This window comes from Phragmites australis, chromosome 4, assembly GCF_958298935.1.
Source record: "Phragmites australis chromosome 4, lpPhrAust1.1, whole genome shotgun sequence".
Lineage (NCBI taxonomy): Eukaryota > Viridiplantae > Streptophyta > Magnoliopsida > Poales > Poaceae > Phragmites > Phragmites australis.
Genome location: NC_084924.1, coordinates 5,331,960 through 5,401,935, shown reverse-complemented (window position 1 = coordinate 5,401,935; position 69,976 = coordinate 5,331,960). Strand labels below are relative to the sequence as shown.

The window sequence follows — 69,976 nt, the reverse complement described above, 5'->3', positions numbered from 1 at the left end:
CCTGGTGTAAATTGCAAGATACATGAGCGCTCCAATGACACTGAGATATGGAACCTCGAGTCCCAGCATCTCTTCTTCATCTTCCTGTGGTCTAAATAGATCTTTCTCCATGTATAGAGATCAAACAACCATGAGGTTTTAGATGGATATGATTTGTCCATATTGAATTTTCCAATATTCTCTAGAAATAAGCAGCTTGGTGTACCATAATTCCTGAAGGAAGGTGCTTGAGTTGTAGACCCAATTTTTTTTTGATTTTACTCAAATCCTTCATCTCAAATTCCGTCTTTATATGATCATGTGCTTCATTGATATCTTGTGCGTTGCCAAGGATATTTAGGTCATCAATATACTCTAAGATAATACAAAATCATGTCGAGAATTTCTTGATGAACACGCATGGACAATCATCATGGTTAGAGTAACCCTTCTACATAAGGAACTCACTAAGTCGGTTGAACACATTCGTCCCAACTACTTTAAGCCATATAGTGACTTATTGAGCTTTACACAATATATGTTGCGATTTGCGTTTAAATTCGGAATTTGGATTCCGTCGAGAACCTTCATGTATATGTCCGAATCAAGTAACCCATATAAATATGCAGTTACTACATCCATCAACTATATAGATAGATAATTTTGAATTACCAATGAGATAAGATATCGGAATATGATTCCACTCATGACTGGAGAATAGGTGTCATTGAAATCAATATCTTGTCTCTGTGTGAACCTTTGTGCTACAAGCCTTGCTTTGTATCTCACCACCTTGTTGTTCTCATTCCGTTTCTAGACGAAAACCCATTTGAATCCCATATGGAATACATTTGGAGGCGTAGGTATTACTTTTGTGAATACATATCTTTTTGTGAGCGAGGCTATCTATGATTGGATTGCATCCTTCCATTGAGTCCAGTTCGAGCATTTTTCACACTTTGACATGGTCTAGGGATCTAAATAATTTTGGAGGTTGTTTGCAATCGTAGTGGAGAAGTATGTGTTGACAATTATAGTCTTTCTGTCATATAATTCTCCAGAATCTATATAATTGGTGGAAATCTCTTGTACCTTGGTGACTATTTGTGATTTCCTATTATGATTGAGTCGGGGTATTTCGATGTCCCAGCATCATGAATTGAGAGCACTATTGAGCTGGGTTGTGGATATTGCCCATCCACTTGGGGTTGACTTGCACTACTATTTTAGAGTGTTTCTTCCTCTGTTTTCTTTGGTGATTGTGAGAAGTTGTATCCTCCTATGTGGTCGTACTTCTCTCCCTCTTATTTTGAACAGGTAGTTGAGTGGTTTTATTTAGTACTCCACTCTTCCAGGTATATTTTTGGTAGAATTATAGGATTTGGTGACACTTTGTAGTCAATAAATGTATTTGACAGATTATTTACATCATGTTACAAATTAATGATTTTTCTGAACTTGGAGTTCAGATTCTTTAGTACGTGGATCTGAGGCGGAAATGACTTGGATATTCCAATTGGTTTCCTGATATTCTTTCTAGTACATGAGATCTCCCCATAATACTAGGAAATAATCCTTACTAGGAAATAATCCTCATTGAATATACAGTTAGCACACGGGCCATGAATAGGTCTCCTGTGAGGGATTTGAGGTATTTAATGATCGATGAAGATTGATACCTCACGTAGATCTCTATTTTCCTGTGTGGGCCCATGAATGTACCCTGCGGTGGTGAGATCAGTACGTATGTAGCGCAACAAAATTTACGTAGATGAGAAATAATTGGTGGATTTCTACATACTAATTGTAGAGGGGAAGTTAGTAGTATTCTTTTTCTTCTGCTTGTTCTTGATTTTACTTGTATTAATAGAACTTGTGGTAGCATATGTAATCGAAACTTATATGTGAAATTTTAACTGATTATTTAGACACCTAAATTATTTTAAAATAAAAAATTTCAACTATAAAGTTGTAGATCTCGGTGAGGCTACAATTTTCATATAAAGTTTGTCCCCATCCGAGTTCATATGAAAAAAGTTATTAATTTTTTAAGATAAACTATCATCCATTTTTAGAGGTGGTTCGCACAAGTAACACATTCGCATAGGTGTTTAGCCAACCCAACTGTGATCGAAGACCTATGAAAATAGGCAATTTTCACAGGCGCAAAAGAGATCACCTGTGAAAATCTATTATCATAGACAATTCACTCCTAGAACCGCATGTGTTAATAGATTTACACAGATGATTCTTTAAGTGGATCGCATGTAGAAATCAATTACTACAGACGGTTCACTTAAGAAAACACCTGTGAAAATCAATTACTACTTGCGGTTCCATAAGTGATGTCTGTGGTAGTCGGTCCCCGAATTGATATTTTTTAACTGAAACAAGTGAAAAAATTCACCCCAGGAACCCTCGTTGTTGCGCCGTCACAAGTCACAAGCCATGATATTTTTTTCACACTGTTTTCAGCCTTTGCGTTCGGTAGAAATTGAACACGGGATCCTTCGCTTGTGCGCAAACCTCCTTACCAACTCACCTATCAAGTACTTATGATAGAAACCAGATAAAATATCCTTTTAACCTTTTCTACTGAAGCATTATAGTGATCCTGAGTACCTTCGGTAAAATAGGTATAACTTTTTCATTTAGACTCTGATTTTTACGTTTTTTACTCCGGACTCTGATTTTAACCTTTTCTTCTTCTTGTTGATCTTGTTGTAGATGTTGAAGTTAGTAGTATTCTTTTTCTTCTCCTTGTTCTTGATTTTACTTGTATTAATAGAACTTGTGGTAACATATGTGATCGAAACTTATGTGTGAAATTTTAACTGATTATTTAGACACATAAATGATGTTAAATAAAAAATTTCAACTACAAAGTTGTAGATCTCGATGAGGCTATAATTTTCATATAAAGTTTGTCCTCATCCGAGTTTGTAGGAAAAAGTTATGAGTTTTTTAAGATAAACTATTATCCATTTTCAGAGACGATTCACACAACAAATCACATCTGAAAATGCCCTCTATTTTCACAAACGGTTCACATAAAGAACCGTCTATGAAAATAAACTTTTACATATGTGGTTCTTTATATGAACCATCTATGGTAATTATTCTATTTTTACAAACATTTCACATAAGAAATCACCTGTGAAAATGATCTTTTACACAAACGGTTCATATAAGGAACTGTCTCTGTAAATCAACCTATTTCCACAGACAATTCACGTAAGCAATTGGCTGTGAACATTTATTTTCACAAATAATTTGAAACTACAGAGGACCACCACAGACTGCTCAGACGGGTTTTTATATAAACCACATGTAAAAAAACATTCTAAATGTGTTGAAAAATAGTTTTTCTAGTGGTGCGAGGTGCACGTTAGTTACTAGCATATAGTAAAATATGCAGGTGCGACACAATTCGACAGCAACATACTCTGAAGTCTGAAATAGGTCTAGATTCCCAAATCTGAAATCTAAATAGCGTGTGTGGCCATCTGACAGCAAAGGTCTAGATTCCCAAAGTGCCACGTATTTGCATGCAAAGAAGGTGGGTGGTACCTAGTACCGGTAGGAGTAGTTTGGACGGCGATGTAGTAGATAGAGTGTTAACGGTGGACACGTATTGAGTCACAAGTGAGGTGGCGTAAACAGACGGGATCAAGAGAATACGGACGGGCACAGATGACGAAACGTACTGGCTTTCTAATCTGGGCATCTGGCACTAGTACAATAAATAAAGTGTGGTTAGTCTTTAGGAAAAACAGTGACCGCGGGAACAGCTTCATGATAAGCGGACTTTCCTTTGCGCCGCCTGGTAGTTACGCGAGTTGGCGGCAGATATTTCGGAGCGGTGGCCGCGGAGACAGGTGTTGCGCGCCGAGGCTTCCAGAAAAAGGCAAAGCGCAGCCGCGCAAACTTCACAAGCCACGGCAACGTCAAAGCTGACGCGACGGGGGGACGACGGCCATGCACACCCGCCGGTGTGGCTCCAGCCGACCGGTGCCCCGTGCGATTTTGCAATTTCACACGCTGGAAGCCGGTCTCGCGCCTAGGGATGGCAACAGGACCAATTCTAGTAGGAAATGCTTTTTTATTCTCGTTCCTATTTAGTTATTAGGAGAAAGATTTCTCTTATTCTAATCCTCGTGAGGAATTTGCGAAGATCGGATCCCAATAAAGATGTAAAATTTAATGATATTTAATTTTTTTATATATTAATAATATGTACATTGTATAAATAAGTAATTTATTGATGTATACGAGAGTAATTAATACAAGATTGATTAAATATCGTAGGTTAGATAAAAAAGAATAAGAGTAATTTATTATTTACTCTACATAATGTAATATTTGTATATTTATATACTAAAATATATATATATATATATATATATATATATATGATATCGAGGATATAACGAGGAGCGAGGACGAGGAACGTACTCCCGTCCCTGTCCCTATATGAGTTCACGGGAACGAAATCTCTATATCCCATCTCCTAATAGAGAAATTCCCCGCAGAGAATCAGAAATCGAGTCCCTATTAACGTCCCTACTCGCGCCCCATGGAGAACACAACTTGGCATCGATATGATCTCTTTGCACAAACGGATTAGTACGAGTAGTAGCGCGCACTTAACCGAACACGGGAGGACGGACGGGGCAAGTGATCCTATTGACGTGCTCCGTGCGCGACCGTGTGCGGCGAACGAACCCGCCGCGACTGCGTTCGGTGAACCCTAACTAACTGACCCTCGGAAAAGGACGGTTTCGATGGAGAGAGTCCTGGAATTTTTACTGCTGCTATCACGGGGAGGCGCTACCACCACGCCTACTTGAGAGTTGAGACCGACTGACGAACTCGTTCCGTGTCGCTCCCGACGACGTCAGTGAGCCAGTCGCAGCTCACGAGTCCAAGGAACGGGGCACGTACTGTGGGAGACCGCGTGCCGTGTGGAACTGAGGACGACGCCGCGGAGAACGTCGTGCAGCGAGCGCTTTGCGGTGTGGCGAACAGCGGAGGATCCATGCCTGGTTCACGGGGACGTGCGCGGGGCGGCAGCTAGCATGGTCGTCGAGAAGCTTGCCCACGCTGGAGAGCCGAATCCGCTCTCTACTAGAGACCTGATGACAAGCGATTGCTCAAGATCCTTTTCTGGGAAAAACTCTCGTCCTCCCCAGAGCATGCTCTTGCTACAGCGAGCAGAGGAAAAGTCTTGCCCAGGATCCGATTATCGGAACGTCCTCTTGGGTCGTTTGCTGGGCAAAGCATGTCGTTACAGGAGAAAAGCTGCGTCCAGATCATGAAAAATGGTTGAACCACACGCTGTACCCTGTAACAACTAGCAGAACAATGACATGCACTGCACGTCTTCACGAGACCAGTCACAGGACAATACCATGCACTGCACTCACGACTTCTCCAACTTGGAAAGGGACCTGACCGTCGGTCCACTGCACTGACCCGTGTGCCGCAAATGCAGGATCGTTGCACTACCGGTAGGTGACAGTGGATCCTTGACGCGAACATCAGCAGTCGGCAGTAGGAAAACGATTGTCGCGGAACCAAATTTCCAGGGAAATTATCGTCCATCGACCACAGACGACACACATCCAATATGCGAAAGGAAGGCCCAATTACGCATCGCACGCAGAAAGAAAGTTCAGCTCCCGAAATGGAGTGTGTATTTTGTAATACAGCATGCTTGAACAAATGAAGCAGCAAACAGTCCCTAAACAGTAACACAACGTACTTTACACTAACCAGTGAAACGAACTGGCCAATTACTTTACAGTTTAACATGTCAATTACATAACCTAGAATATCATTTCAAAAGTGTATTGGCTTATTAAACTCCCCAGCAATGTCACCGATGGATCACCAGAAAGTTCCTTGTCCGTCGATTGCAGTGCAGTATAACAAAAGAAATTTGCAATTAACTGTTTGTATAGTTGTACTTGAGGAAAGCCGAGTTATTTGATGGTCGTATTATATTCTTGAGTATAGACACACATTCATCACTGACAGTAAAGACGAGAGCTTTTGCTGGAAAAATCAAAAGGAGGTCGTCATTTCATCAGCAGTTACATATCATTTTCAGCTGTCATACCAAACCATTTTACTCAGATGCTTACATGTTCCTTTCTTTCTTCCTATGTTAGTCTAAAAGCCGAAAGAAAAAGTAAGTGGTGTACGTTTAGGTCCAACATGGCAAATACCACATTGTTTGACGTATCCAACACTGGATTTTAGAGATATACCACTCTTACCTAAGTGCGCCAAATACCTAAGTTTCGGAACGTGCTCTTGGGCCGTTTGCTGGGAAAAGCGTGTCGTTACAGGAGAAAAGCTGGGTCCAGATCATGAAAATGGGTTGAACCACACGCTGTACCCTGTAATAACTAGCAGAAAGATCAGTTGTAGAACAATGGCATGCACTGCACGTCTTCAACGAGACCAGTCACAAGAACACGACCATGCACTCGCGACTTTTCCAACTTGGAAAGGGTCCTGACCGTCGGTCCGCTCCACTGACCCGTGTGCCGCAAATGCAAGATCTTTGCACTACTGGGAGGTGCAGGGATGGCAATGGGGTGGGGTAGGGCCGGAGGCCACCCTGACTCAAAACACACATCGGGACAAAACCGGTCCTATCACTATGTTGAAGAACTAAGATAAATATTAAGTCTAGATTTTATTAGGAGAAAAACTACACATAAAAATCTAGATACAAACACTAGAAATAACATGTCTATCATGTACTTAAGATCAAAATGCAGATTTCTAAATAAAGTTGTACACACAACTTACTTGTTGGGTTGATGAAAACGAGCTTCCGCGAGGGTGAACTGGTTGATGTCGTAGAAGCAGCTCGCCCAACGTAGTCGAAGCTGTCGACATCAAGGAAGTAGTAGTAGCTAAGGACATCGACGAAGAGAAAGTAGTCGAAGTCGAGAATACGGTAGACGTAGCAGTCACCGAGCACTCGCGCTGAGCGCTGCCTAAAAACCTGATTGCCACCCCGTACAGCTCTCTATGTGGCACCGGTTTTAGAGATCCCGCTCTCCTCCACCTCGGTGCACACCGAGAGAAGAGGTCGGCAAGGCTTGTCAACTGAATAATTCAGTGTGCTCACGAGAGAGAAGAGGAATGGGGAAAATGAGAAGACAAGATCAGAGAGACACAACAGGACGTCAGCAACCAAATCAAGTGGTTTAATCTCACTAAATCATCATAATAAAATGCCATATTTAACTCTAATTTCAAATGTATATTCAATCATATTAAAACATAATCATCACAATAAATGAAAAAAGAATATTGCACGATTGGATGCCATATTTTATATATACGCAATGCGCAAGTCACAAGTCACGTGATTTTTCACGCGAAAAATGTGCGAAATGCGCACATGTGCGTGTATAGCCAAAGTCCCTCTCTTTCTCTCTCCCATATGTTTCCAGTTTAGATAAAGGAGAGAGTCATCTATTTAAGCATGTCCAACTCTCCTTGGAGTAGCAATATGAAACTAAAGTGTGTATGCTTTGAAATTTAATGGATGGGACATAAATGAGCCATATTCTAACAATCCCCCACCAATTCCAAAACAGTTAGCATAAATGATTCGAAGTTGCTGCACTAAAAAGTTTTTTATATACCAGTGCTTTGGTGTTGGTCCCATACGGGTTGAACTTGCATCTAGACTAACAAAATCCATCTTCTCACGGCTGATGAATAGACTATGCCTTGAATTCACAGCTTTTACCATTAGATTTATCCTAAAAATCCAACTAGTACTAGGCTGCCAAAGAGTCAAGTCTTAACGGAGCATTGGCAGGTCATGCTCCCCGATCTTCTCGTGAGCTTTCTAGAGAACGTCCCCATTCTAATGAACTACGACTACACAAGCTCACATAGGTGTATTCATTATAGGCATCTTGTAGGTTGATACCTTTTTCCTCATTGGACACTAGAATACATTAAAGCTTTAAGCCAACCTTTCATACAATAGAGAGCACATTCTCTAGGTACATGGGTACAAATTTTAATTAATTTTGTACTCTCTGGTTATAGTAATAACTTATTTTTCCCATTATATAATTCATAGGATCTCCTATAAATAAGAAACGGGTTACCATTATACTGTAACGTAAGTGGATCTCGTCCCCATGTCCATAGATGTAGCAGAAATCACTTTCCATGCAAGCCCTTTGTAAAGGGATTTGCTAGATTTTTTCTCAGTGCAAATATAATTCGTAGCAATTACTCTGGAGTTTTTCAACTTTCTAATAGATTTAAGCCTCCGCTTCACATGTCTCGAGGACTTCATGTTATCCTTAGTACTCATAACCTTAGACAATATTGTTTGATTATTGCAGTACATCAGGATCGCTAGTATTAGTTTCTCAACCAATGGCAAGTCCATGAGTAGCTCTCTAAGCCACTTAGCCTCAATAGTAGCAGTGTCTAGCTTTACAAGTTCAGCTTTCATTGTTGACCGCATCAAAATAGTATGTTTACAAGACCTCCATTAAACTGCAGCACCAGCCAAAGTAAACGCATAGCCACTCATGCCTTTGATCCCATCTTCATCAGAGATCCAATTAGAATTATTATATCCTTCAAGCATAGAAGGATATCCAGAATAGGAAATTTCATGTGAGGTTGTGTCTCTCAAATAGCGCAACACTCTCTCAAGTGCCTCACAGTGATCATCTCCTAGGTTGAATGTGAACTGATTTAATTTGTTCATAGCAAAAGAAATGGTGGGTCATGTAGCACCCACAAGATACATCATGGGCCTAATAATTTGTGAATATCTCAACTGATATTTCCCTGTGCCTTGATTTTTCCGAAGCTTTATACTAGCATCGTAAGGGGTAGGGAAAATCTTCTTGTTCTCAAAGCAAAAATGGCTCAACAGTTTTTGCGCATAATGAGATTGATTTAACTTAATATTCAGAATAACAACTGCCTCTCCTAGATCTTTCATATCAAAGCATCAAGATAAGAAAGATTTGACCTCGTCAATGATGACAATGTTAGTCCCAAATATAAGTATGCCATCGACATACAAGCACAAGATGACTCCTTGATTCCCATCATAATGATAGTATATACACTTGTCCATTTGTTTACAATAAAACTAGTAGGTGTTAAGGTTTTATCAAATTTTTTGTGCCATTGCTTAGGTGCTTGGTTCAAGACATACAAGGATTTAAATAATTTGCACACTTTATTTTCCTACCCCTTAACACAAAACCATCTGGTTGCTCCATATAGATTTCTTCCTCCAACTCTCCATTGAGGAAAGCTAGCTTTACATCCATTTGATGAATGTGTAGACCATAGGAAGCAACTAACGCAACGAGGACCCTAATGGTGGTTAATCTGGCGATAGGTGAATAAGTGTCAAAATAATCTTCCTCCTCCTTTTGGGTAAAACCCTTGGCCACAAGTCTTGCTCTATATTTCTCAATTGTTTCATCAAGTCTAATTTTCTTCTTGAAAATCCACTTACATCCAATGGGTTTACACCTATAAGGACAATCAGTGATCTCCCAAGTCTCATTTGCTATGATGGAGTCTATCTCACTACGAACTGTCTCTTTCCAATACTCGGCATCGGGTAATGCATAAGCCTCAGAAAGGGTTTCTGGCACATCATCCATGAAGTATACAATAAAGTCATCACCAAAGGTTTTCTCAACCATTTATCTCTTGCTCTTGCGCAGAGTATCTGTAACTAGATTGTTGTCCTCCTCAGAAACCTCTCGTATATGTGTGTTTTCAATTGGTTCAGAAGGAGGAGAGTCAAGATTATTATTGTTCTCACATGTTAACAATTTCTGAAGTACTACACACTGGTCTCATAGGAAAGATATCCTCAGAGAAATAAGCATCCTTAGACTCCATTATTGTATTAACAACAATCTCAGGAGTTTCAGATTTTATTAAAGAATCTATAGGCATGACTGTTCTGAGCAATCGATTGTTTCGGTCTGAGTTTCCTCTTTTTTCTGCTCTAGTATGTTAACTTTTGCCAAGCACCCCCATATGGAGTACTCTCACACCTTTTGGTGATTACTTGAGGACGAAGTTTGCAGTCAAAATTGCTTCCCCTACCTCATCTTAGGCATACCGGCACTCTCCAACATGGCATTCACCAAATCTGTTAGTGTCCGATTTTTCCTCTTAGCTACCCTGTTCGATTGAGGTGAATAAGGTGGTGTAAATTCATGGGTAATCCCATGTTCAGAATAGAAATTAGAAAAGTCATAGAGGTATACTCTCCTCCACGATCATCTTTAAGTCTTTTAATTTTCTTCTCTAATTGGTTCTCAACCTCCGCCTTATATATTTTAAAGTAGCTCAATGCTTAATCCTTATATTTCAACAAATACACATAACAATATCGTGTTGCATCATCAATAAAAGTAAGAAAATAGATTTTTCCTCATTTAGTCAAAACTCCATTCATCCCACACAAATCATAATGAATTAAATCTACTGGCTCTAAGTTTTCTCTATGAAAGGTTTTCAAGGTTGTTTAGTTTGCACACAAGATTGGCAATTAAAGTCTTTGACTATTTCACATTTTGGAATTAACTCTAACCTAGACAATCTAGCAACAGTATCAAAACCAATATGACAAAACTGTGAATGCCATACATTGTCCATAATTTTATTCAAACTAGTAGCAACATTAAGATTATAACAAGAATCTACGGTACTTAGACGGAACAAGCCTCTGCTCTCATAGCCTTTTCCAATAAAGGTTCCAAATTTAGACATTAGAAATTTATTCGTCTCAAACACTAGCTTAAAACCACTCCTACATAGGAGAGAACTGTTGATCAAGTTCTTGTTTATTGAAGGTATGTGTTGGACATCCTTCAAGTAGATAGTTTTTCTTGAAGTAAGCTTTAGATCCACCGTACCAATACCAAGAACAGAAGCACACGACCCGTTCCCCACCAGGGCGGATGAAGCCCCTACAACCTGGAAAGAAGCAAACAAGAAAACATTAAAACATACGTGAACATTAGCACCAGGTCGATGGACTGAAATGTAGAACAAACAACATGAGAATTACCATACCCTCCTAAAGTTGAGTCCACCCCTAGGGTCAAGTTAGCAAACTTCTTGTTAAGATCGCTATTCCTATCCTTGTATACGACAGTCCTTGGCCATATGACCAGGATTACCACACACGTATCAATTGATGTTTTTTAAGTCCTTTTTCTATGTTTTCTTCTTCTTAAAGCTAGTTGTCTTGTTCACTTTGGGACCCTTATTCTTATTATATGTCTTCTTTTGAATGATGTTTGCACTATTCTAGTTGTTTTGTTTTGGTGCATTTTTGGCTCTTGCTTTTTCATCCACATCAAGGGAAACAATGAGATCTTCAACAACAATCTCTTTCCTCTTGTGCTTCAAACCTGTTGCAAAATTCCACCATGCCACAAGAAGTTTAGCAACAATTGCTGCAGTCGCAAACTTAGGAGGCAACACATAGCCCAAGTGCGAGATCTCGCCAACTATGATCTACAGATCATGTGATTGCACAACAATGGACCTTACATCATCCATGCGAAAATCGAAGAACTTCTCGCACATGTACAACCAGCGACCTACTTTGGCCTCTACATACTTCTGCTCCAATGCATCCCACAACTCTGTGGCCGACGTGAAATTCATGTACATGTCTTACAACTGATCTGCCAGTATGGTGAGAAGGTAGCATAGTGCGGTGTTATTCACACTCTCAAATTGTGCATCCTCTTTAACCATAAGCAGGAACGCAAGGTGGATCACCCACCACAATCCCAAAGAGACAAGAGCCAAAATTTGGTCTGTGTCTGCCACCTATGGAAGTTCTCGTCAGAAAACCTCTCATGCTTCATGGCATCAGACACACCAACCATTGCTAGTTTACAAAACAAGTCACAGTTAGATTTTTAGAATGTTGGAAAACTACAATAAATATTAAGTCTAGATTTTATTAGGAGGAAAAATACAAATGAAAATCTAGATGCAAACACTAGAACTAGAAGGCCTATTATGTACTTCAGATCAAAATGCATATTTCTCAAGAAAGTTGGATGCACAACTTACTTGTTGGGTTTATAAAGATGAGCTTCCGCGAGGGCGATCTAGTTAAGGTCGTGGAAGAAGCTCCTCCATCGTAGTTGAAGTTGTCGACGTCAAGGAAGTAGTCGTAGCTAAGGACATCAACAAAGAGGAAGTAGTCGAAGTCGAGGATGTGGTACATGTAGCAGACACCAAGCGGTTGCGTCGAGCGCTGCCTGAAAACATGATTGCCACCCCGTGCAGGTCTCTATGCAGCAGTGGTTTTGGAGATCTCTCTCTCCTCCACTTAGATACACATCGAGAGAAGAGGACGACAAGGCTTGGCAACCGAACAATTCAGTGCACTCATGAGAGAGAAGAGGAATGAGGAAAAATGAGAAGACAAAATCAGAGAGACACAATCAGGACATCACCTAGATCTCATGTAGCCATAACATGGTAGTTTCGGACTACTACAAATGGCAATTTCACACGCTGGAAGCCGATCCTGCCCCTCACGGAGAACAAACCTTGGCATTGATCTCTTTGCAAATTCGTATTAGTACATAGTCACCAAAAATCCTAGTCGACTGGGTCGAGGAATAGGGGTTGAGGGACGCGAGTCGACACCTAAAAAAAATAGGGTATGAAGGGGTATACCTCTTTAGGATGACAATTAGAGACACGGTACGTGATCTCAAGGATTCCGGATCGATGACCCCTGGCACAAAGCATTGGGTCGAGGGTCACGACAGTTCCTTACGAACCAAATCTAAGAAAAAAAATAAATACCGCCAATGTAACCATGGACAAGGGCATACTTGATATTATATTTATAATTTTAGGGGGTTTTTGTAGGTATGCTAGGGACCCTCTCACATTGATTTGGATGTGCAGTTCTAAATGGGTTGATCCCATTTAATGTGTAGTTCTAGCAATCCAACCCATAATACCTCTCTATATCCCTTTTCGCGGCCCTCCCCTCCATCTTTGGCTCCATGTCCATCTATCGGCGGTGGCGCAGGAAGAGCGAAGGCGACGACCATCTGCGAGCAGCGAGCAGGAGAAGCACAATGCGTACTCATCCTCATCATCTCACTTGTGATTCCATTCAATTCCATTTCTATATGCCTGGTTCATGTGTGCTACTATGACAGGATCCAACCTAGGGTTCACAGATTTTGTGCGGCCGTTCTCACCCTTGAAGAGGGAGAACTCGATTGCCACGGCCTCGTGAGGGAGCAGAAACCCTCACCAATGTTCGACGTCGACCTTGTATCCAGTGAGTATGGATTAGTACGACTAGTAGCACTTAACCAAACACGTGAGGATGGGGCAAGTGATCCTATTGACATGCTCCATGCGCGATCGTGTTCGATAAACGAACTCGTTGGGACTACATTCGGTGAACCCTAACTAACTTACCCTTTTCAGACAGCACAGAAAAGGATGGTTTTGATGGAGAAATTCCTGGAACTTTTAGCTGCTACTATCACGGGGAGGCGCTACAACCACTCCTACTTGAGAGCTCCTGAATGCAGTGAGTCAATCACAACTCACGAGCGCAAGGAACGAGCCCGTACTATGGGTGACCTGTGTGTGTAACCGAGGACTAGAACATACACATGGAAATCTAGATGTAGACACTAGAACTAAGAGACCTATTATGTACTTCATATCAAAATGCATATTTCTCAGGAAAGTTACGCTCACAACTTACTTGTTGGGTTGATGAAGACAAGCTTTCGCATGGGCGATCCAGTCGATGTCGTGGAAGCAGCTCCTCCAATGTAGTCAAAGTTATTAAGGAAGTAGTCGTAGCCAAGGACGTTGACGAAGAGGAAGTAGTTGAAGTTGAGGACGCAGTAGACGTAGCAATCACCAAGTGTTCATGCTAAGCGCTACTCAAAAACCTGATTGCTACCCTGTGCAGGTCTCTATGCGGCACCGATTTCAGAGATCCCGCTCTCCTCCACCTCGATGAATGCCGAGAGAAGAGGACGATAGGTGTTTTAATCGCATTAAATCACTAAAATATAATATTTATCTCTGATTTCAAATGCCTGTTCAATCACATTAAAATATAATCATCGCAATAAAGGAAAAAAGAATACTGCACGATTGGCTACCATATTTACACTTACACAGCGCGGCAAGTCACAAGTCACATAATTTTCACGCAAAAAAATGTGCGAAATGCATGCACACGCGCATGTGTGTATAGCCAAAGTCCCTGTCTTTCTCTCTCCCATGTGTTTCCATTTTAGACAAAGGAAACCATCATCTATTTAAGCATGTTCAACTCTCCTTGGACTAGTGATACCCGAACTCTGTCGGAGACCCATGGGGGATACATGTGACAACAAAAATAACCTCTCCAAGATGATCTCAACATGCATTAAAAACACTCACTTTAGACATGTCTTTTACCAAAATCAACATGAACTTAGGAAGGCATTTCAGATCACAAATCAGAATTCATAGTTCCAAATACCATAACAACTATAAACTCAGTGATCTCATCATGCATTAAGAACACTCACTTTAGAGTTTAGACATGTATTTTACCAAATCGATGTGAACTTAAGAAGGCATTACATATCACAAATCAGAATTCGTAGTTCCAAATACGATATCAACTAGAAACTTAGATATAGATAATTAAATGGCAGAAGCACAGTTCTCAGGCTGCTGGCTGCCATCCCAAATGCCACCATCACTTAGCAATCAAGCAGAGTAGACTCAAGATCATCATGAAAATGAGAAGGACAAGAACCAAACATTCTATTTGCAATTTTTAAGAATTAAGTATAAATGATTGATAGTACGAACGATAGTGAAAATACTAGTGTCGTCCTGCAGGCAAGTCATCATTGCAGCAGCGATGCTGGAATTAGCATCATCTATTAGCACAGTGTGTTCAAAAGTTAGTGCTTTCTTACATGGAGAAAGGAAAAAACAGATTGAAGTGCTTCTGGGTTCCAGGAAATCTCTATGCGTTCCAGGAAGGCGGAGAACGTGTTGGTGCGCGGGCTAGTGCCTAGGAGTGGCGCAGTGACCGTCGCGTAAACTGAGCGTGGACGCGGATTTTCTTACAACAAAGCAAAAGAGAACATGTTAAGGCTAAGCTTAACGGATTTTCTTCGGGGACGAAAATTCCGTCGTGAAGGGATTTTCGTTCCTTTCAGCGCTCTAACGGTTCCCTTCACAATGAGATTTTCAGAGTCATTTCCTTCAGTACGGGATTCTCTATCTTTTTCCTTCACGATTACTCGAAGTGAAACTGTTGAAGATAAGAGGGGAAAAAAAGAATAGGAACGGAAAAAGAAATTAGGAAGAAAACGAAATGAAGAAAATATGATTAGAGATGATCCTAGAATCTATAAAACCAAGAGTTCAGTGGTACAGAAAAACAAACAAATACTTCAGATATGAGAGAGAGAAGATTCACCTGCTACAAGAGGGGCAGTGCTGGACCTTCTTCGAGACTTTCAACCAACACACAAAGCTAGGCCATGGATTGGAGAGAGGGGGTGGCGCAACAACAGGGTAGCAGCACTTTGAGGAGCTGGAGATGAGAGGCCGGAGATGAGAGGGATGAAGGGAGGGAAGGGAACGGGGACGGGCTGGAGGGCGGCGCGGTGGTGAGGAGGGCGGCGTAGGTTGTAGAATGCAGGTGAAGGTGGAGGCACTGGTGCCCTTAGGGATGAAAACGGACGGGAACGGTCGGGAAAACTCTCTAACCGTTTTTACTTTCATATTTTCTCTGCCGGACGAAAAAGAAAACGGGATAGGCGGGAACAGGAAAAAATAAAAACGGTCGGACATAATCGGAGGGTCGAAAACGAACCAATCCGATCGGGAAAATACCGGTATCGGTCGGGATTCAAAAATACAAAATGGAAACACCGACCTACAGAACCATCAAGATATGTTAACATGTATAAATTTAACATTATCTTCAAATAACACTGAATTAATAAGTTTAATGAACCAATCCAATCAGCAAGTCGCATTAAAGTAAAAAATGTCATATGCTTTTTTGATTCACATGATATATCATTTTTTATCAATATTTCACTCAAACAATACAAGATACGAAGATACAACAATATAAGCTTTAGGATCGAGCAGTAGCTCGGTTGGTTCGCTCTCAGTGGCAGACTGACAGGGACGGCCAGTCGTGGGTTCGATCCCTAGGATCGACCCACGAGCCTCATCGGGGGTTTTTCCTTAGTAGTTAGGGGTATGCATACACGTGCCCGTTTAGCGAGAATATATCTGTAACGTGTATGCTTAGGACATGCACGTGTGTGCGTGCGTTAGGCGTGAGTGTGATGTAAGTGGGTTATGTACGTTATGTTTTGTACCCCTCTAAAAAAGAACCACATAAACCTTAACTCGATACTCGAGCATATAATAAATATAAGTGATAAGTCTCAACCAAAGACATAAGTGAGCGCAGAGGTGAAAACGGACGGAAACGGTCAGAAAAAACCCCTACCGTTTTCACTTTCATATTTTCTCAGTCAGACGAAAACAAAAACAGGATAGACGGGAACAGGAAAAAACAAAAACAAACTGAAAAAAACGGGATATGGCACCGGTACGGAATGGGATTTTCCCGTTCCGTTTTCATCCCTAGGTGCCCTGCGAGTCCCCGAGCGGCCGAGCGTGAGCGTTAGGATTCTAGGGAGGTGCAGCCGTGCAATATATGCCTTAGAAACTAGCTAGGCTATTAGGTTGCATATCCCATGGGAAAAAATCTATCCCTTGCCCCATCCCTACCCGAACTCGGGGCTCCGCCCCATGAGTCCAGTGGGAAAATTAATTGTCCTGATCTCTGCTCAGTTCGGAGCAGATCTCCGTCTTCATAAGAAAAATTGTCATCGCTAGGTAAGTGACTGTGGATCCATGACATGAACATTAGCAGTTAGCAGTAGGAAAACGATTGTCGCGGAACCAAATTTCCAGGGAAATTCTCTTCCATCGACCACAGACGACACACATCAAATATACGAAAGGAAGGCCCAATTACGCATCGCACACAGAAAGAAAGTTCAGCTCCCGAAATGGCGTGTGTATTTTGTAATACAGCATGCTTGAACAAATGAAGCAGCAAACAGTCACTAAACAGTAACACAAATACCCCAATCGGGGTTCATAGAGTTTCACTCTGATTCTGATTCAGACTGGCAAACTGGGAGGTGGTAGGTATCCAGCTGCCAATACTTCTGCTTCACGCCCTTCCACACTTCATCCGGCAGGCAATCTTTCACCGGGAGAGGGATGAACTGTGTCGAATAGCCCAGATTTGCCAGCTCTAACGCGACAAGCTGGCAGTACACCACGTGGAAGAATGCATTGTCACCGCAGAGGCCGTTGAAATATGAGTAGATCCCTCCGGGCTTCAGTAGCTTAGGAAGATGTTGGTGGAACTCTCTCATGTCCTCGTAGTATTCTCCGTAGGTGTCAAAGAAGATACCTGCCCATGTCCCAAAAAGAATGGCATTAGACAAGATTTGGAAACTATGATTATATGGCTTTAGCATTTTAATGTACTGCACACTAACCAGTGAAACGAACTGGCCAACTACTTTACAGTTTAACATGTCAATAAGACAATAACATAACCTAAAATATCATTTCAAAAGTGTATTGGCTTATTAAACTCCCCAGCAATGTTACTGATGGACCACCAGAAAGTTCCTTGTCCATCGATTGCAGTGCAGTATAACAAAAGAAATTTGCAATGAACTGTTTCTATAGTTGTACTTGAGGAAAGCCGAGTTATCTGATGGTCGTATTATATTCTGAGTATAGACACATTCATCACTGACAGTAAAGATATGAGAGGTTTTGCTGGAAACATCAAAAAGACGTCGTCATTCTGCCAGCAGTTACATATCATTTTCAGCTGTCATACCAAACCATTTTGCTCATATGCCGCTGATAGTCTAAAAGCCCAAAGAAAAAGTACTGGTGCATGTTTAGGTCCAACATGGCAAATCCAGGTAGTTCACCGCGTTCCACTTGGAAACTATTCCCATATTAGGAAAGAATCTTCCAAATAATACAATCCAAAATATTTCAAGTATGGTACGCCTCCCCGACCCAACTAGATAAGGAGTATAGGGGGTCTGAGAAGGAGGAATAGAGGTGTCAGATAAAAAGCAGAAACAATCTATTGTGATCCACAACAGATTCAAGTCACGATTAGATTTATCCAACATGAGCTTAAAGATATAGAACATAAGAGAACTCGCCGAGATTCATAGGAGTAGATCGACGCACCTCTATTGTAATTGTCTTCTCCGACGATTAATTAAGGTAGCACATGACATAAAGCTATTATCCTAAGGAAGGTCTGAACCTGTATAAAATCTCAAGTCTTCCTCTTCGATACGTATGGTTGATAAACAAGTATGAAGTATCCCTATTTTATTTGCATAATCGAATTTAATAATCGTGAAGAACGTTGTACAGGGAGAATGTTGTGGTGGGTGTGTGTAGATTGGAAGAATCAGTGCCAAGAACGGGCAGGGAGGCGTCATTCCCAACAGTGACGTGAGAATAAGAAGGTAGAATGGAATGGGAGTACGAGAGATTACCGGGCTTGCTCGTCATATGAGAACTTGTGCCAGAGTCCATGCAATGCAGTCTCGAGGTCCTGGATTAGCCCATTCACGTCCCTTGTAGGCACACTTGGTGGAGCCTTCAATGGAGAGGCATGAACATGAGCGAAGTAGGTCTAGCCTGCGTTGAAGTCAACGACGCACGCTAAGAGGCCCCAACTAGAGAACCCCACGCTTGGTAGGGGTACGTGGGCTAGGATCCTCGACCAGAGTTGGAGTTGTCATAGCGGCCACGACACCCGCGACCACGACCGCGAGAGCCCCGGGTCAGAGCAAGTGGCAAAACGGTCGATCTGGTTGCGACAAGACGTGGAGGAGTTGTCGTACCGTGAAGAACTCCTACTGCGAGTAGGGTAGAGTCAGCAGCCAATTTGGTCGTGCTAGCTTGAGAGGATTCTTCGAGGGTCAAGTAGTCTCGGGCCTGCATGAATGTGGGGAATGAAGGGAGCAACGACAATAGCATCTTGAGGATGATGAATTTGGGATTGAGACCCGAATGAGTTGGTGCACTAGAGCACGCTCGGAGCCAAGTTGATCGCAGTCGGTGAGGGCGTTGGCCAAGGTCTGGAGCTTGTCGCAATAGGTAGAGGCGGAGAGATCCCCCTGGTCGAGACCGTGAAATTCAGCCTCGAGATGTATTGTGTAGCTTGGTTTGTTACCGGTGAAGATGGCGATGAGGTGGTGCCAGACGCCGTACGCAGTAGCCGCCGGCTTCATCACCATGTCTAGGAGTTATTCGGATATTGTGGCGTAGATCCACATCAAAACCATAAGGTTCTCTTTGACCTAGTTTGGATCATCATGACAAGGCTCAATGTCGTCGAAGTGATCACATAGATTGAAGCGGCCAAGGACTTCAAGGAAAATGGTACGCCATTTGGTGAAATTGTTGGATTGGATATCTAAAGTGAATCGAACAAGGGATTTAATATTGAGGCTATATATGGCGTGGGAAATAGGTACGACAACAAAGGAACTGACATTGGCCAGTGAAAGAGGTAGAGTCGCAAATGGAGAAGAGTGCTTATCACTCATGGCAACGGCGGAGAAAAAAGGCTTAGGCAAATGAGGTTGTTGATACCATGTAGAAAGGAATAATCAAGTGCACGGATTGTATTAATTGAAGAAGCCTATAAATAGGCAGTACAAGGCACTCATCCTAACTGCCATGCACATGCAGTGATTACTACTCCTACGGAGGAGGAAGTCATGAGCTAGTGATGTCCAGTCATAGTGAAGTCGTTGGCGCTGTTGGAGACGATAAGCTTGGACGTTGAGGTGCCACAGGAATTGGCCATCACGTAGACTGGGACATCGTGCACCATAGGAGTCGTTCTTGCAACAAGTATGATATAAAAACGTGCATCTACACTATGTAGATAGATACCTCTTAGAGTCTTGAAGAGAATCATAAGATCAAATCGCTTATTTTGAACATGTCTGCTATACTTTCAACCAAACCAGTATGGGGCCAGCTCCTAAAGGAGATGGCGGAAACAATGAGTATTGAGTTGTTGTTTGTGCTGTTTGGAAAGGAGGGATGCTGCTCCCGGTTCTTGTGTGCTTCCCATAACAAAGACAATGAGGAAAATAAGGAGACAAAGGGAATTAATAAGAACATAGAGATTACCAAGTTTTGGTTTTCACACTTTGCGATTGCTGGGTGTTACGTTAATTCAAAGTACTACAACATCTTTTGAGTTCCTGTGTTTCTTCACCTAACTATCCAAACACTATTTCCTATGTTTTCTATTCCTGTGTTTCCCACTAGTTCCTATACAGCTGTACCTCTACTGTGTTTTTGTCATTTACTTGTTTACTCCAGCATTCAGAAGAGGTCCTATACGCTTGCCAAATACTTATCATCCTAACTAGCTCTAATGAAAAACTCATGTACAATGATTATGAAGAGTATGCACCACAAAAATTGTTACTTTGATAAATGAAGATACTCAAATGATAAGAAAATATTTTTGCTAATATGGTAAAACAAAGATCCATTTCAATATAAGTTTTATTAAAGAATACAATAACTCTGTAAATAGTGTTGCAACTATTGGAGCTGAAGCTAAATCGGCCTTCCTCATGCCATGCCAGGCCATGCACGTGCTGTTTGTAGCACTATACTCACATGATAAGTGCTTCTACTGAAGTCTATCAGGATGTACCTTGTAAACACGTAATGCACACCCTGGAAAAGGTAAGGATTCCAGAAAAAGATCCAGAAACATGTATTCACAAACCATCTAGATGCACACTATTCCTGGCAAAGGTCCAGAATCACCTACTTTTGAAACTTTTAGAAGCACTAATTTGAAAACCTTCACTATATTAAAATAGCTTTGTAAAACACCTTTTTGTCCCAAGTTCTAACTTGTATGGTAAACTAAGCACCAGAACAAACAGGCATACTAAAGCTTCTTATCATCCATTCAAAACATTGAATCTTAACGTAACCAAATCCTGACATTACAAAGCATCAATGCAAAAAGGCCAAAAACACATAGAAACCAGCAGCTATGGTTAGATACTCTACCAATCTTGTACCTTTTACCATGTGCGCAACTTCTTCATACTCTTTAATTCCTCTGCTAGAGCAGAGAAATTTCAGTATTTGCCACCCAATTCGCGTGCCTCTCTGGAATTGCCATCCAATTCGCGTGCCTTTCAGAATATAACACCGGGCACGCGAATTTTTTCAGAATATGACATCCGCGCCAACACCTTTGGCGCGGAGGTGCTCTCTCCACCGGGCCAGACCATTATGCCCTGTGTACTGTGTAATACCCGCGCCAATGGCGTTGGCGCGGACCCTCCCGCGCCAAACTGCTTGGCGCGGAACCTCTATGTGTTCGAGAATGCTGTGAAGAACTTGTTCCTACAGAGAATGTTCCGCGCCAAGCAGTTTGGCGCGGGAGGGTCCGCGCCAACGCCATTGGCGCGGGTATTACACAGTACACAGGGGTATAATGGTCTGACCCGGTGGAGAGAGCACCTCCGCGCCAAAGGTGTTGGCGCGGATGTCATATTCTGAAAAAATTCGCGTGCCCGGTGTTATATTCTGAAAGGCACGCGAATTGGATGGCAATTCCAGAGAGGCACGCGAATTGGGTGGCAAATACTGAAATTTCTTGCTAGAGCATGCCAAAAATAACGAAACCTATGCTACATCAGCACCTATACACACCTACAACATTCCGCAGAATGGAAACTTATCCCCAATCAAGCAAGCATCGCAACATCCAAAGTTCAAACATGACAAGTTGACAACACTGAAATGAATAAGCAAGTGAGAAAGCTTTCTTTTACCGTCATAAGATCCGAGCTGCAGCAGCACGTCCTGCCACCGCCCGAACACGATCCTGACGTTCTTCTTCTCACCCCACCCGAGTTTGAGCATCCGCGCGTACACCTCCGGGTGGGCTTCCACGATGGTGTGCTCCTCGGGCTCGTACCTCTGTATCGCCTCGTCCACGAGCCCCATCCCGAACCCGACGTTTAGCACCTTGCCGCCGCCGCCGGAGCACACCGCCCGCGCGTGCGCCTCCATCAGCGGTCGTTCCCACGCCATCATCACCGCCTTGCTCTCCGCGTCCATCACCCTTTCCTCGCTGAACGAGACCCTGGATTCGAGGTAGCTTTCGGCGGGAGCCCCGTCGGAGGCGTTCGCGGGCGCCGCTTGCCGCCGCGCGACGGTGCCAAGGATGAGCTCGGAGCGGAGGGCGTGGTCGAGGAGGAGGTCGTAGGTGCCGGGGTCGGAGGCGAGGTCGCCCGCGGAGATGCCTGAGGGGGAGAGCGCGTTCCAGGGCGCGCCGGTATCGAGGAGGAGGCGCACAACGGCGGCGTGCCCCCCTGCGGCCGCGTGCATGAGCGGGGTCAAGCCGGCGGCATCGAAGTGGGTGGCGTCAGCTCCTGCGGCAAGGAGTCTAACGACGGCTTCCTCGTCACCGGACTCCGCCGCCGCGCAGAGCATCTCCTCCGGCGACTTGCCCGCCTTGCTCTCCGGCGCCGCCGCCATTTAGCCTAGCCCCCTTCCCCCTTTCTGATTCTGAGGTTTTGGCTCGCTGTTGCTCACGCGCTTTGGGCCTTTATGAGTTCTCACTAAGGCATATGGGCCCACTTTATTTAATGGGCTTAAAGCCCACAAGCTTCTGCCTTCTGACCTATTGACCCAAATCGTTCCGATGAAAAAAGTGGCCCAAGTCGTTAGCTCCTCGCATTCACTTCACGAATTCACGATTTGGTGGTAGCGGCGCCGCGCCGGTCAGACGCCGCCGGCTACGGCGGAGCAAGACAAAGCCCTTTACGGCTTCGCCTCTCCTAGTGTCTGTCCCACGGTGAGGCGGCGAGTCGCTGGGATTAGCGACGAGCTCGGTCACAGCGGAGTCGGCGGGTGCCCGTAGCGAAATGGGTGGCTCTCGCCACACCTGGTTGGAGGCACGCAAGGTGTTTGTAAGAATGCTTAACAGTGGAGGTTGTGCCGCTGACGTCCCGGTGGACGCCTCCGACCCTGCCAAGCGCCTCTGCAAGCTCATCATCTCCTGCCGGAAGGCCTCCGCGCTCGAGCACGAGCTAAACCACAGCGGCATCCGCGTCACGCCGGAGGTAGCGGAGCGCGTCCTGGCGCGCCTCGACAACGCCGGCATGCTCGCGTACCGCTTCTTCGAGTGGACGCGCAGGCAGAAGAGGGGAGGGTGCGCCCACACCGTCCGCTCCTACCACACGGTGGTCGCGTCCCTCGCCAAGATCAGGCAGTACCAGCTCATGTGGGACGTCGTGGGCGTCATGCGCCGGGAAGGCGTGGCCAATGTCGAGACATTCGGCATCATCATGCGCAAGTATGCACGAGCGCAGAAGGTTGACGAGGCGGTTTACACGTTCAACATTATGGAGAAGTATGGCGTGGTCCCCAACCTCGCTGCGTTCAACAGCTTGCTCGGCGCACTGTGCAAGTCGAAGAACGTGCGCAAGGCGCAGGAGATCTTTGACAAGATCGATGGTCAATTCACTCCTGACGCCAAGACCTATAGCATTTTGCTTGAGGGCTGGGGGAGAGCACCCAATCTCCCAAAGATGCGAGAGGTCTACAGTGAGATGCTTGACGCTGGTTGCCAACCTGACATCGTCACGTATGGCATCATGGTTGATGCACTCTGCAAGACAGGCCGTGTTGAGGAGGCTGTCCATGTTGTGCAGGACATGGGCTCTAGAGGGTGCCAACCGACAACCTTCATATACAGTGTGTTAGTGCATACTTACGGCGTTGAGATGAGGATCGAGGATGCTGTCGCAACATTTTTGGATATGGAGAAGGATGGGATTGTGCCTGATGTTGTTGTGTACAATGCACTCGTCACCGCCTTCTGCAAAGTGAAAAAATTTGATAATGCATTTAGAGTCATCGATGACATGGAAGGCCATGGAATCACCCCGAACTCAAGGACCTGGAACATCATCCTAAACAGTCTGATTAGCCTTGGGAAGGATGATGAGGCATACAGGGTCTTTCGCAGAATGATCAGGCACTGCCAACCAGACTCTGATACTTACACCATGATGATAAAGATGTTCTGTGAGAATGATAAGGTAGAGATGGCACTGAAGGTATGGAAGTATATGGGGTTGAAGCAGTTTCTGCCGAGCATGCATACATTCTCCGTGCTGATCAATGGGCTGTGTGACAAGGGTGAGGTTAGCCAAGCTTGTGTTCTGCTTGAAGATATGATAGAGAAAGGCATTAGACCTCCTGGTTCGACATTTGGCAAGCTGAGGCAGCTGCTTCTGAAAGAAGGAAGGAAGGAAGTGGTTGACTTTCTTGTTGAGAAAATGAAGATCCTCATTCAAGAACCTTTGTTTGATTGATCATTCACCTCATCTAATGGTATGAATGCTTGCCCCTCTGCCATCTGTTCTGATACACTTGGTTAAAATTGGGTTGATATTCCAAATGCCAGCTCTTATTTCTTCATTTTGTTAATTTGCAATAAGATTTTTTAAGCTACTTCTAAGTTTTTGTTGCTGATATTCTTCAGGGTTCATGCATTGTAAAGTGCCACTCTAGCATATGCAGCTTATATTTAGGCATTATGGGTGAATGCTCCCGGTTGTAGGATGACAGGAGGCCCAACTAAGCCCTGGCCTTGTTATTAACGTCTCACTCATTCATCACTATCAAACATCGCATGCCCGAAATGCTGAAGTGCTGAGAGGATAGCTCTTTGGCAACATGTTGTATTGTAGTAAGCCTGAGACTTGAGTCCTGTAAAAGAGATGAACTACATGTGGTCAGTGGATCCAGAGGAGCTGTCAGGCGCAAGAACCCTGCAAGAACCGGTGTCAAGCACGAGTGTGCATCTTCTGAACTCAAAAGCTTTCGTGAGTACTTTGATCTATAAAATGGGCACTGCGTATAACAAGGAGGTGCTTGAGTATGAATGTAATGGTTGGAGCAAGTGAGCAACGGTTGCAAAGATAATTAAGTCTTGACTGCTATGTAGTTCGAGCTCCATGAAAGTGTGGAACGATGCTGTTGAAGATGTTTCTTTCCAAAAGGAGACGTTTAAGAAGAAGGTGAAGGAAATTACTGAGCTCATGAAGGCTTTGGACAGCGTGTTCGGTGTTCCTGTGCTGATAAGAAAGGTAAAAACAAGTGACTTGCTAATGTTTTTTTCTACTGAATTGAAATGTCCATGTTACATGTGACCTTAGCCAATATCATGTTCTCTCTCTCTCACTCTCTTTTGTAAAAAAGCGACATTTTCCTTTGTAAAGCTGGATGAAAGATGTAGCAAGGTGAGTTACGTTTACCGAACAAGAAGGTATTTCATGCGACAAATTGCACAGTTCTTGTGAAATTTATGCCCAGGTAGAGACTAAACTAGATCACGTTCAAAGAAAGAGAAAAGAAAAAAAAAATGGACGTGAAACAATCAAACATGATAGACCTAAATCATACTAGTAGCAGTCACTGCTATACTCGGTAGTATGATCACGGCCGTCCTTGGAGTGCTAACAAGGCAGCATTTAGTAACACCACCTGGTCGTTGTTTAGGGAGAGAGATCATCTGCCATTGATATTTAGGATTGGATTCACATGCCGGTGACTATTACTGTCTCGTGTAGTACTAACAATTGAACAGAAAAAGTGATGGCATGGCACTGTGTATTGGGCGGAGGCATGGCGCCCTCCGCACTGCGCGAGATGTGTTGCGCCATGCACCACGCCTCTACCGTCTTCACCATATTAAATCCTATGCTCGTGAGAGGGCATTGGGGTTGCTTGGTGGGTGGGGTAGCGGCGACGACTCACGGCCGCCCACCACGACATGCCCTATCTAAATACGTCTGCTCTGTTCTGCTCACCACACTAATATTACACTAGTGAGTAGGGACATTTCCCCATGCCAGCATCTAGGAGAACACCCCCAACGGCTAGTTAGGTTGTGGCGTGGGTGCTGCCCATTACCTGAAAAAATGCCCTCAAAAATGGGAAATGACTGGGTCATCAGGTCTTGCTACAGTACCATAATGGTACTGTATCCACACGATGTGCCTTGGTCGGATAGCTGGGTGGTAAGATCCAGTTGTACATGTAGCAGCACTCCTCAAAAATAGCAACCTCGAGTGTAGCCATAGACAGTAGTCAATGGTCCGATGATCTTGCATTATAGATTTGGCGTAAACTCTTTTCAATGGAGTATTCGGATAGTAGAACCAATACACCCTTAATATGGATTTGGAACGGAAATTGACAAGCCATTTTTTGTTTAAAAAAATAGATTGATACTATTAAAAAATGTCTATATTAGAAAATATTATTGATGTTCCTATGACATGTGGGTCTATCATTAGTTATGAGGATAATATATAGGTCCACGTGTCATAGAGACTGATGATATTTTCTAATTTAGGTGAATTTTGCGATGGTATTTTCTAAATTCACCTTTTTTTTGTTTGTGCGAACGGGAAATTAGCAAGTCGCAGCTACGTCGATGCGCTAGAAGTTGGCAAAATGGCTTCAAATCCACCAGAATGATGTATACAGGTAAAACAGCAGTGGACTGTGGCGCAATTTTGTGGAACCCATCCTTCAGACTGCGGTTACAGGAAGCAAGAGCTCGTTCACATCTGAGTTCGACGTCGATCTTGTCATCACATCTGAGTCTTCTTCTTCCCCTACACTGGTGCCACGCTGCCACTAGCACCTCTTCCTTGTCTCCACTGTTTCTCAAACAAGTCCACACTTTCCACACTAGAATCACACGGCTGCGGTTCTCGAATGCAACCATGTTGATCTCATGCCGTTTTCACGGCGGCCGCGATGGACGAGCTGGCGTGTGAATGAACAAACAAGCATAGACGAGACCGATCGGTAGAACCGTAGACGCCGGCAATCACGCGTTTGAAGGGAGAAAAGCGAGGAAATATCTACCACCCACCCATCCGTGAACCGTGATCTTGTTTATATCCGCCTGTGACCACGGCACGGAGCCACGGACACGCATGTGAGAGGAGGCCGGCCAAGCGCATGTGAGAGGAGGCCGGTCAAGCGCATGTGAGAGGAGGCCGGTCAAGCGCATGTGGGTGGAGGAACGAGAGCAACCGTCCGTTCAGCCAGCGCGCCGTGGATGCGCGTCGAGCAAAACGTGAGCTCCCAGCTCGCATCAACAGGACCCCGTATCGGAGTAGTAATTGGTATGCAGCAGGTGGTGCCTGCAACTTTGCTGGGACGGCCTAATCCAGCGAGGAAAAGGCAAAGGAATTTCTTTTAAGCCACTACTCTGAGATGCAAAGTGCAATATACCTCTATGTATACAAGATGCAGTATTTAAACGTATAAATAGACAAACACCACCCTCTACATATACCTCTACTTAACTCACCACCTTTTTATGCATGCTACACCTACCATCTGTACTTACGCACACACATCTATCTCAATATAGATGGTAGCAAGCCCTGTAGGTTCTGCATCCCGTAGGTGAGCGTTCTGGCTCTAAATTTTGTCCACGGGTCTGGTGAGTCGGATACTCGATCAGTTGCGAGTGTGGGCACGGATTTAGACTTCCCCATAGGTGACTCGTGGGCGCCTGAATTTAAACATGTTCTATGACTTCTTTTATCCCATTAGCCATCAGCCCAAGCAGTCAGCCTAGCGGCCCAATCAAACGCACAAACCCTAGAACTAAATGGCTTAGCCATTCACCCATTCGATTTTGCATCGCTCGCCCACTTCTCACTCAGACTTTGGCGAACCCGAGAGGAGGCGAGCCTCGAAGGGGAGAGGATGACACGAGGAAGAAGCCACGAACGGTGATGCTGGTGTGACAGCACGCAGATGGCCAGCAATGACAGCAGTGGCCGTTCCTTGGGCTACCAGGTCCGTTGGTCATCAAGTTCTCTCGATGCTACTCCTCTAGTGACACCTCCCCGTGTATGGCTGCACCGACATAGTTGGAGCCGATAGGGTTGCCCCATTCACTCATCGTCCACCATCCGCGTCGCCCCATGCTCACCGTCAGCTGTCCACACTAACCTAGCTCGTCGTTCGCCATCTATACCGCCCCACACTGATCGTCCGTCATCTATGCTGCACCTCGGCCTCCCATCTACGAATGTGGCGACCGAGTGGATCTGCAAATGGTTTCGGGTGCCCGTCAACCTTGGGTGCGGGGGTAGATTTCCGCCCAATAAGTAATTTGGAGTGGGTGGGTTTTGTATTTTAGGTTTTATAACGGTTGGGTTTTAACTTAACCTGCACCCGACCTGCCCTGTTGACATCCTATACTTGAAGATCCTCATAAAGCCTCTGACTTCGCAAACAATAAGCAATGTCGTCCTACCATTGTGGTCTACATTCTACCATTGTGGTCTACTGGCGTGTGAGGCTTTCGAGTTTAAGCAAAGGCCTAGAGAGTAGGGATGGCAATGGGTATATTTTACATGCATGCTCGTGGGTAAAAACCTTAATGGACATGGGTTTAGGATGCATTATTTGCCAATGGGTTCAGGTGCGAGTTTGATGTTAAATGCAATGGGTATAGAGAGACAAGCATTAAATAGTTTTATACATACTCACTTCATCTGTGTAACCACTTCACGCATCTAACATGTGAGATCAAATCAATTTTAATATATAAACTAGCAGACTATCCCTTAGGATCTCTTGTTTAGTCATTCTCTATCCTAGCTGTCATTGTGCCTTGTCCACCCTTGACACAGTCGATGTCCTTGAGCGGGCATCCCCGACCGTGCGTCTCTGACCTGGATCATGCCCTTGAGCGTGTTAAAATCTATCTTTAAAAATCGAGTGCAAAAGAAATACATCTACTATTTCTAAACAGAGGTAGTAAAATGTTACGTGTTTATATCTAGGTTTAAAAAAAAGAGGATATTAAGTATCTATATAAAAATTATAATTTTCAATACAAACAGACTATATGTATTTAAATATAATTAACTATTTTATTAATATTAATATAAACAATGATGTTTAAAAAAACATCTTGCTATCTACTAATTTTTTTTTATAAACATCTCATCTAAACAACACGCGGTACATGCTCAACTTCGTGATGGCCGGATAAAACGGCGAATAGGGTGCTGCTAATATGGGAATCAGTGCTGGAGTCCACCTAAGACTGACCACTGCTAGCAAGCTGGACTGCTGGAGTATGCTATTCGGGGATGACGACTGCTACAGAAAACATGCTGGCAGTGGGTTAAGCAACCTGTTTTGGGAATGGAATATCTGACTTCATAGGCCTTGACGTCAGAGTGACTTCAAATGCTTGTGAGGAGTATTGGATTTGGGTGGTCCGATAAGATATAATGTTAAGTCAGAGGATTACTGTTTCAGTGTACCGTCTCTTACAAATCTATTGTTCCCCTCTTGCTTCATAATTGGATCCCCTGTTTTGCAGGAAGCGCAGACCACTAAAAATATCAAACGATGACAGATTGCCAGAGACATCGATGATTTGTATTGCACCGGAGCACCAATTGCTGGTTTATTATCTTTCAATTCGCCTGTCATTTATTAGGAGCAGGGCACACTTCGTGATCAGCTAAATAAAGCTTTGCTTAATTGTTGCTTCACCACAATCAGGTCAGTTACACCGGCAACTTAGAGACCGGAGTGACGAAAGAAACGGTAAAATCGCCACCCTAATCACCTGATACACCGATACACGCTACAGGAAGGAGCCTTGCATCCGAGAATGGCGCACGCCATTGCTATCTCGCTTGAGTTTAGCTCGAGATATAAGATGATGCTTGCTAAGTTGTTGCTAGAGCCGGTCAGGTCCACGTCGCCGCGATCGGGCTGGCGACCACGTGGCGGTCGCTGGACCAGACGAGCCGGCCGAACCCGTTGGTGCCCGACGGCATCCCGGCCGCCGTGAAGCTCACCGTGTAGCTCTGCTTCTCGCCGGCCTTGCTGAAGCTCAGCGTCGACGGCTCCACGGACACCGTCACCGGGGTGCTGCCCGCGGCGGCGCTGGCGGCCACCTTGTACGTGCCGGGCTGCCCCACGTTGGTGACCATGCGGGTGTGCTTCACCGTGCCGCCGGCGGCCGGGAACATCACGGAGAAGGACGGATAGTTGAGCGCGGTCACCGCGTACGTGCGGTTGGCGCTGCAGCCGTCGGACGACTGCTTGGTGAGCGCTGCAATCTGCATCGGACCGTAGTTGATGGCGCAGAGGAAGTCGACGTAGTCCGCGGCGGTGATGTCGTACACCAGGCCCGGATCCACCGCCTTGGCGGGGTCGACGTGGCCGGCGCCGACGTCAAGCGGCGTGGCGGGGTGGCCTGTGGCCACGTCGAGAATGCCATTGCCGTTGGGGTACTCCATGTACGCCGTGGTCATCAGAGCCGAGCGGATGGCCGCCGGGCTCCACTCCTGGTGCGCCGCGCGGAGCAACGCCGCCAGCCCGCTCACGTGCGGGCACGACATGGACGTGCCGGATATAATGTTGAAGCCGACGCGCCGGCTATCGCCGGGGAGCCCCGAGGGGCCGACGGACTCCGACCAGGCCGCAAGAATGTTCACACCGGGTGCGATAATATCCGGCTTTAGGACGCCGGGCGTCAAGGTGTTCGGCCCCCTCGACGAGAATGCCGCCACGACGGGAGACGGCTGGATGCCAACCTTTGTGCCGGCGAACACAATGGTAGCCGTCGGCTTCGGATCGGACACGGCGTAGTCCCTCATGGAGTTGCCGGCCTTCTCCCCAACGCCGGAGCCCGGGAGAATGTGCGAGTCGGCGACGAGCTCCTCGCCGTTCGCGGCGGTGTTGGCGAGCACCATGCCGGCGCCACCGGCGTCTTTGACGACGAAGCCCTTCTGGACCCTGGCGTTGGTGCCGCGGTCGCAAAGGACGATCTTGCCGGCGACCTTCTCCGGGATGAGGCTGCCGGACATGCAGAGCTGGCCCATGCTGCTGTTCGACGCGTTTCCCGCGTAGATAAGCGGCACCGGCGTGGTGGGCAAGGGCTTCCCTCTGTACAGGGAGACGCCGGTGTAGTTTTTGCCGTTGCCGAGGACGACGTAGGCGGGGAAGTCGCGGTCGATAGTCCCCGCGCCGACGGTGGTGATCCACGGCGCGCCGTTGGACAGTGTGGCCGCGCCTGGCCCGGCATTCCCAGCCGAGCAGGACACAAAGATCCCTTTTTCCATGGCGCTGAAAGCGCCCAATGCGATGCTGTCGCGGTAGTAGTCCGCGGTGCCGCCGCCGAGCGAGAGGGAGAGCACGTCCACGCCGTCGGCCACCGCGACGTCCATGGCCTTCAGGATGTCCGAGCTGAAGCACCCGCCGACCCAGCACACCTTGTATGTCGCCACGCGCGCGCGCGGTGCCATACCCTTGGCCGTCCCCGACGCGTACCCGAGCAGGTCCGCGCCCTGGACGGCGCCGCCGGCCGCCGTGCTCGACGTGTGCGTCCCGTGCCCGTCGTTGTCCCTCGGCGACCGCGACTCCTTGGACACGTCCACGGGGCCCTTGGCCGCCTCGTACCCCGTCAGGAAGAACCTTGCGCCGATGAGCTTCTTGTTGCACGCGGAGGCGTTGAAGTCGTTCCCCTCCTCGCACTTGCCCTTCCAGCCCGCCGGCACGGGGCCGAACCCCGTGTCGTCGTAGCTCGGCCTTTCCGGCCACACGCCGGTGTCCAGCACCCCAACGATAACGTCGCTCCCGGTGCTCGACTGCGGGAACAGCGCGTCCGTACCGTCCAGCCCCAGGAACTCCGGCGTCCGGGTGGTGTGCAGCTCGTACCGCACCTCCGGGTTGACGAGGAGCACCCCGGGCTGCGACTCCAGCGCCTCGGCCTCCGCTGGCGTCAGCCGCGCCGAGTAGCCGTGGACGAGCGTGTCGTAGGTGTACAGCACGGTGGCGGCGTCGGACACCGACTGCAGCGACGCGGCGTACCACTCCCCATGCTCCGCAAAGTCATTCGGCATGGCCGAATGCGACATGTGGACGATGTACGTCATCCGCTCGTCCCGTCCGGCCGCGGACACCGCCGACGCAGCCAAAAGGGCCGCGGCGGCCACCGCAAAGATCGCGCATCTTTCGCCATGGCGCCGCATTGTGAGTGAAACTGCTGGGAACAGAGTGGTGATTCTTTGCAATGGAAGTGAGATGGATCGGGGCGGTGTCTTTATAGAACCAAGAACGGGGTCAAATGATTGCAACCGGACAAAGGAAACAGATGGACCGGTGCTTCAGCTATCGGACGGGGAGGTGTGAGGGGGAAGACGGATGGAGAGAGAGAGAGAGAGTCGCTGCACATGGCTTGGCCGCTTTTATCTTTTGGTTTCGGCAGCACCCAGACACCCACCACATGACCGTTCCAGGGGGCAGAGGATGCTGCCCTGCAAACCGTGAAAGCGTTTTACTGGCCCAGTGTCCATTAGCGGTCAAGAGCAGTGGCACACTTGCACCTCGTGAATTGTTAACTTCCTCCTCCCCACGAGCCTGAGGACCAGGTAAAAACTGATGGGACTAAAGGTCGGTCTCCCTCTCCCATGCCGGTGATGGTGAACTTCTCCCGTTTCTCCGGCCAGGGCTCCAGATACCGGTGCGCAATATCTGTAAAGGAATAATCGTTGAAGCTTTTCGGAAGGATAACAATATGTCTAACAAGATCATGCCTCGTAATGATGCTGCTCTTTGATGATGGCGGGAGGTGGCGGTGCCTGCCGTGGGCGTTGAGTGGAACCTGACCGGCTTGGATGATGGCATGGCTGGCCGTAAGCCCGTAATTGAGCTAGAAAACAACATTTCCTTCGGCCGAGCCCATGTTAGATTGTTGCCTAGCAGACGCCGGTCAGCGATTGCTACTGCAATCGCTTGTCCAGATCGACCCGGACGAATGGGGTCGTGGACGAAAGCGAGGGAAAGGCGTTGTGCTTTGCTAGGCCGCGGCCCGCGTGACGATTCAGACTTGAAACGTGCGCGGTGTGTGGAACTGGGAACTTAGGATGCGGTGTGGAAACGGAAGCAAAGAAGGCGTCTCGTCGGCCCGAGCACCGTGTGGGCCGGCTGGCAACTGGGCTAGAGTGCAGTGAGCCCAAAGTAGCAGCAAGATGACGAAACACATAGAAGTGAAACTGAGAGCTCGAGTTTCGTCGACCGTTGTGGCAGCCGGATTCGGGGAGCTAAGTTGTCGATTTTGTCCTAGTTGATCTGCCACAGAAATTGCTGGAAGCTAGTAAGATGTTTACATGTTACATAGTACCAAATTGTAGTCTCGTGATCCCTCGAGACGAACAAGTTCATGTTCGATCAGTCTTGTTACGGTTCTGATGTCCTCTCCAATTCGCGTCAGGCTTTCGGATCAGTAATGCTAGTGGCTTGCAACTTGCAAGTTCCGCTGGTCTCCTCTCCTCTGGTGACAGCCTAGCGATCAGGTCGGAATGCTTCACCGCAGCAACCGCTCGACGTACGCTTCCACGCGGAATACCCCAGCCCTGACTACCGTACCCGTGTGAACACGAGTGGCTGGACGGACGCCGCAGTGGTATGAACTCGGCGCCGAGCGTAGGTCAGGTCCCACGGCGACCTTTCGGACCTGATTTGATTTCCTGGGCACCTTTGTTCGATTGCGTGCTCGCGTTGCGTCAGATCGGAGTGGTCGAGTGGACGGCACTGCGCAGCGGCCGGAGCTGATGACTGGTCTAGCTAGCAAGCATGCAAGCCTGGGCACGGCAGGCAGACAGGGGCCACGCGGGCGGTCCGAGCTCGCGCCTCGAGGGGTGCTGCAGCCTTCGCGCGGCTCATTGGCCTGCGGCGCACTACTCGCTGCAGCCGCACGCCCGTGCCTCTGTCAGTTTTTTTGCACGATCTTTTCGTCAGCACGGCTGGCTTGGGCGGTGGTCGTGCTTCCGTCAACCTAGAGCGGTGCGTGTTCCGCCAACCTAGATTCTTGTCTCTGGCAGCGGTTGGGTAACGCAATCAGCGAAGCAGAAGCTGGGTTTAACGTGCTCGGGTCGCAAGAGTTGTTTACCATCGGCAGTGGTAGCCTGGTAGGGGCATCTATCTGCATGGCGGCGGCGGCGGCCGCTGAGGCGTTGAATCCCGTGTTCGTTTGTCAGAATAATATTGAAAACACGAAACACCACACGGCAGTGCGGTGTTTTTCGCACAAGCCGGATCGCACCAATCGATGGCGTTTCCCGTGCTCGTTTGCATTCATGCTCGACTCGACGATATTCCGCTGCTGTAGATTTGGTCAGGAGCGTCTTTGGAACGTGTAAATTTCAATGAAAAGTTAAAAACCGGCTAGTTTCTTTATGCTACTAGTGAACATATGTTTTTTCGCCACGTTAGATGAGCTGAGTGCTTGTAAAGAGCTTAGTTTGCATAAGACGACGCTTAATATTTGTTAGCTAGGTAGCTGAATCTTCTAAGCACTCATTTGCATTTCTAATGAAACCGTAGAATCATTAATGTCAATGATTGGTAAGTTGATAATACAAGTACGTATTCAAAGTAAGGATGTTTGATCATTTTATATAGGTTTGGGCTCCTTTAATATAATCCTACGTCGTATGTTGCATGCTTTAATTAATATCAAGATAAGACAATTACAATATTGTATGTCTAGATCTACTCATATGAATCTCACCTAGTTCTCTGTGTTCTAAATCATAAGGATCATGTTGGATGAATCTAATCGTGTTTTAAATCAATTGTGAGTCTCAATATGTTGTTTCCGTATCTATCCGACCTCATATTTCTTATGTTTAGTTTTTCTTCTAACTTGTCCTGGTTTCCCCTTGCCTTTTTTTCTCCGTTTCCCGATGTATCCCATTCTCTTCTTATACAGTTAGGTTAGAGAAGTGTATCATACTCAAAGTCTCAAGTTTAAGCTTCATGAATTATGTTATTCGGGGGTAATTTTTCTCATGGTGATTATTAAACCCACCGTCCAAGGTAACATATTCGGTTCTCACATGATGATATATAATTAATATTATATACTCCCTAAATACCGTATATTAAAAAAGCTATATGAGGATGGTTTGCATCTTAATTGATATGAAGCTAGATGTAATCACCATAAAGTAAGATATGGAGATAACATGTTTGGAAGCTAATTGTTTCAGATACGGAAGCTATCTCCTATCCGGAAAGGATTTCTAGATATTCAGGAGTTTAATGATCTAAATATGATACGTCGGAGGAGTTTAAGTAGGACACGCCCTAGATTCCCTTGACTATATAAGGCGGCGAGAGGAGCACATTCAAGACATTGAAAGCAAAATCAAAGCCTAACAAACCCAAAGTCGCGAACCCATCTTTAAGTATAGTCAGATAGAAGATCAACACCCATTGAAGATCCACGTCACGAACAGTCCCCTACCCGACTAAATCTTCAACAGTGGATATACAAAAACCCTTAGTTCTTAGAGTTGATCCATCCACACACCTTATTGTACTGTGTGATCTTAAGAATAATCAAGACAAGACAAGATGTAGGGTTGTTATCCAACTCGAAGACTTGAACCTGTATAACTCTATGTTTCTTACATATTACTGATAGTAATTGAGTACAAATTCTCGACAACTCCATCCTTATGATATATAGTATATTCTACTCCCTCTGATTGCAAATATAGATTGTTTTAGCCTCCTCAACTATTCTCTAAATATAATTAATTCTCGGACTTCCATGCACTTTTTTCTCTTTTGTTCCATTCTTATCCTTGTTCAATGAATGCTACAACTCTCACAAATTAATAAGTTATTTTTTTCAATGCAGAATAAATAAAAGGCAACAAGATCAATTGATATACTTTTTTAATACTTGTGCACAAGTCTAAAACGACATATATTTGCAATCGAAAGGAGTAGTTCTTAATTATTAATTATTAAACCATCATCATCTAGCCCCTGACTCTTCTCAAAAAGGCCGATTGGGTTATACATAATTGAAGATTTAAGTATCTAACTGTATTAGAACTTATTTAGTCAAAAATAATTCTTGATAAATATATTCTTCATAGTCGAGAACAATCTCCAACTGAATATAACATTCCTCCAACCAAATTGAATTGTGCTCGTAGAGGTCTAAGGGCAGGGGAGGTGGGTGGGAGGGGAGTTGCCACGAGTGTCTCTAGTCGCATTCATCTCCTCCCGACGGGCACCAAAGCTACAGCTTTGCGTCTGTGAGTTTTTGAAGAACTTCCGGCACTCATTTGTATTGGAGAGAACAATTGTTAAATGACGTAGCCACATTCTTAGTCTTTAAACACTGGTGTATAATATTCTGTTTGGTATATATTTTTAGACTAGAATGTGAATAAGAAGATTTATTTAAATACATCTAGTATACTCTTGGTTTCAGTTATATTAAATTTCTAGAATTAAAAACACGCTGCTCTATTCTTTTAAAATTAGAGCTCTACCAAATAAAAACTAGATATCTTGAATTGTATATTGCCATGCTACTTTTAGTACGCGCTCGCCCGGGTTAAGCTCGTCCCAAATGCCACATCACCTTTGGGCCACCTGATCTAAGCATGGTTGCGGCCCAAACATGAAGCTGGGACGGCCCGTAAGGAGATGAACGGCCAGAAATCGGTGGTTCGCATCCGAGCCCTCCTCGTCATCGTCTTGACGTCTTCTACGGCCGTATGCCCGTTTTATCTTTTCAATTTATATATCGTATTTTTTTATCTTTAATAACACTAATTTATAGCTGAGTAGCCGAGTCTATTTTACCTATATTTTTTATCTTACTTATGTTTTTGACTGGCTCCGCTACCGACTGCACTGGAGCGCCGTTGCATCGGTGTCTACGTCACTCCGGCCCACTCGACAGGCTCAGCAATCGGCGGCAGCTAAACGATGGCGCTTCGCGCGGCTGAGCTCCGGCGACTTCTCCTACTCCGTAGCGGCGGCGAGGCGGCCCTTCCCCCTCTCGCGTGGCGCGGCCGGCCGGCGAGCACCGCCGCCCCCGCGGACAACGAGCGCGCGGGGAGGAGCGCCTACGAGGTGCTTGGGGTGGGAGAGACGAGCTCCTACGCCGAGATCAAGGCCTCCTTCCATCGCCTAGCGAAGGAGACGCATCCAGACGTCGCCGCGGCGGCGGGTTCCCGCCGATTCCTTCAGATCCTCGCCGCCTACGAGGTATTTAACGCAATTCAATTGCGCTAGCAAGATAATCACTAACTGTGGGACTCCTAATTTTGTCTCAAGGATTATAAGCCCTTATTCTGAGTAAAAATTGTGTGACTTGCCAAACTAGGGGTGCACACTGAGCATTAGTCCGTATATGTTCACATGTGGGAGGAAAAAATTGCTACAGAATTAATTTTCTAAGCAGCAGCTCGTCATTGCTTGATTCATTTGGAACCTGTGAATCAGCCAAAAAGCTGCAAGTTTATCATGAAACCTAGCTTATAGCAGGCTTGTAATATTGCAGATCTTATCGGATTCACAGAAAAGGGCTCATTATGATAGCTACCTGCGATCACAGAGGCGAGTTGTGCACAAGCATCCTAGGCCGTCTCAGTATGTCTATCCAAGTGGTTCAGGCTCAGGCATTGCATTAGCTAGAGAGAGCAATGTTGTTGAGTGGTTGAAATGGTATAGGCTTACCATTGATGACATTGTTACGAAGAAAAGGGTTGCGACTGGCTCAGGTTATTTTGATAGGCTTGAAAGTGAACTGTACACAGCAATCCACGCTGCATACTACGGCCCCGATGTTGAGTCCATGGATGTCCTTCCTGATTGCTTCGAAGCTGAGGAGAGGTCTGTATATGAGACCTCTGAGCTATTGCACCTTGTATCAGGCCGTGATCTGTTTGGTATTGTTAGTGTAGCTGATGGCGTCCAGGAGCTCACAGATGCTTGTCGTGAGAAGGTGGCACGTTTTGGTTTTAGAACTTCTGGGGTTATTACAAATGTTTCGACAAATGCAAATAAGGATTCAATATCTGTCAATCCTGTTGATAGACACAACAAAGAGATGGTGTATGATGATAATCCTCCATCAGATGCCTACAAGGATATTGAGTTGCGTATATGTGGGAAAGTAGTGGCTACTGCAACTAGGAGCCCCAAGTGCAATTGCATTGACAAAGGGGATGTAGAAGATCACATTCATGTATATCTTGTTCCAAATGAAGCGGTTGCATCTGATTTAATGCAAGGGAATCTTCTCCTTGGCACAATTACTGGGTTGGCCACCACTGGGGAGGAAGGAGCCTGCTGTGTCTATGATGGACACGGCATTAAGACACATGTAATTATGAAGCACAGGACATTGATGGTATGAAGTATGAATACATTTCTCAAATACTTATATGCTAAGATCAAATTGCTTATGCACACTGTAATATGTACAAATTTTTCTTATGGAATTCAAGAACCATGCATGATAGAATGGTGTCTATTGTTATATGACTGTGTGATGGTGCAACACTATTCTTTGGGCTAGTACTGTGTTGAGTGTTAGCTGCAACTTCATATGTTACACAGGTTAAACACATGCACTGGTATCAAGTTGGAGATGAAGTTTCACCCTGTGAGTGTCGATGTAGTAGGGCCCAGTTGCCACCTAGCAGGTATACTTACTTCTATATTGCTTGTGCGCCCATGTTGAACTCATGCTGCATATTTTAGCTGTATTGATGGAACCATGGAAATTAGTCCTTCCAAGTTCCAAATAGGATTGAATTGCTGATGAAGCAATGGTATGAACTAGAGCCTTAAATATGAAATGTTTAAGTTGAAAAAAAATAGGTTGGATTCTGATTTTAGGATAGATACCTTCAACGAACGTGTTTTGGTCAGCAACATACGTGCTTGACAGGGACATGGTTGTAAATCCTTAACTTTGTTAAATCTATCCCGTATCAAGTGAGTGTCCAATGACAAGGATCCTAGACTTCCTGGTCAATGAACTGGAGAGGTTCAGATAGCTGCTCAGTTGAGAGCTACTCCCTCCATTCTCAAACAGATTTTGTTTTAGGAATTTGGTTTTGTTCTCAAATAGATATCATTTTAGGTTTTCTAGGTGGTTTTTTCCCAAAAGAGCCCCTAATTAAAGCTCTTGGAAGTTGGAATAGGATTAAATGAGTATGGTGGATTGATGACTTGGGTGCTATTACTTGAAAATGAGAACATTCAAGAGGGGTAGACATATCAAAGGTGAGAATTGATTGTAACCTTGGTCTATGTGTTGAAGGCTAAAACAACATCTAAAAAAGAACAGAGGTAGTATTATTTTGCTGAATTGCTTGTTGTTATTGGAAAAATATGTATAATTGAGTAATAGACCATCCCACCCCCCCCCCACCCCCCCAACAAAAAAAAAGGTAATACTCCAAACCATGCAAAAAGTTTGCCTCTAGTTTGTCCAAGTCTTGAAGGGTGGTACTCAACAAGTAATCTGTGCAGCAAATTCATCTATCAGCATGAAAAAACTTACCCGGTATCGTTGTAAAGGCAATAATGACCAGTCCTCTTATACACTTCCTCTTTTGCAGGTATTGGCTCTTTGAACCTCGTTGCTACATGCATGATACTGGTGGCTGGTATATTGAGACATTTGGGAGAGACAAGAAAGGGAGGACAATTCCATCACAAAGACAGTGGGATAGTTTCAATGAACATTCTGAAAAGTAAGTTTTACAAGTGTTGTTGCTACTTAAATTGGCTTGTTTGGTTGATACATTCGTGTTGCAGCTGCACACAAGGTACAAATTGTTATTGTTGGCTCAGATTTTCGATCTGGAATTGCAGGAGATTGCATCCAGCAATGTACCTCGTCACTCTTGCTTACAGATCTTTAGATCTTGAGGATGCTCGAAGAAGACAATGGAGCATGAGTAACTTCTTGCAATTGCCATTATCTCATATTCATCAGTTATTCAAAAAAATTCTTAATAGGGACAAGGGGGATGACATGAGGACACCATGACAATAGTTGTTTGGCGAACTCATTATCCTTCTTCAGCAGCTAGTCTGAAGCTGTGGTGTCACCCTTTGTTGGTTTCGTTCCGCCTATCTTTGAGCAAACTGTTTGTCAGTGTGGCACTGTATAGTTTGTGAGGAAATTATGCAGTTTTCTTGAAATGATAACTGGTAAGAACATCTTTCTGAGGCTGTGGACTGTTCTGCATGTTTGATATAGAGCGTGATGGTGGGACTTGCAGAGTATCTGCAATGAAATAGCTGACCCTATGATGGTAAGACAGCTAGAACCCTACGTTTTAACATCTTTGTATGCAGTGTATGACCATTTTTTAGCATCTTAGCAGTGGCATGTAGCTTTTCCATAGATGTTGGTATCCACTACTGTTCACATATTATTATAGTATTACAATTGTGGTATATGTTCGTAAGAATTTTAATCCAAACTTTGCTGAACTACAACTACGCTTTGCATCTGAAAGTTTGTTGTCTTGCAACCTGAGGGAGTGTGTGAAGTTCTAATCGATTTTACTTTAGATAAAAAAGGAGGAGGTGGCGCCTTCTAAATTTGAACTGATTTTACGAGAAGTCGCCATGCTGGCATTAAAATTTTCAGTTATTATGCATTTCATATATTACTTTAAGTTCCCTGGTACTTTTCTGAGAGGTGGTTGTTACTTGTTAGCACTTTACACGAATGACTATGATCGGGCTTATTTATTTTGAAAAGTAAGTCATTCTATATCTACAGCTGCATCACTGCTCAGAAAGGGCTAGTTTGGAATTATCTTGCGGGTAGATTCATTTGCACGTGATTTGTGTTTTTTTGTATGACTGACATGCCTCATGTGATATATTATTGTTCATGCCGACCAATTTTTTTTGACGGGAACGAGTCACTGAATTTAGTTTTCTGGTTGATGAAAAACTTGCATTTTAGCTTTGCTATACTCTTAACTATCTCCATTTGTGAGCTGCAGGACTGTAAGTCTGCATTCTGCAACTACTGAACTACTCTGTTAGTCTGGTACCACCTGAAGTCGCTCTATACATACCATGTGGGTCCGTTGTCTACTAATGGCTATAGCCTATAGCTTCAACAGTGTGTGAGCAAAAGGCTCCGGGAACAAAAACATGAGCCGCTTAATACGGAAAAGAACAAAAACCTGAGAATTGACCAAGAACACTAACATACCAATGACCAGGATGGATGGAAAAGAAAATAGTGAAGCAAGAAGTTTATGAAGATCCCACGGCTGAAGTTGAAGCTTTTTATACGAGTTGAAGCATTTCCTTGTAAGCATTTGGACACCGGAACCTTCTGAAGGCTACAGCTGGTTATGGAGTCAATTAGCTGACTTGTTAACCATACCTCGTCATTTACTCTTAGTTATTTTAGTTGATTACCACTGCAGCAATTGATCTTGGTTATGCATGCGCCATCTATGATGTAAGGCATATTCCCATAGTGAAATTTATAAGCGCCGGCGACGGAGTGTGCTTTTTGGGATTAGAGGAATGTTTGGAGAAGCAGATCGACTTAACGGAGGAGGTGGGTGTGGGGTGGTGAGGCGATAGGGACACCGCCGGCTGCTGGCAGTGGAGGATGGTTGTTGGCCAGTGTCATGGGTTAACGAGCGTGACTGTTAATTCGATGGTAGAAATGTTGCTGGACACAGGTGGAGGAGGACGAGAGAGAGGAGAGCGAGCACGTAGATGAGGACAGGAGGTTGAACACGGCTCATATCATTATTAAAAAATAGACGGTTTTTTTTGACTCTTCACCACTAAATACAGATGTAGTATCTGAATATGAACATACGCACTCACCTCATACACACGAACCCACACCACACATATCTAACGCATGCACATGCTAGCCCTACAACTACACGCAGCTTGAAGAAAGCGTCCATCCGAAGATTACTAGGACCCATCAAGAATCCCATAGACGACGAGTACGTCGTAATCCTTTCTGTAGCACCACGCCGGAGAAACTGTGAAAACCGAAATAAATCGGAGCCCGCGTGCGTCACCCAGACTTCGAGTCCGGATGGGTTCGGCACGTTCGAAAAAAAAAATAGACGGTTGATAAGTAGCATTCGCCTGTAAACTTGTACTGTGAAGCAGGGTACTACAGTTTGGGACGCAGCAGCAGTTGTAGACTGTGCAATTCCCGTGAACTGGGCCTGGGCCCACCTTAACCGCCCGTCTTCCCGTTGCTCGCACGCACGTGATGTAACGCGCCGGCCCGTCTCTCGAGTACTTGGGGCCCACCCGTCACAGATCTCCATCTTCCGAAGAAAAAAAAAAGCTCCATTAGAGAGGAGAAGACCCACACGCGCTCTCTGGCGACACGAGCACTTCGTCCTCGTCCTCGTCTCCCGCTCAACAACCACACGCGTCAGACGGGAGGCGCCTCTCACCATCGGCGAGACCGCCGGATGAAGGGTGGTGGAGTCACCAGGGCCAGCGGCGGAGGCTCCGGCGGCGTGGGGCTGATGCGGACGCGACTGCGGCTGCCCGTGGTGCTCCTCTCCTGCTCCCTCTTCTTCCTCGCCGGCTTCTTCGGCTCCCTCCTCTTCGCCCAGGTAACGTAACGTAGCGCCGCCGCCCGTGAGCCGGTGCCGCGTTCCGATTCGCTGTTGCGCCGCTCCTGATCTGGTGGGGTGGCGCAGGATCCGCAGGAGGAGGAGGTGGTGGACCTGCCGGGGCGGAGGGAGCGCCTACTGCAGGCGGCGTGGCCCGAGATGCCCTACGGCGAGTCTGGCGAAATCGCGCCGTACTTGATCCCATACCAGGTGATGTCTCGTTCGGATTCCGTCCCGCCGTGGGTTGGTTGTTCCGTCGTCGTTTACCCATTATTTTGTTTTTTCAAGAAAAAAGTCTATTTTTTATCTCTCAACTATTGCTGCTAGGGTTTAATTTTCGTCATTCAACTCTAATATCGGAAATTTTTCATCCCATAACATTTAAAATCGTCCTGAACTCATCCCTCAACCTATTTCAGAGTGATTTTGCACATGTGGTACTGCTGACTTACATCCCCATCTATCAGCCTTTTTCTTCTTCTCCCCCATCGTCGCTCGAGTCTGCGCCCCGGCCAAGACTGGCCGCGGCCTCCACTGCGGAAGAAGAGGGCCATGGCCCGTACTGCGCCGAGGCTCTGGCCGTCGATCCGGGTGCGCTGCCCTGCTGGTCGGAGCCCACCAGGGAGGCGGTGATGGCTACCCAACGATGATCGTGGCCAGATTATGGAATCACGGCGCGATGGCCGGTACAGCTACAACCTCCACGGCGCAACGGTATGAAGGTTGGGCCCAACACAAAGCAAGAAAAGACAACACCACAGCACGGCCGAAGCACTGGCTACGATGGCACGGCCGGGTTGAGAGAGAGAGGGCATGAAGAATTAACCGTCGACGTTGACGACATTGGCCAACCAAATGACGCGAGCACGACAAATTGTATCTGCCGACGAATGGGTAGCACCATGTGCGACAGCAGCAGCAAGGCTCTGACCAGCGGTGGTGGAGGCAAGAGTGGGCGGCCAGCAGGGCGGCGCAGCCGGCTCGGCGGCCAGGGCCTCAGCGCAGTAGGGGCTCTACCGCTCTGGCCCTCTTTTTCGGCGATGGAGGTGGGCAGCGGGGGAGAAGAAGAAGAGGCTAACAGGTGGGCCCTAATGTGGGAGAGGCTAAGTCAGCATAGTCAAGCTACGTAGGATACAAGTCATCAGCGTCATATGTGAAAAACCACTCTGAAACAGGTCGAGGGATGGGTTCCAGATGATTTTAAATGTTAGGGGATGAAAGATTTGTGGTTTTAGAGTTGAAGGACGAAAATTAAACCGTAGCGATAGTTGAGGGATGAAAAATAGACTTTTCCTTTTTTCAAAGTTTGGTGTGATGTAATAATGAGGAGGGCATGCTTGCGCGCATGAGTGTTCGTCGCAAATTTTACGCTGGGATGTGAATAAAAGGCGTTGGGTGGTCACATTCCTCCTGGTTCACTCAATTTGACTATAGGGTGGTATGTTGTGGTGGACAGTTGGGATGAGAGTGATCTATCAGAGTAAATTATCTCCCGATTATAATTGTACCTTTTGTCCAGCGGATTTAGTGTGATACCCTGATAAGAAGCATGTGATTGTGGCGGAGTGCGGGGTTTGTTGCGAGCATGCAACTTTCATGGGCGTGGTGTGATGGAATCATGGTAGGCATTTCGAATTTGGGATGGTTGTGTAGGCATCATGACACAAGCAGAAAATGCAACGAATGTGATCTTTTTTAACAGTTACGTGGCGTCTGACCAATGCAGAGCTAACCTGTATTTCTGCCGTCGGCTTAGCTAGATCCTCGTTACTTGTTTCGTATGACCAGACAATTGCTCACTAAATCGGCATATTGAAGGAATGTTTTTGCAACAGAAGGATGTAGATTATCTAGCTTCTATTTCTTGCCTAATATATAAGTGTGAATTGGGCAATTGTGTAGGTTATTGGCTACGTTGAGAAAAGTTGTTTCAAGTAAAAGGAACATGTTGACTGATGTCCTGTAAATAATTTAGTGATTCACTTTTAGGCACCCTAGATCACTCACCATACATGCATCTCACATTTAGCTCATTGCTGTATTACCATTGTCCCATTCCTTCAAAATTGCACTAGTTTTTAAGGTGAGAACCCAGTGATTTTTTTTATATCTTACTTCTGTTACTTATTACACCGTAATCTCAGCTTCACCAACTATTGTTGTTTTTCTTATCATCTTCGGGAAACTGATCGATGCTGCTTTAGTAACATAACTCTGACATTCTTGAGCAGATTTTGAGCTGGCAGCCTCGTGCATTGTATTTTCCACAATTTGCGACATCAGAACAGTGTGAAAATATAGTACGAACTGCAAAGGAAAGACTTGCACCGTCAACATTAGCTTTGAGGAAGGGAGAAACCAAGGAGAGTACCAAAGGAATCAGGACAAGGTAACCTTACAGTCGAGATTAATTATAGTACAGGAAATAGGTTGACAAAATGGAGCTTGTTTATTACTGTGGAGAGATTGTGCAGTAGTTTTGTCTATGGAATGCCGCATTGTTATACCAAAACTTCTGCTTACTATTGGGAACACATAATGGGATAGATATGTCTGTTGTTGACTGTTGATTTCCGCATTTCTGAGTTTTCCAGTATCCATCAATACATTTTTTTTTCATGTTTAATGAATTTTCCACTAAAATGGTTGACATTTAAGAGTGCCACACATATTCTTCATGTTGACATCCAATTCTTCAGTGATTATGTTTCTTGTATTCTAGCTTCAGATGATGCTTTGTCTTCCACACATAACCATGAAAATAACTAGACCTCTGGCATTATCTGATTTGCAATGAACTAATGACAATTCCTTCTGACAAGCAGTTCAGGAACATTCCTCAGTGCTAATGAAGATCCAAGTGGAACCCTTGCAGAAGTTGAAAAGAAGATTGCAAGGGCTACCATGATACCCCGAAATCATGGGGAGGTACTATCCCATAAAGTTTGCTATTGTATACCGTATTTTAGTGTTTGTCATTTCAATTAAATGTACCAGAGAATTTATTCTCTCAAGGAGACTTAATGTACATGTGTCCATTTCTTTTCTGGAACAAATTTATGTGCCAGTGGGACCCAGCACAATGGAGACAAACCAACAGATAATAATATGTACAAAATAACAAGGGTTGAAACAAGAAAGTGATCTACTGGGAAAAAATAAAATATTTGAAAATGATACAATCCTGAGCTAAAAGTTTCTAAATCCATGTTGATTCTTTTTTTTTGCCAAGTGCGCTCATGCTTTGGCTGGTATCTAAAACAAGAACAGCTTATAAAGTGTGTTAATTCTGTCCGTGACATGCTGGCATTTCACATGAAGCATACATTTTACAGCTTTAATGGTTCCCATATGTGATATTGGCATATGATGAGTTTCTTATAAAGAATGGAAGTGTTATCTTCTACATATGCAAATATAACTTCAAAGATAACCTTGCTGTTTGCACAGTAGGACTAACAGGAAGCGTGCCTACTGTTAATAGTTTTAGATTAGTCCTTGCAGTACCATATTCTTTCTACATTACACTTGGTAATTTTCCTTCCCCTGAAAAAAAAATTGTCCATATTGATCTATGGATGCTATATTCTTTGTGCAATTGTTGAGTTTCGCGCCCATTGAAGTGACATACTTTGGGATCATTCATAATGTATTGGAAAAATACATGAAATTCATCATTTATAGTATTTATTGATTGACTATTTACTTTTGTCATATCTTGAAGCCCTTTAATGTCCTGCGGTATGAGATTGGACAAAGGTACGCTTCGCATTATGATGCGTTTGACCCTGCTCAATACGGTCCTCAAAAAAGTCAAAGGGTATGTTGCAGTTTTGCTTGCATTCTGCCTAACCTGAGCTTTGTTGTGACGTTGAGTGAATTGAACTATTTTTACTCCGAGAAGAAGAAAGGCACTAATATTCTAAAAAGTGCTAGCTATTAATAACATGTCTTTTTTACAATGGAATCCTAAATATGAGATTTAACTGTTTATGTAGTTATTAAGAAACGGGTAGCTAGGATAACTAGATCGACCTGCCTAGCAGGCTCTGATCTTTATTTTGTTTATTTTTTTCCTTGCTTAATCCGAAACACACTGCTGGCTTTATATAGGTGATTACATTTATTTATGGAAGGAGATAACTAAGGAAACCTTCAAGCTAAACAAGAAAATAACTAACCAAATCTTCTCCAACTAAACATGGAAGTAATAACTAATGTAACTACTAATTTAATTCGAAACTTAACTAATCTATTAATTGCATTCCATAACATTTCCCTCCTTGTCATGAAACAGCTCGTCCTCGAGTTGAATTTCTTGCGCCTAAGAATCTGCCATTATCGTTGTATTGGTATACAACCATATCTTCTTCTAATTCCAGAAAATGAATTCCCTTCATTGAACATTGACGTAGGTGATCTTTAGAAAATGACTCAGGGCAATTGAACATAACCCTTTTGCACGGTGATCAGCCATCTCATGTGTAGTCAGGTAGCGCATGTGTTGTCCAACAACGGGGGTGGGAGAAGGAACTGCAGGAATTGGAGATGATTGACGACCTCGTTGACCTTCATGATGGACTACTAGAGTTAACCTCAGGTTTGATGCTGCTACGGTTGTTGTTGCTACCGTTGCATGTGTTGTGGTTGTTGTTGCTGCTGTTGTTGGGTGAGATGAGTGCTTAAGGATAGAATCATCGGGCTCTTCAGACAGTCGTTGTTCATAAGCACGTGCCAAACTCATGGCTGTTTGCAGATTGGAAGGGAATTGGAGTTCCACATCAGTGCTAAGGGGTTTGTCGAGGCCTGAAGTGAACAATTGAATATGTTGTTCTGGGAGAAGCGGTGTGGTCCAGTTCAAGAGAGACAAAAATTGCTTATGATAATCTACCACAGAACTGGTTCGGCAAAGGCGAGCTAACTCACCCAAAGAGTTAGTATGGATTGGCGGCCCAAAACGCATGTTGACAAATTCTGAAAATTTGCGCCAAGATATGGTTCCTTCTTCACGTTCCAACTGCATGCACCACTATTGGGCTTCACCCGTTAAGTGGTAGGATGCGAGCCAAACCTTCTCTTCTTTGAGAGTGCGCTGACCCTAAAAAATTGTTCACATCGGTTGAGCCATGGTAACGGATCATCTTCGCCGTCATAGGTCAGGAAGGATAGTTTATGATAGAGAGTAACTCCCCGTTTATCTTCATTGTGATCCATGGGAAAGAGGCCCGAATTGCCCTTGTAGCTGTCATCACCAGCCTTAGAACCTTCACCCATGTCGGGCTGCGCGGATGAAAGACGCCCTTCGAAGTTGTCTTGACGGAGCTTGATGGTGGCAAGGTCTGTCTTGATGGCGGCCATGTTAGTGGAGAGCTGGCGCAGAATGTCTTCAAGGGTCTTCCGATCACCCATGGCAGAAGAGGGCGGCGGCGTGGAGCGAAAAACAGTTGGAGCGGTGGGGGGCAAGTAGGTGGCAGTGAAGGCGTCGACTGGTGGAGCGGTGGCTGGTAGGTAGTGGCTGGCAACGGTGGGGAGCAGGATCGGTGTCTCTGATATCAAATATTAAGAAACATGTAACTGGGATAACTAGATCGCACTGCCTAGCAGGTTCTGATCTTTACTTTGTTTATTTCTTTGCTTGCTTAATCCAAAACACACTGCTGCCTTTATATAGGCACATTTATTTATGGAAGGAGATAACTAAGGAAACCTTTAAGCTAAACAAGGAAATAACTAATCTAATATTCTCCAACTAAACATGAAAGTAATAACTACGGAAACTACTAATTTAATTCCAAAATTAGCTAATCTGTTGATTGCATTCCATAACAGTAATCTAGTTTATCTCCTAGATTTTTTTTGTTCCTCTCTTTGATTTCCCACATTCACAGCACACTGATTTTTCAGGAATATGTTAATCTACATACTTGAATGCTGGAGACAAGTAATTTTTGTTAAATTATTCAACTAAAGTATGTAACTAAGGGAACTGATTGAAATGTGATGTCTCAGGTGGCATCTTTCTTGCTTTATCTAATGGACGTCGAAGAAGGGGGAGAAACTATGTTCCCATATGAGGTGAGTGCCAATGAAAAATTGCTATGTATTTTGTAACTATATTCTAATGCATCCTGTGCTGATTTACAGAATGGGGAGAATATGGACATAGGCTATGACTATGAACAGTGCATTGGCCTAAAGGTGAAACCAAGGAAGGGTGATGGTCTCTTGTTTTACTCCCTTATGGTAAATGGCACCATCGACCCGGTATGTGGTAGTCACTCAAATTATTCCTGGCCTCTTTTTTTCATACTGTAAATTGTGCACGAAGTAGGAACTCATGTCGTCGTGGCGTTATCTTTCATCTGCAGTAGACGCTAAATTCTGTGCTAAATGAATCTAGAGTTACCACTACTCCATGGTAATATTGGATAGTGTGTACTACTAACTTGTGCGTGGACATGCTGTCGCAGACTTCACTTCATGGTAGCTGCCCAGTGATCAAGGGCGAGAAATGGGTCGCCACAAAATGGATTAGAGATAATACGGTGTAGATGCGGTCAAGAGGCGCAAGAGTCAAGACTCCCTCCAAAATAGATACACGTACACTAACCATTTCTGTACACAGTTGACAGTTCCGTATCCTTGCACATTATATTTGTTCAATTGCCGTGCACATTAATAAACCAGTGAAGAGAAAGTGTAGCCGTTCTGTTTGCTTTGTGTCAATTGCCGTTGCAACAGGGAAATGACGACAGGCTGTACTATAATGCTGTACCCCTAAGTTCTCAATGAAAAGGAGACGTACATGAATTATACACGAGAGCTTGATCTTTAGTCAGGCAAGTCAAATTTTCATTAATCAGATCCGCATGCAGCAGCTGAAGCTCTTAACACACTTAACGGCTCTAAAATGACTTCATTTAAGTATTAGCCATATAATAATAAGCAAAACGTTTTTTCTCAAAAAATAATGAAATATAATCTCAATACCCCTCCGTCTGAGAATATTTCATTGCAGTTTACTACTATCACAAGAATCCCAAAAAAGAATCTTGCATACACAATACCACGCCATAATACAACATTCATCTTAGGGCTGTAATCGTGTTCTACAATTAGTCAAGATCACGATGCCCCCGTTGCGGAAAAGATTATATGCATGCCATCGCATCCCTCGAGCACAATTAGCGGAATAAAGCACAGTGTTCCCAAGTTTAAAGATATAAAGGGCTCTCCCATACAATGCAACTCGTACTATCTGAATCACTGTCATGGTGCAAATAGCTGGAGCAAGTTGCTTACAGAATAATTAGCAACAGAATTAGCAACAGCTCCATTTAGAGGTCGTACACGAAGATTATTGTGGGCGTGTCCTGCTGATCTCCGCTGCTCTGACTTGAAGGAAGTAGGGATGTGCCTACAGGCATTGATGTGTTCAGTGTTAATGCAACAAGCACACGCGTAATTTATAAGAAATTATAAACTTTATTCTATTTAAACTTGAAGATACGAGATCATTCCTTGAAACATGGAAGATATGTGATCATGTGAGCATCAAACATCTATTTGTATGCATGCAAACTGATGTAGTACAGAATATTACTTGCATACTATCAATGTAAATGGTTTCAAGATCATTGGGTTAAAGCGGCAAAAGTCAGGAAAATGTTCTCTCTGAGAAAATTGATATTTTTGTCAAAAAATGAAAAATAAGTGAAGAGTGAACACAGAGTAGGCCTAAATTAAAAACCTAAATCAAAATGTGATGGCAAGATAAAATTACTGCAAGCTACGCAAAAGAGAGTATATTCAGTTAATCAATTGTAATGCAGATAGAGCATGATGATATGCAACAATACTTCATCAGGGCAAGTCTAAACAGGCAAGACTCTGCAAAGTAGCTTATCTGTCTGGCTTACCATAGCTTCACGTGCAGTAAGCCTATCTTGGTGATCGTAGCGTAGAAGCTTATCAAGAAAATCTATGGCCTACAGGTATACATGAAATCATGCTGAGCAACTACTCACAACGGTTACAAACATTAGAAATACAAGCGCTAGTAACAAACCTCAGGCGAAACTAGATGTTGGTTATCAGCATTAATGAACTTTGACCAGGGTTTCCTACTATGCCTGTATATGATATACATGGAAGGGTTATAATTCATTTTGACATATGTTGCAGAAAACTACAACTTCTGTTGCATATTTCAAAAACCTACAACTATTTTGACACATGTAGCAAAAAGCTACAATTTTCTCACCATGGGCTCACCTGCCATCCTTTATGACATGTAATAGGAGGATTAATCGTGGACCCACCTGTTACCAGAGGATGACAGGTGGGTCCACGGTGAGAAAGTTGTAGTTTTTTACAACACATGTCAAAATAGTTATAGATTTTTAAAATGAGCACTAAAAGTTTTAGTTTTTTTGGTAACATGTGTCAAAATAGTTGTAGGTTTTTGAAATTAACTCTTCATTTTAAAAAACAAAAAGGATGCAACATCTCAAAGCATGGTAATTTACCTTCCAACAAGAGCTTCAAGTTGAGGGTCAAGCTCAATATGGTACTTGTTCAAATAAGCATTCAGCCCATCTGTTCCCAGCACCTGAGAATAATAGGAAGGCCCGAGGTGGCAGAATTAGATACTGTAATGTACAGGGTCTCATGTTTAACCTCTTATGATTATTACTGCATATCAAATAAGTATTAAACAAAATAATATGGCAAGGTATTCAAAAACTTCCTGAAGACTTTTCAGTTCCTCAAAGTTTATATGTATACATAAATGGGTGACTTGCCATCTATGACCTCAGGCAAATATTGAGTGCTATGGGAAATTTGATTATATGCCCCAAAGTTGATCAACCTTTGATAATATGTCCGAAGTTGACCATCCTTTGATCATATGTCCCACATGGATTAGTTTGTAACAAAATTTAAAATATGGCAAGGTATTCAAAAACTTCCTGAAGACTTTTCAGTTCCTCAAAGTTTATATGTATACATAAACGTGTGACTTGCCATCTATGACCTCAGGCAAATATTGAGTGCTATGGGAAAATTGATTATATGTCCCAAAGTTGATCAACCTTTGATAATATGTCCGAAGTTGACCATCCTTTGATCATATGTTCCACATGGACTAGTTTGTAACAAAAAATTTTCCCGCTAACTTGCTGTAAACATGCAAACCTGACTGAGTTGTGGATTTCAGTAAGTCCACAGTTTCAAGTTTGACAGTGACTAAAAATCAGGTACATGCCACTTAACAACGAATCAGGCATACTTCATGTTGAGATGGAGTGGGTGTTGATCTGATGGTGTAAGGTTTATCTGATCTTTAACTAAAATCAGTTATATGATGCCAAGTTGACCCCTCAAGTTTTATCCAATTCTGGTATAATTATTTCATATAAAGCACATACCAAAAATGTAATTTGCAAGAAAAAGTTGGTCATTTAGCTAATGGTAATAAAATATCAAATTATTTTGCGTCATCTGTTGCTTCATTAATGCTGTATCAACAGCATCTGGGTGCAGTTTCGGAGAAAAAAATATTCATATCTTCCTAGAGATCATCTACTTTAAAGAAACCACTTATAATAAGGAAACATGGTGTAGCATCACTTTCAAAGTAAAAAGACAAGCACGTAGTGGAACACTTCTTAGTTCTAAACAAACAATCAAACCAAGAGCTGTGTAACTAAGCAATTCATACCAAAAGGTCCAGACACATCTTCCCAAAAACATGTGAGATGAAGAATCAAACTGAGGCTTACCTTTGCAATCTTCACAAGTTGATCATGGTTGTCATGACCGTAGAAGAATGGTTCCTTGCGAAATATCTGCAGCCATCAGTCATGACACATAATTAACAGATGAGTTATCAATCATTGACTAATTGCCAATGCCACATTGTGTCCAAGATATAGTATCAACATCCGGACAGCATCTTTACAGCCATACATACCATTCCAGCAAACATGCAACCAAGACTCCACATGTCCAAAGAATAATCGTAGTCTTGTAAATCAACGAGAAGTTCAGGTCCCTTGAAATACCTGGATCAAATGAGAAAAATATGCCCAAGTCAGATGTTAAAGAGAAAGCATGAACCGATACAAGTGAAAGTTAGGAGCTGTGATTTGTGAAGAGAGAAATTGGTAAGAAATAAATTGCAGAGATATACTAATGAATGCACGCTATATTAAAATTATACAGGGTAATTATAATGGGATGTCATGCCTTTCGCTCGGTTTGCTCAGTCTTCTATGTAATTGATTCATTGTCTTTATTGCTTAAATTTCAGCACTATAGAAACATAAAAGTGAACTCAGATCAATTAAATCTCCCTGATCATATGCTGCTTCTAGAGTCAACAGAAGATCAACATCCAACAAAATGCAAAATGAATGTCCTGTTCTTAACTTGCTATGTTCTCAAAATGCATGTGATTATAAGGATGGAATTTAATCCAATTACGAAATAAGAAAATAATAACTAAACAAGTGGTTCGCTCATATCTACAGTTCTACACCTACCTTGATGCAACACGGACATTATACTCCTTGCCTGGATGGTAGAACTCAGCCAAGCCCCAGTCTATCAAGCGAAGTTTTCGAAGCTCATGGTCTATCATTACATTATGGGGCTTGACATCTCGATGCATAATGCCTTGGGAGTGGCAGTAATCTAGAGCCTGGAATTAAAAGAATAATTGTGACAAATAGCATGTAGATTGAAAATAAGACCTGGCAACCACAGGATCAGAGGCATATCAGTACAGTCACTTCTTATAATCTTATTTATAAGAAAGTGCGTCTTTGAAAATTCAGAACTGTGAGTATGTTAAAAAAAAAAACTAAAACTGTCAGTAGAAAACATGAAATAACCAGACATATTCTTATACATTAATCTGTGCAAATCAATGACTTAATTCTTGACATCAGCACTTCAACAAATTTTACAACTTCATACGATGGTGCTTTCAGAAATCCCCAGGTGACAAACACATGTAAGTATGTAACTGTGCAACACATATGAATCAAGTTTCAAAGAACTGAAGTAGAGGGAAATTTTCAAGCAGTTAGAGTGATACCATCAAACTAGGGTATACTAACAGGAAATTGTGTCTAGTGGGAGCTTAACCAAATAAGCAAGCAACTAATTGCAAATGTTTCCACAAGAACAATAATGTAAGATCTAAAGGGAAAGTGTCAAGTAAGTTAAGAAAGCAATGGAAACCTTGAGTAGCTCGTATATGTAGTAGCGGATGTCATAATCCGTCAACGTGGGGTACAAAACTTTGAAATCTGTGTTGTTGACGTATTCAAAGATCAAGCTCGGGGTCTTTGAATGCTGATCTCTGACAATATCAAGCAGCTTCACAATATTTGGACCTCCACAGAGATTCTGAAGTATTTTGATCTCCCTTTTGATCTGCATAAACATATGAAAGGTATGTTCAATAAGATAACATAAAAATAACTATTTCATAAGTAGTAACCCATGGGCACTCAACTCCTATCATCAAAAATTTAACTTGAGTTCACTATAAAAAGGGAATGTGCAAGGAAAAAGGGTACAAAGAATGCTCAACACGGTCCATTTAATACCTTCTTTTTCTTGACAGGCTTAAGGATCTTAATGATGCATTTCTCGTTATTGTTAACATTGATGCCTTCAAAGACCTCACTATATTTACCTCTTCCAACTTTCCTGACAACTTCATAGTCATCCTGCTCACTGGTCAAAATCTCAAAGATGTATCACAATTGTTAGGAACCTTGATAGAAACACAAAAGGCATAATATACTACAAGGTGCTCGAGAAACATTGATAAAAAGAATTAAACAGACCAAAAGGGTGGATTATAGGACAGTTCTTACAGTTGCTTTGGAAAATAGAAATTGAATCAGTGCTGCAATGCAAATTCCATGGAGAGGACGTGTATTCTCAAGTAAATTTCTGAAATGAACTTACTGAAAATGCAATAGCTTTTTTCCTATATTTTTCCATAAATCTCAAAAGAGACAAGGCAGCCAATCAATTAGATATTGTTCATGTTTTTTATCAAGACATCCTGTTAAGACTTCACCAAAACTAGGAAAACCATATAAAGGAAATATAACTGATTACAGAATCAAAAGAAGCTCTTCACCAAGAGTAAAATTGTGCACTTCCTCGGATGTCACTAAATAAAAAAGTGCATTACACTAAAGTATCAACTTTCAACTCGATGCCATAGTGTAGATGATTTCCAGTAGGATGGGGAGAAAGCTACATGTTTTTGGTAATTGCTTAAGGTGTTGCAGCATGAATTCTATACATCCACAAGGATTCCAAATTACTGGAAATTTGCATGATTGGAGATCCACATACCTCCGGTTCTCAATTAGAAGAAAAGTCGGTCTAACAAAAGATAAAAAGTTCAGCTGAGCCTTTATTCTAAAAGCAAAATAATTAAACTCTATGACCTATCACCGAGAATCAACAGATGCGCCGTTAAATTCAATAGACACTAGTTTCAACTTTCAATACAAAATTGATCTATTTTCAGCCTGATTACAAAACTAAAATAAAAATCTAATGAAATTTCATCTATGTTTATTTAAACACTCAAAACTTAGTTTAGGAAATGGGTGATTCCAGCTTATATTGAAAGCGAAGTAAAAGGTTAACTACACCAGACCAACAGAAAAGAAGAAAAACTGGAGTTACCAGGAACCTGATGATAATCAAACATCGAAAGGACTAAGGGAACATACACCTCAACCAACCTGACAAAATAGCTAACGAAGCTCAAGTGTCCTGATAGAGATAAACAACACGCATCAGTCCTCCGTCGACAGTGAAGGAAATTTTGATGAATATCTCAACTATAAGAAGCGTGGGTATTTTTCATTTTGCAATGTTAGAAATAAAGGCCCTGTTGCTTCAACAGTTTGTGCCACATTGATCTGCTCCTTCTAAATTATCATACAACACTAGTTGAATCCAGCTCAGCCAAGCCTTGTAGACAAGATGAACTCCCTTTAATGCACAAAAACATATATCGAAATCCAAAAGCACCCAAGCAGGCCACCCAATACCAATGATACCACCTAATCTACCACACGGAGATACATACGGATCACATAAGCTTAAGCTCCAACGTGCAAGCGGCGTGTACCGGTCAGGACGTGACGTGACGTGAGAGCCTTACCCCCAATTGACGGTGAGCGCCTCGTAGTCCCAGTACTCCTTGGGGCGGATGACGTTCACGTCGGTGTAGACCCTCGCCTTCGACATGAGGAACCTGGATCCCGCGGCGACCGGTGCAGCGCGCGGATGCGGGAGGGCGAGGAAGGAGGACGCGAGCGCCGCTACGACGACGGCTGCGGCGGCGACGGGCTTCGCGATGCTGGGCGGCAGGCGGTTCCGCGGTGGCGCATCGGTCATGCACTCATGCGGCCATCGCCGGCGGCGAGGCGGGCTAGGGTTTCGGCGGGCGGAACTGCGGAAGGGGAAGAGGAGGAGGTGGAGACGAATCTCCCGGGGCTTCGTTTAATTTAGCGTGGGGATGGAGGTGGAGTGGGACGGGGGCGCTGGAATCTGCTGGCTTTTCATCGCTGACAGGAAAATTGTTCGCGGACGTGGGGCCCGCCCTTCTCTTTTGTGGAGACGCCCTTCCATGTTTACGCTTTCGGGTTTAGAGCAACTCCAACCAACCATTCATCTGGCTCCCTATCATAAAAAAATAATAATAAAAAAAAACAGCACAACACAAAGAGCCTCCAACCAGCTCTTCAACTGCCTTTTTATTTTTGAAAAATGTAAAACCCTCCTAAAAGTCATTTGGATTTTGACTTTTTCCCTCAAAAGTTATTTTTATTAAAAAAACCCTAAATGTTTGGTTTTGTTAAAAAAACACCTAAAAAATTCAAATCTTTTTTAAAAAAATCACAAAAAATCTATAAAAAAACTAGAGACAATTCTAAGACCTTTTGTGAATTTTTTTTTCAAAATAATATCCTTTGTATCATATTTCATGGAGAGGAAGTTTGAAAAAAAAGAAAAATATGTAGCTGATTTATTAATTCGAGTTAAATGCATAATTAATTATTTACTAATTCAAAAATCATGAAACCAATTTCAAAAATTATGAAACCAATTTTTTTAGTCTTCTTACATGATCCTCTATCTTCTAAAAATTCATGAAATCTTGAAATAATTATTGTAACGTGCAGAATTGAGTAAATATGTTGTAGATAGATTAATTCATAACTAATCCATAACACTCCACAAAATTAGTGAAACCACTTTTATTAGTTTACTTAAACATTTATTTTTTAGGAAAAATAATGGTAGATATGACAAAGTTAAAATAACATGAGTTAATAAATGAGCTGCATATTTTTCTTTTTTCCAAACTTCCTCTCCATGAAATATGATGCAAATCATATTACTTTTGAAAATAAATTCACATAAGGTCTTAGAATTGTCTCTAGTTTTTTTTTAAAAAAATTGAATTTTTGGGGGATTTTTTTGCAACAAGTCAAACTTTTAGGGGAGTTTTTCCAACAAAACAACTTCTGGATGGAAAGTTAAAATCCAAGTGATTTTTGGAGGGTTTTTTTTGCATTTTTCCCTTTTATTTTTACTGACTCTCCGTCCGCTCAGCCATGCTCACCAAATCCAGCCAGGGTCTCCTGTTCGCTATTCTCAATTCGCTACTTCGCTACTAGGCGATGATATGTGGACCCATGTGAACAATACTCGTCATATCTAATTTCCATTTCAATATTCTCTATTCAAAATAGTGATTTTTTATTGCTACAAAAATCTTATAATTTTTTTAATGTATTACATAATCTATGTGCAATCTATTTTAATTGGATTCACATAAAAATCCTATGTAGAATGTAAATTAAAATTCTCCACAAAACTACTTTTATAACTTCTAGTAATTGTTAGGACCTCAAATAAATTCTCAAGAATTTGAAAAAAATCATTAATATTCTTCTTATGTGATGGACTAATTTCTAAAATTAATTTAGCCCTATGTTATATGATGAAAAGTGAGTTTCTTTGTAATGCTCTATTATATTTATATATTTATATATATATATATTATAATATCATGTGATATTCTTCTTTTAATTCAATTTGAATTCAAACAAAATTTAAACATATACAAAATTTAACCATTGGAAATATAGCCATTACAATTTATTATTTATATGATACTAATAAAATATAGGGAAGTGGAATTTAGAGAACGAGATTTAAAAAGTCAATTGGGGTGCGTTGACAAATAAGGAATAGAATCTGGATAGAGAGCTCTCTATATAGAAGAATAGAGAGCCAAATTTGAGAGGTTGGTTGGAGATCTTAGGACGACACACTCTAGAGCATGTCTTCCTATGGAGACGGTCGAACTATTTTCTTACACAAGGGGTAAAATTTTGAGAAAATGAACTATTTATCACTAAATAGTGATATTTAGTGACTGGTTCTACGATTCTCCATCAAATAGGTCTGGTTTCCTTCCATACTATCAGATAATGAGTTTTTTTCCTTTTATACCATCACCTCCATTAGGCAGGATGTGGACCTATGTTAAATGTTGTAAAAAAACGATTTTGCCCATATTTCTATACATGGGTAATTTTGCTCATGCCACTGCGAATTACTGATCAAATTTATGTTGCTAGTATTCAACTTGTTTTTTCTGTTGCTAGTATTCCAGTATATGATATTCAATTTGTTTTTTCAACTTTAAACTAAGCGTTGAAATATAATTGCTTGTAACTTTTGTTTGTTGCATATTAACAATAAAAATGTGACCCATAATTTGCAGTTGCATGAGAAAAATTACTCACATACTGAAATAGAGACAAAATGGTCTTTTTACAACGTCTCACTTAGGTCCACAGCTTGCCGAGGCAATGGCATAAAACTAGGAAAACTCGCTATTCGATGGTATTGAAGGAAACCAGACCTATTCGATGGCGAATCGTAGAAACAATCGCTATTCACAATTCATTTCCTCAAAAAAAAAAAAATGGTATCAGCCTCACTTAAATATATGCAGACTTTGCATGAGCCTATATTTCACATGCTTGATGTGTATGTGATGAATCTTTCAGGATGCACCAGTTTGGATCAATCACTCTATCAACAGCACCTTGTAGTCTGCAAAAGAAAAAAAAAACTGGTTCAGTTTACTTGATCCGGAAAAGCTTTCAGAAAGTTGGGTGTTTTTACTGAACTCTTGGTGTCTGGCATTCTGATGATTGAAAAGTTGACTGTCAATGAAAGCAGAGGCACTTGCACTAAGGTAATCACACTTACAGCTTCAACTCAAAAGGAAAAGCCCCTACGTTCTCCTCCCCTTTCGGAAACTGGATCCTACATTCTCCTCAACAACTGGTCAATTATTGATTTCTAGACCTGATCCATCACTAAGCTGGAACACACAGAAGCATTCAACTGAAGAATAGTAGCATGTCAACACCCTGAGTCCCTGACACTACGAGCATGCAGGAAGACATGCATGTGTTCTTGCTCCCTCTCATCTCATGCCATCCTGAGGCTGAGCCAGTGGAACAGCAGCGGCGGCGGCTGAACCTCGATGCCGTCCTCCACCGGCACCGCGTCCAGCCCGGTCGCCGACTTCCTCTTGTGGTACGGCTTACCGCGCGCCTGGCGCCACTCCCGGCCGGTGGGCAGCACGTCGGACTCCGTCGACGACGACGAGAAGCTCTCCCCGCCAGATGGGCACTCGCAGTACCTCTTCTTTCCCCCGCCGGCGCCGGCGCCGCCCACGGCGAGCGTGAGCTCCAGCTCCGCCTCGTCGTCGGTCTCCTCGTCCGCCTCCTCCGGGCTCCGGACGTACCCGACGGCCGGCGCCACGACGTCGAGGCTGAGCGCGGTGCGAGGCGTTGGCGTCGCTGCTACGTGGCCGCCGCGACCGCGAGCGGCGTAGCGGTGCTCGTAGGCGCACAAGCCGAGCGTGCCTCTTCTGTGCTCGGTGGAGCCGCCGTTCGGGGAGGTGGACACGTTCCTCTGGCTCGTGAGGTCTCGCATCAGAAGCTTTTGAAAACTGTATAAGCGATGGAGCTCGTGAACCTGCACATCAGAGAAGATGATTTTAGTTAGTACATTGCTGTTCTCATCCGAAGATAAGCAAGTTCTGATGTTGGAGAGATGGAAGCTTTTGATCCTACTTGCTGTCTGAAAGTCTCTTCATGCTTCAGCATGGCCATCTTTAGTGTGTCTCTGTCACAGTGCCTGAATACTTGCTCCATGCGCATTGTGGAGGTGTGCTACTCTCTCTCTTTCAACCTGAAGTGAATTTAAACAAGAGGTAAGTACTATGCAACTGTAAGAAAGGAAGCCTTGGTGCTGGAATCGAAGAATGCAATAGTGAAAAACTGAAGAACAACAGTATAAGGCTAAAATATGTCGGCTTTCTGAAAAGAAAGACTGAAAGAGGTGTGGTCGTGATCTGAAAGTCTTCTCCAAAATATGCTTACTACAAATGAGAAGGCTAAGTAAGCCTGAAAAAGGATAAACATCATATCCAACTCCACTCCAAAGCTTAAAAATGATAGAACAGAGCATTGAAGATTGATGAGGAAATCTGATGGAAGGGAAAGGAAGGAGCTCATTCCTCACCTATGCAACTGCTCTACTATCTGTGGATGTCAGAGAAGTGACTCAAGAACTGTATCCTGCTGAGCTCCAACTACAACTTGGCTCGTCTCACTCTCAGTTTCTGATCATTGTATGGCTCCAAAGGCCACAGGCTTTCCCTTTTATACACACCTACACAAACAGAGCATGCAGCTCCTTCCTCCCTCTCTCTGAACCCTGATGAAAAAGCAGGAGACAAGACATGAATGATGTAAGATTCCTTTCACAGAGGTATTTTAATCAGGCTCTGTAGGCATGCCAAACGATAAAAGTATGTATTCTGTGGCCTTGTTCTTGCAGAGATTCAGGAACAAGAGGGAAAGAAGAAAGCAAAGGAACAGGAGACACATTAAGAAATGGACCACCTAAATTACATGTGCCTTTGTGTAATCATTCAGCTGCATGTAAAAGACAATACTTAAACGGCGAGTAAAAGATTGTTCATCGTGTAGAAAAAGTGCGATTTACACCAGCTTTTGGAGCTAAATGTACGGCGCAAATAGGCTTTTAGACGACAGCAATAGGCCAGTGGACTTCTATTCTTTCAATGTATATACTACAAGCCGTCAACACCAGCTTTAAATCATTTTGCACCGGACAGTCCTTTATCTACCACAACACCGGCTTTCATTTCAAAGTTAGAGCTTGGCAGGTACAGCAGGGGAAGCTCCAGTATACCATTACTATGACCCAATACAAGCAGTAGAACAAGTTACTGCCATGATCTTTCAACTCAAATTGTGAGCCAGGCATATGGGGCCAGGACATGAAATGCATTAGCCGAGCGATCAAGATTTTTTTTTCTCAATGCACGCCAATTGACTAAAATTTGACTGCTTTTAGGCCGGTGATGATGGTGTAAGAAACAGTCCTGTAACATTTGGTATCCTACATGGTGTACAGTTTCTCCATAGACCATTCAGTGGGCACTATGATGCATGATTTGGGTCCAGGACTCTCTCTCTCTCTCTCTCTCTCTCTCTCTCTCTCTCTCTCTCTCTCTCTCTTCACGGGGGCCCCTGGCAGGCAAGTGGTCCAGCCATTTTCTCCTCTTTCTTGTTCAGTCCTATCCTAATTGCACCTGGAAGCTAGCATTAGTAGCAGAAGAAGGTGCTGAGCCAGAGACAAATTGTGTGTAATACAATGGGCTATAACAGCAAAAGTGCCTTTTCCATTTGAACCATCCAGCCCATCATGTCACTCACTCAACAGGCTACCTAGAGGAGTTGCCATGAGGCCATGCCTAAGCCTAAGTGCGGTTCCAAGAAAAGAAGAGTTGAAAGGAAGGGAACCACCATGTAAGAGTCAGTGAAGCTGGTAAACAATGGCTGAGGAGTAGTGGATGCTTCAGTTTTACAGGAAGCATGCTTCGTCCGATTGGTAAGTGCTACAGCCACTTTCAGAAAGATGCATAAGTATAGCTTAAACAAAACGAACCTTGCTTATGTCAGTATAATTCTTTATAACAATATGAGTCAATAAAGTTTCCCATCTCAAAAAAAAAAATCTCAGTGTAATTCCAGTAACTCGGAGTAGAATTCTAGAGTTAGAAATAGTCTTTTCAACGGCGCTGTGGAGCTGCGACGGGGGATGGCAAGCCAGGCCAGCCGACAACCGAGCACGCGCTGCCGCGAGGAAGAGGAGCAGGCGGGACCCTCCATCACGCTGGGCCTACAAGATATCACCGGCCATGGGCCCCGGCTTCCTGGGCCAGTACAGATTTTCAGAGACGTCTCGTTTGGTGCCGATTCGTGTGGCTTCCAGACGGCATCGTTCATCTCAACAAATTAATCCTCTTAAAAAAAGAAATTAATCCTCTTAAAAATCTCAATAAATGTTTTTTCGCCGCAACTTAACTAAGTATTGGAAATATCCTCATAAAACTAAATTTCGAGGAGATTGCCGGATGTCATAATCATAGGAACTAGCTCCCGTAAAAAAAAAGAACTAGCAAAGTTATTCATATTAATAGCGCAACTTAGTCTCGCTATAATATTTTATTATGATAATTTTTAATTAATTATATTTTATATTGATTCTTTATTTAGATATTTAATTTTTATAATAATTTGATTTTTTCTAAGACTATATTTGATATGGATGCTTCTTTTTTTTTACTATAACCCTAATTTCAATTATTATTATTTTTTCGACTCTTTATTTAGATATTTTGCTTTCCAAATATATGAAAATTGAAATGCTAATTTTTTATAATTTTTAATTAAAAATTTAGCTATTTATTAATCGTATTTAATATGAACTCTTTGTTTTAATTTAGATTATTAAATGTTCATAACAATGCGTGATATAGAGTTTTTTTCTCTTTTTTTTCTTCGATTAACGTGATATTTTCGTGATCTTGAGAGTGAACATGATGGCTACTTTAAACACTCAAATAATTTAACAAATCGACACAAGGATGTGCCAATTTCATTGAATATAGAAGGAGATTATGTACATGTAGGCATCTTGGGGCATAAATACAGAAAAAGGAAGAAAAGAAAGGAAATAACTGCAAGTTTTACTCTCCCAGGATTAACATCACAAGTCACCTCGCTCCGGTGATAGCCCATGCACGAGCTTCCTCTTTGATCTTCGCAAAAAAGTGAGATCGTCGACAGAGCTTTCATCTGAAAAATTATGCCATTCCGCTCCTTTCATATTTCCCATGCTATTAAAAGAATTATAGCTCTCAAGCCTTTCTTTGTTACTTCTGGGGTTGTACTCAGCACTGTCCACCACTCCTAAACTGATGCGCTTGGTGCCCAATTTGCCAGGTCGATTTGTAGATATGCTATCCAGGAGGCGATCCTTGGGTCACCAATCGGTTGGAGGTCCATATTCTATTTTGCACCACTAGACATGTGAAAAGTTTACACTTCTGTGGCGCCCAAGGCTCCCATATGAACACATTATATTTTGTCTTAGATGATCCAATGAATTGCGCCATGTATGCTGAAGTTGTGCTGTATTCCCCATGCTTTGAGAGTTTTTAGGTGATTTGGTCCTTTGTGCTGTGGTCGAGCTGCACGCTCTGTAATTTATTCCATAGGAGGACTAGTTGGTTCAGGTGAGTGACTGTGAAATTATTTTGAAAGTCAGTGTCACTAATCCAGTTGTCGTTGAGCATAGCATCTTTTAGTCTTCAGTTTTTTCTCTTTGAAATTTTGTAAATAATTGGTGCAAGATCCTTTGGTCGTTGCCCTTGCATCCACGTAGAGTGCCAAAAATGTATTGCCTGCTTATTTCCGACGGTAATGTTAAACGTTGCTGTGAAAAACAACTTGTCAATCTCATCACATGGGGTTCTCATGCCAATACACGTTTTGTCAGGCGACCTCCACCTCCATTCATGCCATAGCCAACATATACATAAGACTCTTGCAAATCTTTCCATGTCGAGGATGCCCAGCCTACCAAGGTCTATTAGACGATAGACTCTTTTCCAGTTCACTTGCATTTGCCACCCGTTAGGTCTCAATCTCCAGTCCATAGGAACACTTTCGAAGACGGTCTAGCTTTTGGATAACTTCTTTGGAACTTTTAAGGCAGTTAGATAGTACACAGGTAGTGAACATACACATGTCGTGCAGAAGAAAAAAAAAACCTATTAACTTGGATGCGGTAATGTACAAGCACGTACGTTATTCGTTCTTCAGTATTCAACGCCGTAGCACTATCCACTACCACTGACATAGAGGATCGATCCATCATGGCGACAAGCTTTGACTGCAAAAACAGTGGAAAGGAAATGGAAGGTTGACGAGCTTAAAGAAGGGATCAAGAGAAGCAAAACGGCAGAAAGTTTGTGGAAAGGGGAGAAAGCCGCTGCTGCCCACCTTGTCCTTCTTTCGCCGTAACAACCTTTGCGAGGAAACAAGTGATCACTTTGCACGTAACAGCCGGGCACGAGAGGCTCCCTCGCTTTTAGGTGCTGCGGATGAATTCAATGCGATCATTGCGCCACTCATGATGCAAAAACTAGCACAAGTGAAGCGTCTCCAACAATAGTCAAGTTGGCTAAAATTTGATCAAATTTGTAAATTTTTTATTGTCAATAGCTTATGAAATATTTAGTTTAGAAATATAAAAATGATACAAATAGAATTATCTTGAAAAATACTTTCATAATATCATATTTTTATTAGATATTATACCTATATTTTAAAAGAAAACAGTGGTCAAAGTTACCGTAAAAAGTCAAAAATATTATGTATTTTTGACCGAATAGAGTATAAGGTTGTCTACATCATTAGTAGAGGAAAAAGGTGACGAAGAGAGAAAAGTTAGCTCTTAATCTATAGATATATTATACATATGAAGTATTAAAAAATAAGATAAAAGATACATGAGGATTGATTGAGAGAGAGCACAAGTGGGTGAACTAAATAAAAATTTATTGTGTTATAGACCAATTATTGGAGAGGTTAACTATTGCACTGTCTACCTATAATGTGAAAGAAATAATAGATAGTAGCTAATTGTACTGTTGGAGACGCTCAAAACAGGTCTAAAACCACCGTTTGGTTCTCTGGTTGCTTCAACAAAACAGTGCACTGGTTTAAATTTAGATTATCGTAAGCTACACAAAGAATACATAAAATGGTTTACCCCAAAGTGGTACTTACCATTTGGACCAACGTGTACTATATGTTAATTGTATCCCGCTTTTAAAGTCCGCTTTCACTTTCGTTTCTCGTTTCGTATAAAAAGTTTAAACTAAAGATGCTACGTTTAGAACACAGAAACTTATAAACTAGCTTGAAACTATCTAGATTACTAAGATAATACTAAACCCACTATATCGAAACATTTGGAACACACGGAAAAAAACTAGAAACACTAATAGATCAGAATATTACATTAATATGTCATTACGAATTGACAATACGGTACTAACAGGCCATATTGTTAGACTGACGTACAAAACAATTGCTAGTGAGTTAGGATGCTCTGCAATTTCACGGTACTGTGGCAAAAATTTAGAATAGCAAGAACGATGAGAAGGAAGCATGCTTGGCAACAATCCAGAGGCTAAGCCTAGCCACTTAAATTCAGTGCTGAACTTTCCCCAAAAGCTCATCGGTTCAAGCAACTTAAATGACCTAATTACTTGGTTCTGTTAAACAAATCACCAAGCCTGACTTCCATGGGTTCCATCAGCAGCTTGTGACCTCATGATGCCTTGTAAAACCCTAACATTCCACTCGTGCCTTGCGCCAACGCTACCATGCTCGAGCCGTTAGGGAATCATCATGAAGATGGCCAGGAACCAGGGTAAGAATAATAATTTCTTAGTTACTGACATGTCCTTCTTTAGTGATAAACCTGATGACATGATGCTACCCTGGAACGCTTCTTTTAGTTTTCCCTTCTCCCCTCAAGGTATAGATAGTGATATTAAGAGTCTCTAATAATGCAAAGCCCAACGAGGAAATAGTTTTTTTTTTGGCACAGTTCGACTCTCTTCTTGCGAAATTGGCCATGAGCTATGAAAAAGAAGATGAGCATGGACTCGAACTTGGGTGGGCACGAGGAGGTTAACGAGTCTTCCTACCTTGAGACCATTGGCGTGGTATTTTTTTTTTCTGCACACTCGTGTTGTTTCCTTTCTTTCCAGTAAAGCACAGCAAGAGCTTCTTTCTTGACCTCAGAGTGTTCATTGGAGAGAGAGGAAAAACATTGCAAAAAAAGTGTTTTCCGAGCACAAAGAGATAAAGTTTATGCTGCTGCATGTGTTCTTGCTAGAGATGAAAACCAAAGAAATCAACCATGTATTACAAAAGTCCAAGACAAGCACTGGCATTTTATCAAATTCGGTATCATGACAAACAAACAGCAGACTGGTCAAAACCGAAAGCACATTTTAGGCCTACCAATACTTACATGCACAATCATACTCATGCAGGGTTCAAAAGGGCACACTCCACAGACCGTAAAAGCTAGCCAGCAAAAGCACCAAGTAACACTAGAAGTAAATTCTATAAGATACTGCTCAGAAAAACGCTCATGATACCTCATCCATACCATTCATCTCATGATTCAATGATTGGGCTGAAGATCAGAGAAAGGGAGTGAACACGTGTCATTACAGAAGAGATAGTTTTTTTTATCGAGTCCTATAGAATTTGCTTCCTGAAACACCGTCTTGTAGCCCTCGGCCCCTCGCAAAGGAGAAGCGCAAAGCCGGAGTGATCCATGTAGGAACTTTTTTATTCTTATATTTCTTAAATAAAGAAATTATAAAATAAGCGTATATTTTTTATATATATTTTTAAATAAAGAAATTATAAAAATAAATGTCTATTTTAAAAAATCGCACATCCAAACTACTATAGCCCGGGAGATATGAATAAAAAGAACTTGTCGCCATTGCTATAATGAGCAGTGGAGTACACTATTTTTTATTTTTAAACATGTCATCCGTTGGAAGAAATATATATTTAATTTTTTTAATTTGTCGTTCGTTAAAATGATGATAATAATATAGATATGTGAATTTTCAAAACAGACTCATATTTTTGTAATTTTTTGATTTAAAAAAAATCTCGATGCAGAGTGGAAGGGGATGGCCAGGTCCGGTGTCGATGAGGCAGATGGCCAGACCCGGTGTCGATGAGGCATTCGACCCTTATGCAGTTATGATGTTCTCCTTTGCCTGGTTGGTCACTAGGTTAGGCTATCACTTTTAGCTTGGAGATGTGATCCATGCTTCATGCTGAGTTGCTGGGCAAGTGATCATAAACATGTTAAAGTACTATATCTGTTTTTAAATAGATATTATTTTAGAGATTTTATTTTATTTTTAAATAGATGCCGTTTTAGATTTTTAAGTGATGTTTTACTTAGAGCGATTATATTAAAGGTTATTAGAAAGTGGAGTGTCAATTCAATAAATACGGTGGATTGATGGTTTATGTACTATTGATTGAATGTTGAGGAAATCAAGAGGGTTAAATATTTCATATATGAAAAAATTTATTACAATCTTATTCTTTTGTGTCGAAGACTAAAACGATATCTAAAATAGAATGGAGGTAATAATAAGGAACCAAAAGGGTCCATCTGTTTATGAGCAAGCAGTCCATGATCGAAATCTGCAATGGTAGGGGTGAGAAATGGGCTTGGTAACTGTTTCTGAAGTGTCATGCACATGTGCAAGTTTTGTATGGTTTCTTACTAGAACAAGGGTGTTGAAGTATGGGACTTGCTTGGCTGAAAGCTGTTCAAGCAGTATGCTCGTTTCTAGAATACAAATTCAGATACTGACGTTTCATGCCAACTTCAGGAATGCAGAAATTCTTTCTCCAAGACCCATTCCTCTTGACAATTGCATTCAATTCTGAATGTTAAACTACTGCAGTTTTTGTTTAAGAAGCGGAAGAGACATCTTTGCCTTGAGAGAAGTGAAAGTAAAACTGATACTTTTTAAGATATGATTACGTGAAACCGCGTATGTGTTTGTCAAACACTTCGCATATCAAGCAAAGTGGAATTTGGTTTTTGGCGAGTTTCATAGGCAATTACAAGAGCCAATTACAAATGGAAAAAGTACTCCTTCCGTTTAAGAAAGTAAGACGTATTTTATTTAAAAAAAATCAAACTCTATAAGTATTAACCAAGCAATTAGTCAAATTATATGCTTGTTTAGTATACAAAATTTATTTCAATAGATTGTATTTCAAAGTACTTTTGATATTATGTTGATTTTATAGCAATTGACAACAAATTATAAGAAAAATTAACGATCAAAGTTTATTTTTAATGATTTTTTCAAAACAATATACGCCTTACATTATTTGTTCCAAGATTTCATGCATGCCGACTTCTCTTCAAGATTTACAAATACAATTGGTGCTCGAAAACCGGCCGCCAATGGTTATCGAAAAATCGTGGTTATCGTGAAAATCAGACAAAATTCGGCGAGAATTCGAACAAATTCATTTGGTCAAAGCAAATTCAGTGAGAGTTTGGACCGAATCGACGAATCAGTAATCGTTCGGTATGAACGGTTACCGATTGCATTTAACAATTTATCAACTGATTTTAATGATTACCAACCAACAAAAATTTGAACGAATTGGTCGAAAATCGACCGCATTACAGAGGTAACCGACCGCATTGTTCGAATTTCGACGAAGTTGAAGGAAAATAAAAAAAACACAAAACAATCAGAGAAATATAGAAAAATATGGCATGATATTTGCTATGTTTTGTTTAATCAGGAAATTTTTTAGCATAACTTTTGCTATATTTTGGACATTTTCAAGGAAATAAATAGATACTAATAGAAATACGAGCATGACCATATAATTGTTTCATCGAATATATGCATATATGACATAAGTAGCACCGCAAATTAATAAATATGTCGAATTATCCATACAAAAGCTAGAAACACAATCACATGTCACCCATACTTACTAAAGTGATGATCAATGCTTAAAATATAGTTTGTATAGTATCCACACCACGTGTAACCTATGATATAAAAAAAATTAGTACAATACCATGATATGTAAATTATCATCACCTTCAGTACCACCAGCTTTTAATGGGGGACGATTAAATTCGGCTGTATTATACTCTTCAATGGATATGAGTATTATCCGTCGTGTAGATAGCAACTTTGCCTTAAACTCTGCCAAAGTTTGCCCCCATCTATATAGAAGTGGTTGGCCATTGTCCTTGCAATATGGTATAAAACTCAGGATCTTGCTACTCATAGACCCACTGAATAAAAGGCTTTAACTGAGCATTAGAGACAGGATAGTGGTACGGATACGATCTAGAACTACTCTCTATGCTATAGTTGTTGAAATAGCTCCCACTATCTTGTGGTTTATCATAGCCACCCTGTATGACATGCCTTTGTGAGGATGGGGTACCGCAGTCCTGATCCTATGTGGCATACGAAAACTTCCTCTCACAAGTGAATTGCACGGAAGCAACAACAGAGGATGGACGTGGAGGAGCATCGCCTCTCTAATCGTCATCTCTATCTGTCTTTGAGCTGCTATCATTAGACTCTTAATAAGTTGGGCTCTTTGAGGCACTATACATGCTCTCATCGTTTGTCACTTGTCTTTTGCTCGTACCCTTAATCTTATTTCTCTTCTTTGGATGCACAATTTGCTTCATCCTCTTCCCCGTGTGTGTCACCTACCACTTTGGCAGCCCATTGTACTAGTGTATGTTCCCCACTCTGCCAATCAGTTGGGTTCATTGTGTATGTAACTAGGTGAGTTGGCAGGGGTATGTCACTGTCTGTGTCCTCCTCATTAGCTCTGAGGCAGCATTTGATCTACCGCTCTCTATCCAGTTTCGGAGCGGATTGTTCTCCTTATTCAATATGAGCTTCATAAGCCACTGAAATGGATCATCATCAATAGTCGATTTGATGTCTGTATCCAAATCATTCTATATTCTTAGGTTATAGTTTACATATACCAACTTATGGAGCTTCTTATAGCTTAACCGGTTGCGAATTTTCATGTGGATAAATACAAATGTACTCTAGTTCCTCTCACACCCACTAGATGAAGCGCACTGAGACACTAGGCGCCTAGCAAACA

At 43.0% G+C, this 69,976-nt stretch overlaps 7 protein-coding genes and 1 long non-coding RNA gene across 10 annotated transcripts; 3 read left to right on the top strand and 5 right to left on the bottom strand.

Annotated features, from left to right (window-relative positions):
* Positions 1-10,625: 10,625 nt before the first annotated feature.
* LOC133915387 (uncharacterized) lies at positions 10,626-15,757 on the bottom strand. The gene is made up of 3 exons (XR_009909319.1): positions 15,515-15,757; positions 13,784-15,346; positions 10,626-10,992 (listed from the first exon to the last, which is right to left on the bottom strand). It is a non-coding gene; the product is annotated as an uncharacterized LOC133915387 (long non-coding RNA).
* Positions 15,758-17,079: 1,322 nt separating this feature from the next.
* On the bottom strand, positions 17,080-22,757 carry LOC133915386 (protein arginine N-methyltransferase 2). Its single transcript, XM_062358528.1, has 2 exons — positions 22,008-22,757; positions 17,080-17,548 (listed from the first exon to the last, which is right to left on the bottom strand). Exons 1-2 carry the CDS (start codon positions 22,714-22,716, stop codon positions 17,235-17,237), a joined length of 1,023 nt encoding a protein of 340 aa, XP_062214512.1. The 5' UTR covers positions 22,717-22,757; the 3' UTR covers positions 17,080-17,234.
* A 152-nt stretch (positions 22,758-22,909) lies between these two features.
* LOC133915385 (pentatricopeptide repeat-containing protein At1g77360, mitochondrial) lies at positions 22,910-25,533 on the top strand. The gene is made up of 2 exons (XM_062358527.1): positions 22,910-24,579; positions 24,731-25,533. Exon 1 carries the CDS (start codon positions 23,106-23,108, stop codon positions 24,558-24,560), a length of 1,455 nt encoding a protein of 484 aa, XP_062214511.1. The 5' UTR covers positions 22,910-23,105; the 3' UTR covers positions 24,561-24,579; positions 24,731-25,533.
* A 4,224-nt stretch (positions 25,534-29,757) lies between these two features.
* LOC133915384 (subtilisin-like protease SBT1.7) lies at positions 29,758-32,477 on the bottom strand. Its single transcript, XM_062358526.1, has one exon. It carries the CDS (start codon positions 32,283-32,285, stop codon positions 29,997-29,999), a length of 2,289 nt encoding a protein of 762 aa, XP_062214510.1. The 5' UTR covers positions 32,286-32,477; the 3' UTR covers positions 29,758-29,996.
* Positions 32,478-36,859: 4,382 nt separating this feature from the next.
* Positions 36,860-41,539, top strand: LOC133915382 (uncharacterized). Its single transcript, XM_062358525.1, has 6 exons — positions 36,860-37,332; positions 37,628-38,479; positions 38,689-38,774; positions 39,699-39,833; positions 39,955-40,400; positions 41,106-41,539. Exons 1-5 carry the CDS (start codon positions 37,051-37,053, stop codon positions 40,130-40,132), a joined length of 1,533 nt encoding a protein of 510 aa, XP_062214509.1. The 5' UTR covers positions 36,860-37,050; the 3' UTR covers positions 40,133-40,400; positions 41,106-41,539.
* An 892-nt stretch (positions 41,540-42,431) lies between these two features.
* Positions 42,432-49,430, top strand: LOC133915381 (probable prolyl 4-hydroxylase 9). Its single transcript, XM_062358524.1, has 8 exons — positions 42,432-42,716; positions 42,804-42,926; positions 44,948-45,105; positions 45,542-45,644; positions 46,441-46,536; positions 48,726-48,791; positions 48,861-48,980; positions 49,187-49,430. The coding sequence occupies exons 1-8, from the start codon at positions 42,570-42,572 to the stop codon at positions 49,265-49,267; spliced, it is 894 nt and encodes a 297-aa protein (XP_062214508.1). The 5' UTR covers positions 42,432-42,569; the 3' UTR covers positions 49,268-49,430.
* Positions 49,431-49,635: 205 nt separating this feature from the next.
* On the bottom strand, positions 49,636-56,329 carry LOC133915380 (casein kinase II subunit alpha-2-like). The gene is made up of 10 exons (XM_062358523.1): positions 55,927-56,329; positions 54,338-54,467; positions 53,967-54,161; positions 53,264-53,421; positions 52,693-52,783; positions 52,502-52,567; positions 51,245-51,327; positions 50,785-50,848; positions 50,636-50,704; positions 49,636-50,133 (listed from the first exon to the last, which is right to left on the bottom strand). Exons 1-10 carry the CDS (start codon positions 56,160-56,162, stop codon positions 50,074-50,076), a joined length of 1,152 nt encoding a protein of 383 aa, XP_062214507.1. The 5' UTR covers positions 56,163-56,329; the 3' UTR covers positions 49,636-50,073.
* Positions 56,330-58,511: 2,182 nt separating this feature from the next.
* On the bottom strand, positions 58,512-60,828 carry LOC133914111 (uncharacterized). 3 transcript variants are annotated; one of them, XR_009909168.1, is made up of 4 exons: positions 60,384-60,828; positions 59,933-60,050; positions 58,976-59,834; positions 58,512-58,898 (listed from the first exon to the last, which is right to left on the bottom strand). XR_009909168.1 is itself a non-coding variant. In XM_062357264.1 (3 exons), the coding sequence occupies exons 2-3, from the start codon at positions 60,017-60,019 to the stop codon at positions 59,283-59,285; spliced, it is 639 nt and encodes a 212-aa protein (XP_062213248.1). In that variant the 5' UTR covers positions 60,020-60,050; positions 60,384-60,828; the 3' UTR covers positions 58,933-59,282. The 3 variants fall into 3 exon arrangements, 1 of the variants encoding a protein (XP_062213248.1); XR_009909169.1 differs by having other exon boundaries at positions 58,513-58,898; positions 59,058-59,834; XM_062357264.1 differs by lacking the exon at positions 58,512-58,898 and having other exon boundaries at positions 58,933-59,834.
* Between the last annotated feature and the right edge of the window lie 9,148 nt (positions 60,829-69,976).

Bases quoted from the DNA above. Each gene is read 5' to 3' on its own strand.
- LOC133915386 (XM_062358528.1), bottom strand. From the start codon at position 22,716: ATGGCGGCGGCGCCGGAGAGCAAGGCGGGCAAGTCGCCGGAGGAGATG. The intron at 17,549-22,007 runs GTAAAAGAAAGC...GGACATGGGCAG, and splicing joins GCAGCTCGGATCTTATGACG to GTATCTTCTTTGACACCTAC.
- LOC133915384 (XM_062358526.1), bottom strand. From the start codon at position 32,285: ATGCGGCGCCATGGCGAAAGATGCGCGATCTTTGCGGTGGCCGCCGCG.
- LOC133915382 (XM_062358525.1), top strand. From the start codon at position 37,051: ATGGCGCTTCGCGCGGCTGAGCTCCGGCGACTTCTCCTACTCCGTAGC. The intron at 38,775-39,698 runs GTATACTTACTT...CCTCTTTTGCAG, and splicing joins GCCCAGTTGCCACCTAGCAG to GTATTGGCTCTTTGAACCTC. The intron at 39,834-39,954 runs GTAAGTTTTACA...CTGGAATTGCAG, and splicing joins TTCAATGAACATTCTGAAAA to GAGATTGCATCCAGCAATGT.
- LOC133915385 (XM_062358527.1), top strand. From the start codon at position 23,106: ATGGGTGGCTCTCGCCACACCTGGTTGGAGGCACGCAAGGTGTTTGTA.
- LOC133914111 (XM_062357264.1), bottom strand. From the start codon at position 60,019: ATGCGCATGGAGCAAGTATTCAGGCACTGTGACAGAGACACACTAAAG. The intron at 59,835-59,932 runs GTAGGATCAAAA...TCTGATGTGCAG, and splicing joins AAGAGACTTTCAGACAGCAA to GTTCACGAGCTCCATCGCTT.
- LOC133915380 (XM_062358523.1), bottom strand. From the start codon at position 56,162: ATGACCGATGCGCCACCGCGGAACCGCCTGCCGCCCAGCATCGCGAAG. The intron at 50,849-51,244 runs GTAAATTACCAT...TATCATATACAG, and splicing joins CTTGAAGCTCTTGTTGGAAG to GCATAGTAGGAAACCCTGGT. The intron at 50,705-50,784 runs GTTTGTTACTAG...GTATACCTGTAG, and splicing joins AACATCTAGTTTCGCCTGAG to GCCATAGATTTTCTTGATAA.
- LOC133915381 (XM_062358524.1), top strand. From the start codon at position 42,570: ATGAAGGGTGGTGGAGTCACCAGGGCCAGCGGCGGAGGCTCCGGCGGC. The intron at 42,717-42,803 runs GTAACGTAACGT...GGGGTGGCGCAG, and splicing joins GCTCCCTCCTCTTCGCCCAG to GATCCGCAGGAGGAGGAGGT. The intron at 48,981-49,186 runs GTATGTGGTAGT...ATGCTGTCGCAG, and splicing joins TAAATGGCACCATCGACCCG to ACTTCACTTCATGGTAGCTG.